Below are 68,185 nucleotides of genomic sequence, written 5' to 3'. Positions count from 1 at the left end.
GGCGGAGTCTTGCTACAAGATGGGCATCACGTAGTGTATGAGAGCCGAAAGCTGAAGGATGTACAACGGTGATATGCCACCTACGAGAAATAATTATTGGATGTCGTTCATTGCTTACGCCTTTGGAGGCACTATCTGATGGGAACCCCATTCGTGGTCAAGATAGACAACACAGATGTTAGCAATTTCATGACCCAGCCGAAGTTGAATGATCGATAGGCCAGGTGGCAAGAACTCCTAGCGAACTTTCACTTTAACCTGGAGTATCAAAGTGGGAAGACGAATCATGTTGCTGATATGCTCAGTCGGAGAGCTGATCTAGCATCGGTGTGCCTACTCGCCACCCTAAGGGGGAGCGAAGTAGACACCACCATAAAAGACCAGATAGAGGATCTACTCATCAAGGATCCTGCTGCACAGTATTTGGTTAATTTGGTAGGACAGAGAAAGACTCACCAGTTCTACATAAAATATGGTTTCCTGAAAGTGAAAGGGCTCTTCAGGAGTTTATATTCCTAAAGAAGGATATATGCGAAGGACTCTTCAGGCGGAATGTCAGATACTTTATAGGCCGGCCATCCCGGTGAAGAACGCACCATGGCATTACTTCGTCGTACATATTATTGGCCTCAAATGGCCGATGACGTTGCTCAGCATGTGAAGACTTGTCTAGTATGCCAGAAGGATAAGTCGGACCACTTGACACAAGCGGGACTTTTGGAGCCACTAGGTGTCCCAAAGAGACCTTGGGAAAGCGTTTTCCTGGATTTCATCACTGGATTACCCATGGTAGGATATCTCACAATTATCTTGGTTGTTGTGGATCGTTTTTCCAAGTATGCTACTTTATAGAAGCCACATAATATATATCCGCAGAAGATACAGTTCGACTCTTCTTCTCTCATGTCGTCTAATATTGGGGTCTGCCTAAAGACATCATTAGTGATCGCGACTCACGCTTCACTAGCAAATTTTGGACCCAACTTTTTAAGTGCCTCAAGTCAAATTTGAGTCACAACTCAAGTTTTCATCCATAATCTGATGGTTACACGGAGCGGTTCAATGGCATGTTGGAGGAATATCTCCGCTACTTTGTAACATGATCGCAGAAGAACTGGGTGAAACTTCCGGATGCTGCTCAAATGTGTTTCAATTCACAAAAAAGATCTAGTACAAACAAAAATGCTTTTGAAATTGTTACCGGACAACAACCGCTACTCCCACACACCGTGAATGTACTGTACCAAACATGTCAAAATCTCCTCGAGTTGCTAGCTTCTCAAAAGAATGGAAGCAAAATTTAGAGATAGTGCGAGGCTATCTTGTCAGAGCCCAAAAGCGGATGAAGAGACATGCTGATCAAAATCATCGCTTTGTTGAATACCAAGTAGAGACAAAGTGATAGTCAAAATCCCAAAGCGGTATTTATTTGCAGGGGTCCGTGAAAATATATTGGACCCTTGTCCATTGAAAGGCGCATTGGGAAAGTTGCATATAAAGTCGATATCCCAGCTTGGTGGAAAATCCATCTCGTCTTACATGTCAGTCTTCTGAAACTTTTTCGGGAAGACATGGAGGATCCTTCACGGAGTCAGCTCACAATACCCAGTATTCGAGGCCACAATTCAACCAAGAAAGGGCTTGCTAAAGCTATTCTTGATGATCGAGTAATTCATGCCTCAAGAAAAGATCACCAAGAGTTCTTGGTAAAATGGCAGGGCTGTGATGCAGAGGAGAATACTTGGGAGAGGGGAACATACCTCAAAGCCTATAAGAGCCTAATTGATGATTACCTTGCAAGTAAGGCACCAAGGACGTTGTCAACTCAGGTGGGGGAGAATGTCATGGGCGGTTTTTCAGCCATGCCCCATGACCCCTTGGACACGCCCCATTGCGTCCTATCAAACCTCCCAACGCTTAGTGCCATGGACGGCCCCGTGGTCTTGGCTGCGCCAAGTGACAAGCGTGCATGTGCCTCTGTCGCCCCACCGATAGCCCTCGCCAGTGCCTAGCTGCAGGCAGATGCCAACAGTGCCGCTCATGCAGACAACGTCGCGCGCGCAGACCATGATGCCAAAGACAAGGTTGCTGACAATGGACCTATTTCTACCTTGTAGAATACTCAGTCCTTTTTATTGTAAATATAGAGTAGTTTTATTACATTTACTTCCATTATGATTCTCTAGCTTAGTTAGGTCAAGTCTTGTAACTTTGGTTTATTTTTTTAAGTACTATTAGGGGGGATCAAGCAATCAAACTTTCTAGCAAGCAAACAATTCTCTGTACTGGTATATCTCCCCCTCGATACCGTGTTGCCTTTATGTAATAGCTTTCATTGATGCAACAAGCTTTCTTTCATTCTCATTTCTGTTCTCTCAATTGTTGTTGACAATAATTTTCTCGTACGACACTGACAATTTTGTCTAGCGTACAAAGGGGACCTCAATTGGTGGATAGTAACTGTACTGATATTAATTGCTTAGCTTAAGTCGGTATGGAGTCACATCAGCTATAAATATTGACTAGGCTATAAGGAACGGAGTCAACAACTATGGACCACGACTACTATTGCCCTTCCAAGGAATCTCAAGAAGGCGACACGTAACAGTACTCTAGTTGAATTAATAAAAACAGAAAGATAACTTACAAATATCTAAAAAGGACCGGGCAGAATTTTACTGTCAAAGCAAAGGATAAATTCTTTGTTCTTCTTTTATTTTCTTCCTATTGTTAGTAGAAAGACATGTGTGGTTCGATTAGTATAATTATTGATAGCATTGTATTCGATATTTCAAGAAATACTAAAATTCTCTCTCAAATGAGGCATGTAAGGGAGTACTATGAAATAGTTTCTAAAGTTACAAAAGAAACTGTTTCTAAAGTTACAAAAGAAACTTCAAGATCATATTGGTTATGGGTTGAGAACGGAATTAAACTTCATGATATCGATCCTGTTGTTCCTATAACTCATAGGTGGAAATTTTTACTTTGGCTACACCATGTTCTTTTATTTTTATTTATTACTATTGCACAACTACTTGAGAAGAATATAAAAATTAAACAACAAATCCAACCTAGTGGACCACCTAAGTGATTGCTTATTACTAGTTATTAGCAATATTTTTTTTAAAATTTTATAAAGTGGGAGATTCTAGTGAAATCATAAATTGCATGTGCATTAATCTATAAATCGCCAATGTATTATTGTGATCATCTAAGTGATCTTCGATTAATCACTTATTAGTTATTACCAAGATCATTTTTTGTAAAGTAAGAGGTCCTGGTGAAGTTATAGATTGCATATATATTATTTTAAAAATCGCTCATGTATTACTTATGATCGAGTAATTAATTTTCGGTTGATCGCTTATTAGTTTACCATGATCCTTTTTTATGAAGTGAGAGATCCTAGTGAAATCATGTATTACCTATATTTTATATAAAAATCACTCGTGTGTTATTTATGATCGCCTAAGTGGTCTCCGGTTAATCACTTATTACTTATTACGAGAATCTTTTATTATAAAGTGGAAAATCTTGGTGAATTCATAAATCGTCTATGTGTTATCTAGTAACCGCCTACGTATTATTTATAATCGCCTACCAAGAAATAGATAAGCAATATATATAGGCGATTATATCCATTCTTATGCGATTTTGTGAAACACATCTTAGACGATTCAATGTCATAGTATGAAAATCAAAAGAATTTCATCGTTAACAACAAATAATCTCAATAGGCGATTTGTTACATATAATTGGTGATTTCAGATATAGCATTGACAATGATGTTCATCTTAAAGTAATCTTATTATTTCGTGTATTTTAATAATTTAAAATATTTACTTATTTATAAATTTTTTAAAATCATAGATTACAAATAACTACATCATATTCCGAAAAGAATATTACATAAAAGACTTAACATTATACACTATATAGTTAGATTACGTACATGAATAACTTTATCATTATACTTCACAACTTTTAAATTGTTTGACAAACTTAAATATTTTAAAGAAAAAAGAACTTGTTTAAGTATGTTGAGATCACAACCTCTAAAATATTTTTCAATTTGAAGATCGTTTTTTGTTATAACACAAGAGATTATATTCATTTTTAAGCGGTTTTGTGAAACACAATTTAAGCGATTCAACTTTATACATGTGAATCAAAAGAATTTCTTTCTTTATAACATCAAATATTAGTAATTAAATAGGAGATTGCATATACTTAGGTGATTCTCGATATATAAATAGGCAATTCAGACATAAGATAAGCGATTAAATTTATTCTTAGATGGCATCTTATTATTTCATCTTTTTTAATTGTTTTGAAACATTTACTTCTTTTCTTATACATAATTCATAGTTGGAGGGGGAGTTTGATTTTTAAAGTAAAGTTGACGGGTGCAAATAATTTTCATCATTTTAAATATTAAGAAATTGATCTTCAAATTTCCATTGACTCTCGTATGAATCTCGCCATTCTTTCGGGACGCATGAAATAAAACTTTTAAATTTTCAGCCAAGCTTAGTACAACCACAACAAAAACAACAAATTACAACAACAAAAAACTCAGTAAAATCCCACAATAACAAATCAAGCATGTAAAATTTCTCTCTTAAACACTTCAAAATTTTTGTTTGCCAAAGTATTCTATTCAAAAGATGCAATTCATCCTTTTGAAAATCCTACTACAATGCAACTCGTCTCCAAAACATAAGGAGGTATTAGAAGTTACTCCTATAAAATAATACTATTGTGGTATATTATGCAACTTTCCTAATGCAAAATGAACATCAATCTTCTAAATTTTATATAGTTCTTTTCCTCAGCGCCAATAATTGGAGAGTTGTGTTATAGTAAAATTGTTAAATCTTCTATGCCCCTTAGGGGTCGTTTGATAGAATGTATTAGTAAAAATATATCAGCTTTGATAATAATTAATTCCTTTTTTCATACGTAGTATTTTTCAATCAATGTACTAATACTTGTATTAGTTATACAGCATATTCAATATTATTCTTATACATAGCAAACTATGACATTAGCAATACCATGGCTTTTAATACATGGATAAATATGTATAAAGACCTCCATGTGTTTAATACACCAAACGAAATAGTCAATAAGAAATAATCTCAACATTACTAATACACCTTGTTCATTACCATTCTTATACACCCTACCAAAGGACTCCTTAATGTGATATAAAGTAGAGACCTAAAGTTATTTATCGACTTGAGATCAAACAAGCCATTCATAGAACATACTAATAATATCCAATGACGGGGATGATCAAGAAGAGAGAGTGTCTTCCACAAAAGAAATGGATATTGCACTAAACCAGAGTCAAGAAAAGACCTACAAAGGTCAAGCTTGTTTCACAACTCTAATAGCCTGTTTGGCCAAGCTGCAAAAATCAACTTATTTTGAGAAGTGCTTTTCTCAAAAGTACTTTTGGTGAAAAACAGTTTGTGTTTGACTAATTAATTTGAAAAACACTTCTGAGCAACAATTAGTGTTTGACCAAACTTTAAAAAACTGCTTCTAAGTGTATTTTTCTCAAAAGTGCTTCTCAGAAAATTGCTTTTGGGAGAGAAGCTACTTTTTTCTGCTTCTCCAAAACTGTTTTTGCTTCTCCTCAAAATACTTTTTTTCCTTCCAAAAAGATTGGCCAAAAAAGCACTTTTGGCCAAAAAGAAGCTTGGCCAAACAGGCTATAAACCAGAGTTTGCTGGCTGTGAAACGAAAAACTACGGCATCTCAAGCAGATGATTGATGCTTTATTATGTTGCAACAATCAGTTGCAGCTATATCAGTTAAAAGGATATTCACATACAACTTTCATAATTTACAAGTCAGAATCACAATGAATGTTGAAGAAATCATACATTTTGCCCAATGCATATATATGAATGAATGATAACGAACTTAACAAGTAAATCCTATTCACAGCTGTCCTTTTTCTCTCTTATATAAACCATTGTGAAAGCTTCAGTTGCAAAGAACATGTCTGCAGATTGTATATGTAAAGGGCATTCATTCAATGGCCGTGCGGCTATCCCTGTGTATGGATCATGTTAAATAAGGAATGACATCACTAAGACAAACGGCAAATTTTTATTTTATTTTATTTATTCATTGAGAAAATACAATATCTGACTTTTTATTTAGCAACTTTTTTACTGCTCTAAACTCACATTTTAGCTTGCAAGTACTGATCGACAGTAAGAGGTTTGGGACCGCCAAACCAGTTGATCATAAATATCTCTTCAATCTCTAATTTGAAGATCTGGAAATTGTGACCCTTGGGCCAACCTGCCGTTGGTTCAAAATAGTGACCCATGAGAAGTTCCATTAACAAAATAAAGCACAGGTGGGTGATGGTAGTACTTCAGAATGGCAGCTCAAGTCTAGAAGATGACATGTACCTTTCATCTCAGGGTGTTTTGTGAATAAAGCAGTTTGAGCAAAGGTAGTTTCCTTTGGATCTCCATTAAGCAATTTCAACTAAATCAACACAAAGACAAAGTATGATAATGCTACCAAGAATGTAGATGATATTTTGATAGTTCAGAACAAAGAAACTACAAAACGGACAAGCAACTTCTAGCTTTTTTGTCATTCAAGCCATAATTTTGCATATCAGCAGCTTGTTCAAATGCTTACCAAGTGCATCCCATCCACATCGTATTGCTTCAATTAGCACAACATAGAACAATAGCGACCATAGTGAAACCAGATTCCAAGTATACATATTATGACATTTTCTAGCATTAATTAACAAGTAGATAAAAAACGTAGTATTATTTTTTCACTCCCCTCTTATCTCTTTCAACATTGATGCCAACCAACTACAGTGCCTAAATGCAAAATTTGCACGCAAATGATTACTACGGATCACCGGTTATTTGAAAGTTCAAACTAGCAGTCTGTTTCAGAATTAAAATGTGCGCAGTGATGTGCAAGTATACTTTCAAAATTCTTGGAGCAAGCATAATATTGAGATGTTAGGAAGACTCAAATTAAACAAAATTGTAAATACATGGTAAAAATTGCCACCGCATCTTCAGTCTAGCATAAGGTTCAGTAATTTTTAACTGTCCAGCTGGAAATTTGGTCACAGAAGAGCATTATCATGTTGTACCATCCACAAATGCAAAAACTATTTCTTACTGCTAAAGGGCATAGCAACTAAATGTAGAGCTAAGGGAATATTTACGGGATGCGCTGAACTTTGGAGTGAAGAAAATGGCCTGAAAGAGTGGGATACAGAATATTCATCCAGCTGCAAAGAACTCTTGTTTAAAAGAGAGGAGTTGTTAGTGAAACTACCTTCCCTATGAGGGTAATTTTGGCGCAAGATGGGTTCTCAGGATCTGTCTTGCCACAAGTTCCAATGGCGTACTCACTGATTGTAAGTGATGATCTCTGGTCTTTTAATGCATTTCTAGCAGTGGGATCAAGAGTTGTTAAGTAGAAGTACGGTATGCCACGACCTTTGTCCGGTAACCCATCACTAAATGAGACAACATTCCTGCACAACACAATGTACTTCACGAGATTCAAGACTACTAAAACAAGTTATGACTGGTAACAAAAATAAGATTAAACAGCTTCATATCCATAAAGGATCACATTCGACAAATCCTTCATCTCTAGTCCTAAAGTTACTTGGGGTTCAAGAAACATAAAGTTCTACGCTGAGAGCTTTTAAAGATTTCAAAGCCCCAATCCCTTCAAAATTGAACAAAGAACTATTTCCTCAATTAAGATTATCACCTTTCAACTTTTTCTATGTAGTGTTGAGTTGTGTCCCACATCGGTGGATTATGGGTATCTTGGTCTCCTTATATGGTCTTGGGCAATCCTCACCTCATAAGCTAGCTTTTGGTGTTGAGTTAGGCCCAAGGTCCATTCTTATCATGTAGACCTTTCCTTTTCCTAGAGTGATACTTGATATACGATCGTGCTATCTAGAAGATGGTATAAGAAATGGGATAAATTATCTGCTAAGAATAATTCTGAAACAAAATACATTTTTAATACCAATTAACATTACGACAATCTGCTTGACCATTCCCCTTCTGAACATCAAACAAAGGACACTCAGAACTTTTTCTTTTTTGTATTGGTATGAGATTTCTGAACAACAAGATACTCTTACTGCTAAAATGCATTTCAAACATATTCCACTTTTAGAATTTAAGACGGTAAGATAATCAGAATCTATACATAGGCAGAAGTTAAATGTGCAAGAAACAAATGAAAGAGTTTCCCAAACAAAGTCCAAAGATGTCTAACATACCCGAACGGTGCTCCTCCCATATCACTTGCTATAGTACTGCAAAAGAAAGGTCACTAAATCAGCTGTCAGTTTAAATTACCAGGGCTTTTAATCAGCAATTTGGTAGTGTCATTCATTTTTCCATTGTTAACAACAATCTTTAAGCCAGTACTGTTATAGCCAATCAGTTGACTTTAGCTGCCACAAATAGACAACAAAGCAGCTGTAATTCAGATTTTAACATGTTAAAATCGACAAGGGGGTAGGAAAATGAAACTGTATCTGATCAAGCAAGAAATAAAAATCAAGAAAAACCAATCAATCAACACCCCAAGATCCCAAACTAGTTGGGGTTGGCTAAGAATCATAGACCACAGTAAAAGATTCGATCTTTCTGACAAAAAGATACCAATTCGATAATTTCACGCAATTAAGTAAGAAAATTAAAGCTATGGTCTACGAGACAGAAGAAAAATACTTACTTAAGAACACCCCAAGAACTCTGAGAAACAAGCCATCGAGCAAAGAGGGCAGCATCATCTGGCTTGGGTCTGGTCAGTGAAAGTATAAGAGGGCGCCCATTAACAAATTCTTGGGATAAAGCCAAGAAAAACACCAAAGGAAGTAAAAATGAAGCTGCCTTGTTGATACTCATGCTGTTTACTGTATTCTAAAGTAAAGACTGGAGATGAGAAGGAAATGTAAGAGTATAGCAATTTATAGATAAGAGAGTTTCTGGTATTTATATACTTGCTTAGTACAAAGTAAGAATTACTCTTATATTTTATGGATTTTGCAATTTTGACTGATAATAGAAAAGTAAAAAAGCCAAATGGAAAGTGCAGTTTTTTACTTTGTAACAGAAGAGAACAGATCAAGAAGTTTCCAAGGGGATCAGCATGATGCGTACACGAGAAAAACTATAGTATATTAAAACAAGCATAGACACAAAAATGTGAAGGCTAACGGGGGCCTGGGGTATAAAAAAGAGCTAATTCTGGTGTACTTTATTTGGGAGGAAAAGCTGTAGGTATACATATGTGACATTTTTCTTTCCCTTTCTTTAGGCATCTGTAATGCGAAAACTCATTGTCCTAATCAATACGAATTTGCGCTAAGTAAACTCATTAGGAGGTGAATATTATATACCTTGTGGCTTTTTCCTTCATTAAAGAATATTAAGGATAATATATACATTAGAATCACAAGTATAAGGGGAGAGAAGGCAAAGTGGGAAGACAAGGATAACACATCAGTATATGATCAATATGTACATCGCTGTGAGTTTTTAATTTCCTAATTTATATTACATGTATTTTTATCATTATTAATGGAAAGGCATGAGTATCCTGTTGAACTATAGACTAATTTTTAACTAAACATCTTATATTTGCGGGTCCGATTACCACCTTGGACTATCTCAAAATGAAAAAAATATCACCCTAATATTAGATAACCAGATTCATGACAGTCAGTGAATACACGCGCTGCCACGTGTTATTTCATAATATTTTCTTCTTTTTCTTTACTTCTTTCCTTATTTCTCACTCTATCACATTTCCTTTCGTTTTTTCTTTTTCATTCTCTTACTTTTTCTTCTCTCGTTATTTTCTTTCTTATTTTTCAGTTTTTTCTAGCCTTGGTTGTCGATGCCGTGGTAGTAAAGCTAAATCTTGATCCTTCTTCAACAGGTCAATGTTCTATTTGGTTGGGGGGAATGCTAAAAATTTAAGAATGTTGATGTTAGATTCTGTACGAATAAGTATATTTATCATTAATCAACTCTTGCAAGAAAAAGAGTCCAACCAAAACACCACTCTATTCTTCCAAATTGTACTACACTATGTCCCAAAATCCCAACCATAACACAATTCCTCCCAAACCATCGGACATAAATTCCCAACAAGCATTAATGGAAACTGATTCCTCTTCTTTCAAGGACAAACTAATGGCAAATGAACCCAATAATAATATATCTATTCAATCACTACTGCCACATCAAAACCCCATGGAAACTAACTTAACTCTTAGTAACGAGGATATTCAATCACATGCTCAACATAGTGATACATACACTGTGCCAATTACAAAGGAAGACAACAAAGAATTTACTACCCGTAAAGATTCTCCCTCATAATTAACTACAAGGAAAAAGAATCCTTCATGATGTTTTGAAAAGAAAATTAATTGAACTTTAGAAACCTTCAGAACCGTTTCTACTAATCGATCTGTGAGAAGACTACTATATTGTGCGCTTCAACAAAGAGAAGAACATGATAAACTCACTACAAATTGGACCATGATTTATATTTGGACACTTCCTCTCTGTGCAATGCTGGAAACCAAACTTTGTGGCAGCACAAGCAAAACAATCCTTCACTGCTATCTGGATCAGGCTCCCTCAATTTCCTACAGAATTTTACGATGGGGAAATACTACAAAAAGTGGGAAGCACAATAGGTAGACTTCTAAACATAGATGCTTGCACCTCAGCAGACATATGAGGTCGTTATGCACGATTATGTGTTGAACTATCTCTTAACAAGCGGGTGAAATCATTCGTCTTCATAAGTTCTCATAAACAACAAATTCTCTACGAAGGTAAGAATTTACTTTGCAAGAACTGTGGTCGCCTAGGCCATTCTACAAGACAGTGCAAATTGATGAGGCACAATATTACAGAAGAAACAACACTAAGGAACAACAACAGTCAATCAACTCCAGTACACGAAGACAAAGTAGAAGAATGGAAGACGGTTTCTTTCCACAAGGGGAAAAAGAAAGATACAACAAAAGCTTCAACAAAGATAATAGAGAGCATTCCAGTAACAGGTATAAACGGCAACATTTTTATGCCAACACTGGTAAGTACTTGACCTCTCAAAAAATTTCTTACAGAAATAAACAATCCTTAAACACGTCCACAACTCTGTTAAATTCTAAAGAACTTTCCAATCAAAAAGTAAAAACAAAAAACCATTTTTCTCCACTAGAAGAAGCAGACACGGTTTTGGAAAAAACCCCAACAACCCTAATAAATCTTTTAATAAGGAAAATATTTTTAATAATAAAGTAATATACTCGCCACCACAAACAGACACACTAGACCCCACCCCCTACTCAGGAGCCCACCTCATCTCCCCACCTATCACCTTGCATGCAATCCCCTAATGATATGCTTATTATCAATAATCTCTCCAATAATAGTTCTAATAAATCACATTTTCCTTCACAAAACACGGAACAATCATTTGCTCTATAAAATGACTCTCTACATGCATTCACTAACTTAAAACACATGGCAACAAGGTAGAATACTTCTCAACAAATGACCAACTTAAATTTACACGTAACCCAGAACCAATTTCTTCTACTGCCTATTAAAACGGGTACTCTAACCCACTCCAATGACATGCAAATAGAGCTCATAATCATTGAAAACCTAGAAGTTGCTTTGCAAGATTCTAAGAGTAACATTTCATCCACTATAAAACTTCCCATATCCAGCAATAATGCCAAGGATTCCAATCTAAGTGAGAAGGCGCTACCGCCTGATACAGCTACAGAGAATAAACCACTCACAGGACATGGCAAATACACCACCACTACAAAATCAAATTCCAAACCCACGAAGGATCCTTATCCAACCCCCACTACCATAAAATCACCAACCCATATTATGGGTGGAAATGGGTCTGGTGGGACATGCCATCTCTTTCAACATCATGTTGGACGGCAGGAAAACTGTGATTGTGCTACAAAATACTCACTATCTGACCCAACTAATTTCGGAGGGTGTTCGTCTAGCGATGAACAATTACATGAATCAAGTTTGGATAAACAATGTACTACAACCAATTGTTCCAAATATGTCTGCCAATCTCACTCAAGTAATGAGGGGGGAATAGAATCTTCCACCTCATTTTGTCCCAATCCAGAGCACATCTCCAATAATGGAATTACGATTGTGTCACGACCCAAATTTATGGGCCGCGAGGGGTACCCAGTACCTTACCCATACCAACATAACATATCATTCTTATAGTACTTTTATTAGAAAATGAGCCAAATGGGCCATCATGGGCTAACTAGAATAAACATAGAGGAATACTCAATATAGGACGGCCCAACCTGATATAAAAACTCATACATGTGACATACAGGCCTATAAGGCCAATGTGATCCATTATACTTAAAATATAGGCCGACAAGGCCATACAAGTATCTGTATATATGACATCTGTCTACAAGCCTCTAAGAGTACATACTTATCACAAAGGTCGGGACAGGGCCTCGCTATACCAAACAATACACGTCTAAATCATACTGACCAAACAAGAAACTCCCGAGCAAATGGAGCGCACTAACATCTTTCGCTGATCTAATGGCCTACTTTGAGGATGCTCGACTTGTCTATCGGAACCCGCGGGCATGAAACGCAGCATCCCCAGGCAAAAGGGACGTCAGTATAAATAATGTACCGAGTATGTAAGGAATAAAAATTAGTAAATAATAGACATGAGAGAAACATGGAGTAAAAGACTCGACATGTAAGTCTGAATAACTCTGTGAATCATTAATATGTATCATGCCAAGCATATGCGTATAAATTACATGTCGTGCATAGGTACATGTGTTATAACATCATCAAGCCTTTGAGGGCATCCCATCATATTATCTCGACCACTGTGGGCAAAATCATCAACGTATACCAGCTGATCAGGTGGTGATGTGTATATAACGTCGTAAACTTTTTCCCATATACCATATACATATATACGCGTATATAATGCCAACTGGTCATGGGTCAATGTAAATGAATGCAATACATGAGAAGTACGTCAATAAAATCCGTCGGAGTGTCATAAGACCATTTTGCCTTTGATTAATATCATGAAGTAAACTTTTTTCAACTTATGTATTTTTTTGAAACACATGAATAGATGATAGAATAACAAGGTATATGGGAATTCAAGAACATAGACACTTCTAATACTTCTATGAGTAAAGTCTTTTATGAAAGTTGTGCATTTTCTCATTTCGTTTGTATTGTGTGGATCATGCCAAAATGAAAGAAGGGATAGCTTTAATCTACCTGAGCCGGTTCTCTTGACAATACCTCTAACACACATTAATTATGACAAAATACATGACGGCAAAATCGAAGTAGGGAAAAATTCATATGATATTCTTGAGAAAGATTGTACCGGGCTTTCTTTGAACTAGCCATTCACGTTGGATCTTGTAAGATTTCAGAGAAAATTCACGTTGGATCATTGTCATTTTCTCTTTTAATGGTATAGGAATGTTATCTTAACTTTGAAAAGTCCTATACTTTTCCAATAAAGAGGCCAAAAACCCTTTACGTGTAAATGAGTTGTCACTTTGTATAGTGACTCATTTGTATAATTTGCCATATAATATAATAGCTTAAAGAGTCATTCTTGGGGTTTATGGGGTGCTTCCACGTGAGTGCCCCTCACTTATCTAATTATTCACCCCTTTTCTTAACCAATCCATTAATTTCCCCACTAGCTCAATAATTAACCAATTACCCACATAATTAAGAATTATCTCAAATTACTTGAAATACTATTCCTTATTAATACACTTTATATATCATACTATCATGGCCATATGGTACCTTGTATGGCACTAATTCATAAATACCATGTATTATAGCTCGGACCGTATTTTATCCCAAATTGTCAAACTTCGAGGAATTTCATTTTCTTCGATTTGCTTACTCTCTCTCCTTCATGAATATTCTCATCACTTGTTTGGAATAACATAATACTTATAATCCCAAAATAATCCCATTCCCGAGCTTACGTCGATTAACTTACGACGAAACATTAACGTACAAAAAAATATGGGATGTAACATTTCATTTTCGAGCTCTCATCAATTTATTTATGGCATACTTTCATATACGAAAATGTGGGGTGTAACATCATCCCCCCCGTAGGAACATTTGTCCTCGAATGTTGGTTGATGTACTTGTTATTCTCATAACCAGCAACTCTTGCGAATACTTTAGTACTCCTCTTGCCATTTAGGCAACTGTTTTGTAAATGAATCCCAAAGGCCATGGCATTCCCCCCTTTAGGCCTCTTTCTTGCACCACGACTTGTAGTTAGAATCCTTCCAATCTCGTAATTGTTGTTACCTTCTATCAAGTAGCATGTACGACTCTAACTTTGTAAGTGTGCATATGCGGCTCTTCCTTCCTTTTACCTCCAATTTTTAGCCAAACTCTAGGCCTCACTTTATATACAGAGCTTGACAAGATGTCCCTCTGGGCATCTATAGGTATACTGAAGTTCTTCATTTAGTACTTTTGTTGAACTTACGAATATTGTTATATCTTGTTTCATAGACCCAGTTATCTATCCATATGAATTTACTGCATCTAGATGGGTCATACTATACCATAAATCTTACTTTGATTTATCGCTGCAGAGGTCTTTTACCAAACTCCAGGTTACTCTTGTTGCTTATCCTATATGTATGAATCTAAGTCCTTTAACTCTTCTTCATTACTGTTCATCTTAAGACTGATAGCCTAATCTCATCTCGTACCGTACAAATTTTACCCATCCATTGTTGATTCACCTCAATATTGATTTGCATCGTTCCATTGATGATTTGAAACTTCTTACCTAATATATTACCACTAGGCTTACGTTGCATCATAGAACATTTGAAGTGATTTTCCTGATCCACTTTAGGGGCGATATTGTACTTCAGTAATTGTATTTTATAGCATCCCAATGCGATTCACCTTACATGGGTATTTTAATTCCATACAATTCATAAAATCTTCTTCAAATCATTACTCAATTGAAGGCCCAAACGTCATCCTTTATCTGTCGCAATTACACCCTTATTATACTACCAGGGCAACATTTCATCTCTTCTAAATGTTGTTAGTCTCAGACTCCTTTGAGTTCATTCAGACTATACTAAACTTTTCATAACATAGAGAAACCAGTAGCTTTCTTATTTTCATGGGCTTAATCTTGAGGACTTATCCATTTTGTCACCTTCTCACTTGCCCTTTTCTTATCCTTACTCATATATTCTTAAAACTTTATCGCTTTACCCAACTTTAGCTTGCAACCTACACATATCTATTTATTATTCGCCACCTTCCTTCAACTTGCTTGCACCATAAATTTTCTTGTGTTATTCTGGAACATCAAGCGAGATGTCGCATCATCTCTAACTCTCCTTTACTCTCTTAGCTAGACCTCTCGATACTTAGAAACCATAAGTTGGAAGATCTATCACTGATGATGTTGCTATCATTCCTGGATACTAAATCCCAACGCTTCTAGCCTTTTGTCTAAATTATGGACAATTCACAACCTTCTGCATTTGAATATCTCGTACATTGTTCACCTTTACCTTACTTACCTTAATATCTTGCATCACATCTTCTATCTCTTTCATGACCTCCCTTCCACATAGGTATAATTCACATCCACAACTCGAAGCTCTATTATAATATTTGCACCTCTGGTGCATACACAATCCGGTGGGAGCTTCATATTGACTTCTTATGAGGATGGTGCAATTCTGACTGGCTTTATCATAGAGCCGTTGTAGAATATGGTTGTTGTACTATCTCTCCTGTATCTCTGATATTAAGAGTGATTCTGCAATGTTCTCGATCATGATGTCTATAATTTTTTGGATCTAATAATCAGACTCCTGATTTACTTGGTTGACGTAACTCTTTAGTTTCCTCTTCCCTCTGATCAACCTTTATGTAGGCTTAAGCTATATTTTGATCTGCAGCTCATGATATTAGTTATTACTTTAGCCTTTGGATGGATGCTATGGAATATTATGATACCATCATCTAACAATTCAATTCTTGGTTTATGACTTGGACTCAACTCTTTCCTTTTAACTTATACCGGAGTCTTCTACGGCTGTATGATTGTCAACATATACGCTACATGGATAATACTCCAAAATCTAAAATGCATTCATAGGGTAACTAACTCTGGATCATTGATTGAATAATTCCTTTCATTCCTTCTCAGCTTTTTAAACGTAAGCTATTACTTTCCCTGGTCTTTCCGCCTCCTTGTTGCGTGCCTACTTAGCTTGTCTTAGTTCCCACGCATGCTGGAATTTTCATGCAACTTCATATGATCTCGAGTATTACTTTTGATTTTACTTCCCGTCCATTAGCCATAGTAGGTGTCACTTTCTCATGGAGTGTATACGATGTTGTTGTGAGACTGTTGTTACAAGACCATTTCCTTTTTAGGTCAATGTGCTTAGGTTGCAGCCTTCTTCCTTATTTCCTCAGCTAGTCTTTCATTGTAGTACTTAGGGAGGACCTTCTGACTTTTTTAAAGCTACGAGCTTATTACATCGTATACTTGACGGAATTTTTGATGTCCTTCCTCGCATATAATTATCTGTGGTTACTTACCTCCACGCCTTTGTGCTTGTAGGGTTGCTTCTAAACTTGATATTTTGACTATCTTCCTAGTGACATTCTCTTTAATTTCTGTAATACTCATATGATACCTCTAACTACCTCAACTCCTATCTGAATATTTCTCAAGGATTATGATGTCATATCTACGACAATGAATTCCCCATGTTGGGGTTCACTATGTTTATCTTGTATGATTTGTTGATTTATTTGTACCCTCTTGTCTAGCCATAACGAGGCTCTTCCTGAATCAACAACTAACTACTCGTTGTCCCATTCTCATGTCAATATTCCGCGTAATCTTTCTTGGGTCATTTCCTTTGTCTTAACCTACATCCCGCACTGGCTCATTATCTATCAATAACATCTCGGGAAGGAACCCTTGCTTTCTTTCCTTGACGTCGTGTTTGCATAATGTTCTGGAATCGTAGCATATAAGTAGGATTTGAGTAAGGGCAATCTCATCCCTTTCTCATTTTTATCGCATTCTTCCTTTACCACTCCATAGTTACTAGAACCACTTAATTCTGACCTAATGCCATATCACTTCATATTCCCCCTTTAGAGGAGTACTAAGATTTAGTGCTACGATGATCTACGTATAGATGATTTACCTCTTCATCTTTGGCATCTTTTCACATCATCGATGACCCTTACTCGTCTCGCAGTAATCTTTATATACCAAGGATAATAAATTTCCTTACTCGCGAGGGTGACACTTAGTGTAACTGGTACATGCAGTCCTTTAAGCTTAACTTTGCTCGCATTGCGTGCTTTAGGGAAGCGTCTGAATGACTATTCTCTGAATTTCTCATGAATCTTCTTATATTGTTCATTCTATTATCGTCGGAACACAATATGAAGACATTATCAAATCACTCAGTCCCTAATCCATGTTTAGTTTATTTTGTTTACCAGCCCATACTGATTTCTATTACTCTAGAGGTCTAGCTTTTCCTACTGGTAGTCGCATTGGAGTCACGAACTTATTTCTCGAAATGAGGATATGATTTTATGGCCTATATTCTTTTGTTGCATCAAGGTCTGTCACCTCTCGTCTTTTCCTTCCATTGACTATGGACTCTGTAATACTTGTAATACTGCTATTTTTTTAATCTACTGTTGTCACCCATGTATCATATCTTACTTGTAATGCTTTATTAACTCTCTTCTTATTCCCCTGCTAACATTTATGTCTCACTACCTTATTATGAAAACTTCAACAAGATATTATTTTGCTTTTAGCTCCCCTTGCTCCAACCACTAGCTCTTCGGGTTGCCTAATATTCTCTCTCTTCTTGGGACAGGAGCCACACTAAGATAATATTTATCCCTTTCAAGGCTTCCAGTGCCTATCTTTGTATTTTTTTTGAATACTCTAGCATTCTTATCTAGCTATACTATTCTAGAGTGCACCAGCTGGGTATCTCACAAGGAGATCTATTAGCACATTTGCAATATCCTTCGGAAATATCAAGTATCGCAAATAATTCATCCATCACTTTGGGTTACTCTAATCCCAGCCGGATCCTGATATCCCATCCTCCTCTTAAACCATATTTTTAGCTCCCATGGGCATAACCGAGATGAGTGTGGCCAATTGTACATACCTCTGTTAAAATTGAAGGTGACTTAAAATGCTCGTTATTGTATAGATACAATCAATTTGGAGCCAAATTTGAGAGGAAAAGCGGTAATTGAGGATTGATTTGGCCTTGGAAGTTTGAGGTAAGTATTTGGTCTAACCTTAGCTTGAGGGATTAGGAGTTGAGTCTTATTTTGCTACGTGCTAATTGTCGAGTACGATGTATAGGCATGGTGACGAGTATCTATACGTTGGTGTCTAGCATGACCGTGAGTCTTTATTTTGCGGATATTCTGATTTTGTTGTATATTTCATATCTTAATGATGATTTCTATATATTGTAGAAAGCATGTGAAAGAAATTGTGATCTTTGAACTTCGAGGAGCATTGGCTCGAGTTATAATACGAATTGTGAGGGTATATGAAATAATTGAATCCTTTGGAGCATTGACTCAAGTGGTAAAGTGAATTTTAAAGTAAGAAGTGAAAGAAAGAGAAAGAGTTATCAAATGGTTCCATTGCCGGGATTTAGCTGTTTAATTGTATTCCCTTGCTAGGATTTCTACCATTATTTGTCTACTCCCTTGCCCCTTTGTTGGGATTGTTGTTAGGGTGAGGAAGAGTGTTAAAAGCACGAAGGGTGATGACGTACCTATTATGATGATACGTTTGATTTGGTGAGAACGAGAGTAAAAGCACGAAGGGTGATGTCATGCACATTTTTATTATTGATATTATTTGGGTGAGGACGAGAGTAAAAGTACGAAGGGTGATGCCGTGCAAATTGTTGATTTCTGATTATTGTTAACATTCTGGATTTGTTGCTTCTTCCTTTTATTGAGGTTTTCTATTTGAAACTGTTACCTCTCCTAACATGTTTCCCCTTCCCACATTTACTGGTTATTTCTGTATTTTTCCTTTTCGCTTTACATATAGATATTTGAATTGCACAGGTTATTTGGTAGTCTGGTCCTAGCCTCGTCACTACTTCATCGAGGTTAGGCTAGGCACTTACCAGCACATGGGGTCGGTTGTGCTGATACTACACTCTGTGCTCTTTTGCACATATCCAGGTTTTGGACAGCAGCAGTAGCGTAGGAGCCAGCCTTCAGTCCACCGAGATACCGAGGTAGCCTTGCAGGCGTCTGCAGGCCCGACGTCTCCTCTATCTTAAATTTCATTCTGTTATCTTATGTATTCGAGACAAATAGTGTTATATTTCTTTCAAACGGTTGTATTTAGTACTCTTAATAGTTCGTGAGTGATGTGACACCAGTTCTCTGGTAGAGGCATATGTTGACTTTCACATTATTGTTCAGCTTATTTAATTTAGGCCTTCCGCTTATTTATTTAATTCCGTTGTTTTCATGTTATCGCTGATAATTGTTAAAAAAAGTAATTTATTAATGAAAAAGGTAGTTAAGGATTGGCTTGCCTAACTCTCACTAGTAGGTGCCATCACGACTCCCGAGGGTGGTAAATCTAAGTCATGACAGATTTCTTTAACCATTCTAATGACATAGATTACCTCCAGCAAAGAGCAATTCTTGCTTCGACTTTTGACATGGTGGAATCTATCAATGAATAAATGGTTTCACTCAATCACAATCCTGAGAAGATGTATTTGAGTTCTAATATGTTTTGTATGTTTGATCATGCTTTTACAGAGCAGTCCTAATATCAGAAATCGGTCAACATTATGCGGTGTCTGCCAAACTCAGGTTCCCCTGCACCAACAATATGGCCGAGTATGAAGCTTGCATCTTAGGAAATGGCCATTGACATAAATGTTCAAGAGCTGCTAGTGATTGGAGATTCAGACTTGCTTATACATCAGGTACAAGGAGAATGAACGACCAAGAACTCCAAAATACTCTCGTATCTGCATCATGTACAGGAATTGAGAAGGAGGTTCACGAAGACGGAATTCCAGCATGTTCCCAGAATCCAGAACGAGTTCACCGATGTATTGGCTACCCTATTGTAAGCACGTGATTTTTGCCCTATGTGAGAATTACTCCCAAAAAATTCAAAATAAAATAATTTTCCTTTGTGTACAATTTTGAGAATTTTCGTGGCATTTTTGGATAATTATTTGTATTTGTTCGTGCATGTTTATTTGTTAAATTAATAAAAAAATATACAAAAAATATGTCGCATTTGCATTTAGGATTTAATTCTACAATTAGGAGCAATTAAGTTTGTTTTACAAGAACAAAAAATCATAAAAATAATGTACGTTGCATTTTTAGCATTTAATGTCCAAATTGTGTGATTTTATCGTAATTGCTATTTAATTGTGTGTTAATTGTTATTAAGGGTTAATTAGCATTTTTATAAATTAATTTAAGTTCTATAGTATAATTTAGGATTTTTAGAATTTAGTTTTAGTTTAAGAAAAAATAAAAGAAGAAAAAAAGAAGCAATGGAAATAAGAAGAAAATCGGATTGGGCCACCTTTTAATTTAAATCAACCAGGCCCAAACCAAATAACCACCACCGCCGACCCAGTCCGCCCCATAACCCAAACGAATCCTAACCCCCCATTTTCATATTTTCATTTTGCCAACCCCAAAACCCTAAAACCACCCGCCCCCCTCTCCTCTTCATCTTCCCCAAACCACCCCCGTCCCCCTCACGTCCCATGGCTGCCCTCCTCACCACCATTTACTCTAAATGACCACCAGCCACACACAGCCACACCTGCCACACACAGCACCAGCCATCCATGAACATCCCCACCTCCCCGTCCATTCTTCTTTTCCGTCGTCGGACCACCCAAGTCGACCCCCGTGGTCCGCCATTGACGAGCAGCAGCGCTGCTGCGTCGACCAGTCACGACCCTTGTCGTCCACCCAAACCACCCGTCGATGACACTGCCTACGACCACCACCAGCTTCGTCGCCCAGTTCGTCGTCACACCGCCTCCAGCCTCACGTCCAAACGACCCCTCCAGTCGCCGGAAAAACCAATACGACGCCTCCCTCACGTCCAAATAACCATAGCTGCTTCGTCATTCATCGAACACCAAACGCAGCTGCTTCCTTCTTCAGCCCATCGCACAGCCTCACAAACACCATTTCCGTCCAGTTTCATCGTCAAATGACCACCCCTGGAAACTCAGCTACTGTCTTGCCGTTCTTCAGGTTCAATCCGCCGAGGTCATTGTTTGTTGTTCTGAGTTCGTCGAGGTTAAAAGAGAAGGTGGGTTTTCGTTGAGTCGAGATCCGGTACGTCGAGGTTGTTGTCCGAGTTTCTGTTCCATTGCGGTCATTTCTGGTTAGTTGGTTTAAGTTTCATTTTTGTCCGTATTTTGTTTGATATTTTCGGATCTGAAATCAGTATATGTTTGATTTTTTCTTGTTCGTTGTTTATCATTTCTTGATTATTTCTTTAGTTTGTTTTTATTCATTTGTCTTGTTTAGTTTTAATATAGAAGTGTGTTAGTTTAATCACTTGAATCCTTTATTTTTGTTGTAATGTTGTTAGATTTAATTTGAAGTTCAATTGATTGTTGAGTTTAGTGATTTGAATCTACTTGTTTGTTATGTTCAATTTGTTACTGTTATTGAATCTGAAAGTATGTTTGTTGTTAAAAATGTTGTTCAGTCAAAATGATTTCAGTTGTTTCTTTATTGTTCATTTTATGGTTTGGTTCCCTGAATTCTTAGTCTTTGTTTTGATGATATTTGACATAATCTGATTTTCTAGCTTAAATTTGTTGATGAAATTTGATTAGGAATTGGTTATAGCTGTTGTAGTTTGGTTAATTTATTAGGTGAATTGGTTATAGCTGATGGGGTAGAATGGTAAATTATAGTATTTTCAGGGGTAGAATGGTAATTTCAGTAGTTTCAGGGGCATTTTCGGGATTTTAAGTTTTAAAAAATAATTAATTTGAGTATTTTATCCACTAAGTACTAATAATATTAAATTAATACATTTTTAATACATGGTGGGGGACAAGACAAGTGGTAGTTGGAATTAATATATTTGTTTAATATAGTGGGGGACAAAGCATGCGGTAGTGGGGAATAAGAGAATTAAATAAAGAAAAGATATGTGTTAGTGAGAATTAATATTTGTTTAATATAGCGAGGGGACAAAACATTAAGTAGTGGGATTCAAAAGGGGAATGAGGAGAAGATGGTGGGATTAATTTAAGTGCTTCAAGTTTGGCTATAAATAAGAGAGGTTGACACAAGTTAAGGGGGGGAGGAAGACATTCTGGAAATCCAGAGAGGGGTTGAACATTTTTCTGGAAATCTTAAGAGAGTGCTGGAGAGTTTAAAAAGAGAAAACAAAAACAAAGTAGTCGACGAGTTTAGTTTTGGGTTTAATACACGCGTGGTTGAGTCTGTTTGTAGTGATGTTGGTTGTCGTTGTTTAGTCTTTTACAAACATTTGGGGTTGTTCTATTGAGCTTGTTTGGTTTTCTTCAAATTTTCCCGGGCCTCAAATCTGGTTTGAATTGCTGCTGTTGGGTTGTTGTTGTCTTGCCGTGTTATTACTGTTGCTGACTGCTCTTTCATCTTCTTGTATTGCCATTTCCAGGTACACAGCTGTAACCTTGGTCATTTGTAAGCCGAAAACATAAGCATGAGTATACATGAAGATTTGAAGCTTTAAGTTTGATCTAGCTTTTCTACTGATTTGTATATTAGGATATCTCATTCATTAATATCATGCAAATGCCTGCAGAATGCATAAACTGGACTGTTGAATCTATTTCTACAAACATGTGAATAATGTTAGTAACTAATATTCTCGAATGTTAGTGATTGATGTTAGCCTAATGTCGATTTTTTAAGCATTGACGCATTTCTTCGACAAGTCGTAAAAAGATTAAAAAAAATGGCTTTGTATTACACATAGTCAATTCCAATAGTTCAAGTCATCTAATAATGTTAGTTTAAATTAATCAAAGAATAGTTGGTTTGTTTTGATATTACCGGGTGTCAATCTCGTGTTCTATTCATAATCTCAACTTTAGTGTTATTAACTAATAGAATAAGGAACGAAATAATCTCCCTTTGTACAAGCTCGATTACAATTTCCCATTTGCATTTGTCTTAGACTAATAACTAATAGGTCACGTTTTTTTTAAGCATGTAATTAATTTGGAGATTTTCTTTTAGAGACAAACTTAATAAAAATGTAGTCATTTTAGGATTGTCCTTTTAAAATAAATGAGATGAACCTCGCTGGATAAACACATAAATGGCGGGGCCCTCGTTAAATGTATGTATTAAATACATAGATTCCGGGACGGGCTGTTTAGCAAATTTCACGGCCCTACCCAAAATAATGATACGCTAGTCGCTTTAGGCGCATATTTAATAATGTTATCTTCTTAAACTCGGGTGCACATTTATGTGACCCAAATCCAAATCTCAACGGAGTCGAAATGTGTCGCTAATCAATGGTGCATTGATTGTGACGTGGTTCGAGATGCATGTCCATGACGTTGCAAATTCCTTTAAAAAATAATGAATGAGACGAGCCTCGACAAACAAGAATACACAAATTGCGGGGCCCTCAATGGATAGTTATTTCGAATGCTTAGATTTCGAGATAGGCCGCATAGCGAACTTTACGGCTTTTCTAAAAATAACAACGCGTTAGTCTTTAGGCGCGTATTTAATAATATTATTTTCCTAAACTCGGGTGCACATTTATGTGACCCAAATCCAAATCTCAACGAAGTTGGAACGTATCAAAAATTGCGGGTACATTTATGTGGCGCAATTCGAGATGCATTCTCACGACGTTGAAATTCTTTGAATAAATAATAACAAAGTGGTAAACAGTTAAAATTTGCACGTAGGTTCATAATTGTATAAAATCAGATAATCAAGCCGAATGTGACAGTTGAGCGACCGTGCTAGAACCACGGAACTCGGAAATGCCTAACACCTTCTCCCGGGTTAACAGAATGCCTTATCTGGATTTCTGGTGCGCAGACGGTTAAACAGAGTCATTCTTTTCCTCGATTCGGGATTCAATCGGTGACTTGGGACACCATAAATCTCCCAAGTGGTGACTCTGAAATAAATAAATAAATCCCGTTTCGATTGTCCTTTAATTGACAAACTCCTCTTTGCGCCCTTTTGCGGGGGCGCGGGTGAAAAAGGAGGTGTGACACCTATCATCTATGATACAGCATCCCGACAAGAATTTCATTGATCTCATTCCGGTGAAAATCCACAATCAGCCAGCTTATTGTGCCCATGTTGAAGAGGAAGCAGACGAAAAGCCTTGGTTTCATGATATCAAGGAGTATTTGGCAAAAGGAGAGTACCCAGAGCTTGCTAATCCTACTCCGAAACGAGGTTAAGCCCTACCTCCATCTGCATCTGCATTGCATAAGGCTACTATTCTGCCTTCCAATCTGCATAAAGCTACCATCTGCCTTCCGAGGTTAAACGCTACCTCCATTTGCATCTGCATTGCATAAGGCTACTATTCTGCCTTCCAATTTGCATAAGGCTACCATTCTGCCTTCTAATTTGCATAAGGCTACTATTCTATCTTCCGAGACTAAACGTTGTATCCATCTGCATTTGCATTGCATAAGGCTACTATTCTGCCTTCCAATTTGTATAAGGCTACCATTCTGCTTTTCGAGGTTAAGCTCTACCTCCATCTGCATTTGCATCCTTGCATAAGGCTACTCTCTTGCCTTTCGAGGCTAAGCTCTACCTCTAATTTCTTTGAAACTAAGTGTTATCCCAAGCACAATTTATCTCGCTTCTCTCACGGGCTAAGCTCTGCCCTTCAATTCGCAAGACTGAGCTCTGTCTTGTCCGCATCATACTAATGCATCCTTCATGGGCTGAAATATCTCCAACTCATCCAAAGGCGTCATCGTTCGGAGGAACCATCTTCATAGATCGAAAACACCATATCATGGCCTGAGGATCTCTTTCAATCTTTTGCATATCATTATTCAAAGGCATCATGGTTCGGAGGCACCATCCTCATAGCCCGAGAATATGATTTCATGGCCTACGAATTCTGCATCAAACAGCCCATGGCCCGGGACATCATGGTCTAAGGACGCCATTCCTAACCATCCGAAGACAACATTCATGGTCCAACGGGAACTTGCATCATGTTTAAATTTACGCACAATATATGCTTGTATTGCTTATTTGCAGGTAATCTGGTAAGCAATGGCTATCCTAGCAGGAGCGGTCCCGCTCCAGTTTTTCTAACCATTCCTGTAAACCGTCCACTCACCTAGCCCTAGATGTCGCGTCCGTTCTTGAAATCGTTTCATCGGTATACTCCGCCGATGGATCCTGAACTACATACACCCCGATTCCTGTAAAACCAGGGATATGTAGGCAACTCAAAAGCCAAGGTGTGGCCTAAATCTTCCCAAACCGTTTCGCTCGGTCAAAATTGGCCATCATTTCTTTACTCAAAAACATTTTCATCCTTCCCGGGTAAAGAGAGGTAGCTGTTGTTAACCAATTTCTCCCTATATATTTTTAATATACAAAATACCTTCAAAATAGCATATATATGCATATATAAGCATGTCCAATGTTTTTATTATTTTTTCATAATTTTAAGGCTTTAAATTGATTTATTTTCTCCCCTTTTTCCATAAAATACCTAATAATTATTTCCAAAATTATTGTTTTGATAATTCATCTATTATATTTCTATATTTATGTCAAAATATGGCTAATTTAATTTTTACATATTTTTATAATTACATTTAGTATTTTTAAAGCTAAATTGCATATAATTGCAATATTAGCCCTTTTAAGATTTAATTATGTTTTATATGTATAAAATTGGACCCTGTATTTTTAAATTATTAATTATATATTTTAAATTATTTTGGCACATTAATTTATTTTCCAAAAATTACCTATTATTTTTTATAAATTAAATGGAATAAATTGGCTATTTAAATAACAGCCAAATTTGGCTTTCAATTATAGCCAAAATTGGACCCCTTTCCAGCCCAATTTCACACCCTAATCACCCGACTCATACCCTATTAAACCTTACCCAAACCCGGAACCCACCTACCTTTTTAATCTCGACCGTTGATATCCCAGATCAACGGTCCAAACACACCCTTTCCTTTTTAATTTCACCTGACCCCTAACCCTAGTCTCATAATTCGGAGACAGCAGCCCTCAAACTCTCTCATCTCCAAATTCTCTCTCAACTCACCCTAACCTTAGTCGTCGTCACCGGCGAGAACCTCCTTCCTATGGTGTTTTTGTGCCTTCTCCGACCACCTCTGGTATCCTATACTCCATGGCTCTTCGACTTCATGAGTCCTTGAGAAGATCTCAAGGAAATCCAACCTGCTCCGGTTTGAAACTCATTTACTGGCCTGTCTCCGGCCATTCTCGTTTGTAAGAAAGGATTTCCTCTTATTTTTTCGTTTGAATCCATGAGTTTTTAACCGATTCTCTTCATCTCTACTATTTTCTGAAAACCCTAGTTCTCTATTGTTCGGTTCTTCTCAGATCTTTATAGATCTGAGGTGATTCGAGTATTATTAAGCGTTTTCCTTTAAAAATCTCCTGTTTTAACTAACTATTTCAATTTTAGTCATTCTTTTCTAAAACTAGGATTTCTCGGAGTTCTTTTACGCATGTTCTAACTGATTTTGTTATGATTAAACCTTTTCCCGTGTTGGTTTTGACCGATTTTGTGCTCTTACTGCTTTTAACTTGACTCTGTTAAAATCCCTATTTTTTAAAGATTTTCTTTACTTTGTTTCTATGAATATTAGCATGATTCTCTTTACTTTGCTTCTATGAGGATTAACATGCTTTCTTTACTTCGTTTCTGTGTGTTATCCTGCTTACTTGAAGTCCTGTAATTACCCTACTTCGAATATGTTTTCCTGAATCCCTAGCCTACTTATGTCGCTTTTGTGTGACTATGCTCACTTTGTTTGTTCATCTCTTGCTTCTTTTTGTGGCTATGCTTCGAATATGTTTTCTTGCTACGTCTGTGGACCTCCTCTATTTATATGTTGAAAGTGCAGAGTCATGACTCCCTTTTGATTGATTCTGGTTTCCTTAATTGATGGTGATTGAAAATTTTCTTTCAAAACCCTAAAAGCTTTGCCCCGTCTGTTAAATTGACTGATTTTCTTACCATATTTGCTATGATACTTATTTCTACTGAGTTGTGTCCTTAATCAAGGCTTTACAAATTTGGTCCTAATTGACTACTCTATGCTACTGAATCTCGACTCCTACCTTTCCACTTAATTTGATTAGTTGCTTGCCTTAATTAATTTTCCCTTGCCTTGTCTGCATTGCTACTTAATTCTTACTGATTGTTTCCTTAGTTTAAAAACTTTCTGAACCTAGCCTTAAATACTTGCTCTATACTGGTACTATTTTGAAATCTTTCCTTATTTGTTATACTCTAGCCATGTATGATTTTTTTCCTTACTTGCCACCTGCTCTTACCGTTTACACTGACTCCCTTAATTAAAGGGAGATTCGAACCAATTTTTTATATTGAGTTCTATAATTACTGAAGAATTGATTCTTGCCTTATTTTTAATCATGTTTTCAAACTACTATATAAATGACTCTCTTCTACAGTCTTAACACATGAACAATTAGTTCAAAAACACACACACACACACACACACATAAAAATTTTCTCTTCTCTGTTACTTGTGTTAATTGTTGGCCTAGCCGGCTAAAACCTAAGGCTAGATAGTGGAGTTGCACCTATTTTTACATTCTGCATTCTTCTTCTTTAACTGGTATGTCTCTAGTTTAAATTTGATACTCAACTTTATGTGTTCCCTGCCTATACATCCGTGCTTGTTCTTGTACTAGTTATTTAATTTGTTTCTATGTTTGATGTTATTAAGCATGTCTAAGTTCTGCCTTATGTGTAATCATCATATCAGACTTTACTTAGTTCTATGACACTTGCCCATCATGTTCACTTAGTTCCCTTACCCCTCCCTTAACTGGTATGACCATATAGTTACTTAGTCTTCTAGTGCATTCTATTGGCCCTAATGGTATGTCAAATTTTGTTCAACAAAACTCTTGTATTCAACATGATCGTGTTGCATTCTTCCCTATATTTTAAATGTCTGTTACCATGACTGATTTGTTCAGTAGACTCATAGTTGTTCTGTATATTTGTTGTGTCAAATGTTTCCCTATTTATGTGGTTCCAAACTTATATGTTCCCAGTCCCTTCACCCCTATTTCTAAGTCTACTTGTCAAGTAAATCTAGGTATTCTATGGTTAATTGGGTTGTTTGCTGAGTATGCTTTTCTCAAAGAATGATTTCAAAACTGATAACTCCTAGTATCTTTAAAAACTCTTTTTGAACCTTTTCACTTCTAAACTGTTTTACTAAGTCTTTTATCACTATGTCAAGCACTCTCATTCTACTCTTAGACCACTAAGTTCTGCCCCTTTTGTTTGAGCCTTGCCTTGGGACCCTTGAGCTCCCTCTGAACTTGGCCTTTCCACACTGCACTTACTCTATCTTGGCTATGAAATCTGGGTGTGAGCACTGCCCGGGATCCCTTGAGGTCCTTAGGGAACTCTGACACACCCAGATATGAGAAAAAGCTATGAACAATCTTGGCACTTGAGGTGATTTATTACATAACTCAGAGAGGAAGTCTTAATCAGGTGTTGGAAATCTGGGCCTGTTTTTTGGCTCTCTGTAGGGTAACTTTTACCTTTCTTTTCTACTTATGTAATTCATTTTAGTATTGGTCTGTAATAATCCGATGTAAACAAGTATTGGGGCTGGCTAGTGAGAAGGGAAGGGTAGTTATATATGCTATCAACATCGATGGGTAGAAAGCATGCCTTTAGGTTTACATTTCCTATATGTGTATTAGAATCCATGTGTAAGATCAACATATTCAAAACATGTCATGCATTAGATACCATGTTCTTAGGTTTACTATTTTAGAATCTCATTTGACATCATTTGATCACTTAGAAATTCTGCTTTAGGCTAAATAACAGAATTAATATAAAATGTTTCTCCTGCACTTAGAAACCATGCTCTAGGGATTCTGCATATTCTGCAATCATTCTGCATTTTTCATATGCGCCCGTTATATACCCTGTTTTAGGAACTCGCTCAGTCACACCTAGTTAAACCAATAATGCATGAAAAGGGACATAAAACAGTCTCATATTTGATTATCTTGTTTGAGTGAAATTGGTCACAATCCCTGCATGTTTTTTGCAACATTTAGAACAACATGTTTTAGGTAAAAACAACTTCCAAACTGTTTCAATAATTCTGGTAACTGCTGCATATTATTTTACGCCTAGGCAAGCCTTAGGTAATAAACTTAAATAAAAACCAGAACTGTCTTTGTTCAACTGCCAGTATGTTAAAATCAGTAGGCAAGCCTGATTAGGACTTCCTATTTGAGTTATCACTTAGATACCATACTTAGGATCTAAATTCAGACCTTAAGTGTGTATGAGTCATGTTGTTTATGTGTACTGTGTATAGAGGTATATCTGAGCCTTTCATCTGTCTTCCATGCTCCCCTTAATTGAAGTCCTACTTGTTTATTATATGTCGCCTTAGTATTTTGCCTTTGAACTTGAGGGTCTGCCTAGAACCCCTTCTTATAGGATAGGAGTCCTAAGTTCCTCCGGGATTGATAGGAAGGGACGGGCAACAACATGCAATATGAGTCGAGACCAACCCTCACTTTAATTACGTTCACGGGGCGGGAAAGGGTAGATATGGACATGATGACCGGTGCGTTAATACCACGTGTAGCCCCTCTTTGAGAAGTATTATACCGGGTATTGCATTGATGTGATCCATATTATAAACAAACCTAGGACACCCCCTAACATTCCCGAATATACTTAGATTGTAATTCTTTTCAAAATCTTGCTTTTTCATTAACTGCTTTCCCAACATCTGTGTACTTAAACTCAAATCCCCTATTATTTGAGTCATACTTGTTTATTTACTACTTGTACAAATTCATAAAAACTGTTTGGCCGGGAACCACACTAGTGGATCCTGAGGGGTGCCTAACACCTTTCTCTTAAGATAATTTCAAGTCCTTACCCTATCTCTGGTTACCAAACGTAGTTATAAATGAACCTTATATGTGCCCTAACGCACCTTAAATCGTTAGGTGACTACTCTTCAAAAATGTAAACCCCCTTTCCCAAAAGGAAAGAGTTGTCCCAACCAAAATATCATAAACCCAATTTCACGAGAAAAAAAAGGGCGCGACTTTAGGGCAACGTGCAAACTGACTTCGACAAGGTCTGCGATCGATACTCCCCCCTGGCCAGCTTGAGGCACTTCGATCCCTGGGGCGGCTACATTATCGTTTTCTCCATGGAAACCGAGGCCGGCGCGAGTGGATACTGCTTGCGAGTTAGACATGTTGATTCTGAAATAAAAAACACTCACGAGAACAAGCGTAAAGTAGTGTGTGTTACGAATAATACCAGGCAATCACTATTATCCTCTGTTTACCCTTAAAATTATATAACAATTAAACTTGTAATGTGGTTTTAAGGACACGTAATTTCACCTAATACCAATTGATAAGTGTAAAGAGTAATAATAGAAATTAACAATAATATAAAGCAAATCAGTGTTTGAACGGAGTTCAGCCGTCGAGCTTGAATACTCTCGAACTAATTTGTGCTAGAGCAATTAAAATATAACAAGCTAATAAACAAGAATATGAACTAAAGAAAAAAGCATTATATTGCTTTGATATCTCAGAGTGTAAGGTATCTACAAAATGATTAGAACCCTTTTTATATAGTAGAGGAATCCTATCTATGGTACAATTTTAATTACGGAAGTAAATCCCATGATTAACCTAAACAACCACCCTTGATTTGATCTGTTCCGGGATTTCCGCCACGTTCTTCGACCGGTCACGGATATCTCGCTTTTCTGTTATTGCGCTTTACTCGAAGTCTGTCCTACTTGGTCTCGATCGCTACTTGCCTCTAACTCGATAGATACCTCGATTCTCGAACTCGGTACCTTGTCTTCATATTCTGGTCTGATCTACTACGAGACTGACCTTCGATGTGACCCTGTGATCTCGATCAAATAGTAAATTCAGATAGACCCGATTTTAACCGTATACAAATTAGTGTGAAGAGTAAAAGACTTTTTAGTGATACATACATAAGGGTAATTTTGAAAAAATAAATTGATCACTTATTATGGACAAAGGATATTAATATTACCCTCCCAAAAAAGAAGATAAAAAGTAGTCTAGATACATGTGCAAGTTGAGCTTGTGCAACACAACACACAACTTTGGAGTACATAAATGTTTCCAAATCTTTTCTCGCTTTGAGAAATCTCTTGTACCCCCCCCCCCCCCTTCCGCCCCCCCCCCCCCCCTCCCCCCAAAAAAAGAAAAAGAAAATAGGAGTTCTGATACTTACAAAAGTAGAAAGCAAAATTCAGACAAGTCCAACTATAGGGGCGCAGACTATAAGCTGGCACAACACGTCCCCCTTCAACATATATAAACAGAAAATTCCTTAAAGAGAGATCTAAAGAAAATCAAAGTCAACAATGGGGCTATTCTCCTATACTGTCGCCGGCGGTGGATTCATTCTAATCGGCGCTTGGGAATCTTTAATCTCCTCCTCCGCTGCCCTGAAAAATTCATCACCGTCTTCCACTTCCCAATCGTTGACAGAGAAGCAAGCCCAAGATTCTGTTTTTTCTTCATTAATCACCTATGTATCAATCTTAATCCTTTCAATTCTCTTCATTCTCAATTCCCTTTTATCCCTTTTCGATGCACTTAACTCTAAAGATCAAATTGGTTCAGTGCTTCAATTGCAGGTAATTGCAATTTCTCTTCTTTTCTTGCTCTATTCGGTTTTAGGCTTAATGACCCACTTAAAAAAATCTTATCTTTTACCTTCCAAGATCCTCAATATGCTTTGCCTTTTTGCTTTTGCTGAGGAATTTTTGCTTTTTTACCTTCAAAAGAAAGACCCAAGTGGAGTTGAGAATCGTTACTATGATCTCTTGCTTGTGCCTATTACTATTTGTGCATTTTGTTCAATTCTTGAATTGAAAAATCCCAAATTGAAATATGCTAAATTGGGACGTGGGATTGGGTTAATCTTGCAAGGGATGTGGATTCTGCAAATGGGGTTTTCTTTTTTCTCTGATTTGATAGCACAAGGTTGCTCTTTGCATGAAAAGAGTAGAGGTAATTATACGGTTAAGTGTAAAGGTCATCCCGAGTACCATCGTGGTCGAGCTATTGCTACCCTTCAGTTCAATTGTCACCTTGCTCTTCTTGTGACTGTTATTGCTTTTGTATACTCAATTGTGTGTAAAAAGAATGGTATTGGCCGTGAACATATGCGGTATAGACCTATTGGAGTTGAGATGCAACACTTGGAAATGGATAGTCAAGGTCACTTTACGTTGGACTCTGATGAAGACGACGATGAGAATGGGATAAAAGAAGAGAGGAACGAGGAAATGCAAAAGGCGATTGTCGCAGTTCCTGAATCAGGAACTAATGGCTATCATAACCATCCTTGAGCTGAGGTAATCCATGGTTAGAATTTTTTGTTACTAGGTATAAGGATCTATTCTTTGCAAAGGTAGTTATGCTTTAGACATTGGGGTTCTCTTTGTAAAAAGGAGTTGAGAAAAAAAGGTCTTATGCTTTTTCTGTTTGGTGATTCTAGTTCAAATTATGGTATTGTGTTAGAAATTCTTTAAACCAATTTAAATATGTTCTCGTTTGTTGTGTACGGAAGACTTGCTCTTTGATACTAATGATGAATAAAATTTTCTTATTCAATAGGAGCTTTACTATATTTCCAGTTCATAGTTCATTTTCTATATTTGGACTTTTAAATTGTAGATGAACTTTCTTGTAAAACTTTAGAGTTGAGGCTGTTGAGCTTCAACTTTTTCTAGACACTAGACATTGCATAGATAAGTGAAGATCTTAGAAGTAATGCACTTCCTGTGAGCATCTCTAATTGAGCATGCTGTAGATAAGCAAGGAGAATTTGGTTTAATGGACATGACGTATCCATTCTATCTGGTGTTTCTAACAATTATGTAAAAAGATGAGGACACAATGCTTAAAATATACGGACAATCTCAGATGTCTATTATTTAAAACATGGCCACAATACAAGTTAACGCTTGCGTTAATGTTTTTAATCTTTCCTGACCCGAGGGTCTATCGGTAACAACCTCTCCGCCTTCTTAAAGGTAGGGGTAAGGTCTACGTACACTAACCTCCCCATACCCCACTTGTGGAACTACACTGGGTATGTTCTTGTTGTTGTTGTTGCTTGCGTTAATGTTTTCCCTTGAACATCCTCTCTACGTGTTTTCCTGAAACTGATTTTGTGAGATTTGAGCATACCAGTACTGGAAGAGTTTGGAAAAAGGAGAAAATAATGATGTTTTGGCTTATATTTATAAAAAGAAAAAAAGATAGTGATGCTTTGGATTCCACTATGTCTGCTCGATAATATAGTGTGGTTATATTTTTGATAAACATCTCTGACTGCTAGTTTGAATGCCATAATTTCTGATCTGGAAATATCTATATTACGCTGATAAAAACTATTCGAGTTATGCATTCTTTGGCCTAACATTTGTAATAGAGGTTTTGACTAGGCTGCCCACTTAATCCTGCTACAGCTGCTCTAGTGCCTCTTAGTTAACCAGCACAAATGGTCTACGCTATACCAATTAGATTTAGGTAGAAGGCAGCACGAAGCATGAGTGGTATCACCGTGTTCTGAATTACAAGAATTGGTTGTAATTTGGAATTTTGGATAACTTAAATGCATTTTGATGAACTATTGCCTTGATCCTGTTAGACAATCTTATCATATTCATAGGTAGGACATACTTATGTAACGTTTTTCCTCAAAAAGTATCTCTGATGATCATTGAGTAAAAGAAAGGTAGAATATTTTAGAGGCTTTAGATGATTTTAGTACTTTGCAGCTGGGCGTTATAAAGAGACTGGAGTTGCAGAGTTTCACTTTTCAGTCAGTGGTTTTACTTCTCGCCTCTAATCCAATTACATGATGATCTGACCATCTAAGAGAACTTGATTTTCTAAAATATTGCGTAAATCTGTTGATTTCCAATAGTACTCGATGAGGTTATCTTACTCTGTGGATGTGAATTCATGCACAAGGTTTAAACTGCATTAATCTACCAAAGTGAATCCATGTCTGGTTTATATTGAAAGGTTTTTACATGGTTACTACTCTCTGATTAAGGGGGGTGACTCACTAACTTCGTTGCATAGAAACTATGTTAGTAGGGATTACTATTGGCAATGGCACAGTGCCGATCCTCGTGTTTCTCTCTCTCTCTCTCTCTCTCTCTCTCATGGTGTTGGACCCAGCTTGTGCTACTCAACTATTTAATCGAAAACCTGTTACGTCCTACCAGCATAGTTACCAGATAATTCTGCTGATCAAAGCTTAGGCAGGTGAAGAGAAATCAGTTAACATTTTGTCTTTGCCAGGATTTGAACCTTGGCTTCCCATTATTTTCACTTACTTCATTGACTACTAGGTCACAACTTTAGGATGCCATGTTTTTGCGAGCTTCGATTTGAATGATGGTTGTTTAACAGCAATTGGTATCCTTTTTGTTTTCAACACCTCTATTACACTTCAGTGATGGCACTACAGCATTCTACTTCTACTGCCTTTGTACTTCACCACTAATATATACATACTCTAGTACTTATAGATTAAAAAAAAAAGCTTCTGTAATCAGTTCAAATTTCACATCCTTAATCATTTGCTTGCTATTTGTTTGGTTATATTTGACATCAATAATTTCCGAGTGCATATACTCGAGTCAAGGTCAGTAAAGAACTAGAGATTAGTCCTACCATATATGATCTCTGGAAAATGAATATTAGCTTTGAATATACTAGCAAAAGATATTGGTTGCAGCATCTCCTGAACTTTGAAATCTGGTCATTACCAACTAAGGTTGTGTAGGTGGTAAGTACTTGTACATCTTCAACCAAAGGCTTCGGGTTGGAGCCCTTTGGTATAGAGTCACTTTTGTTAGGGAGCGCTTTAATCCTCATGCGGTACCTTCTCAATGTTAATTTAGTCGGGCCCTAATGTTGGTATCGAAAATCGGGGGCTTTTTCATCTATACCCGATTTTTGGGGCACAATTGAACCTATACCCACTTTGCAAAAAAATTGCAAGACTACCCACTTTACGATCAATTTCAGACTTATCGGGTCTGAAGTTAAAAAAAAATTAGCCTGAAGTGAAAAAATTGCACTTCAGATGCACTTAAGGCCAAATAGGTTTGAAGTGCGACCAATGGTTTTATGCACTTAAGGCCAATAAGTCTTGAAGCGAACAATTGCACTTTAGATGCATTTAAGGCCAAAAGCCTGAAGTGCAACAAATGTTTTCTACACTTAAAGCCAATAAGTCTGAAGTGAAAAAATTGCACTTCAGATGCACTTAATGCTAAAAGGTTTGAAGCGCAACCAACGTTTTCATGCACTTAAGGCCAAATAGGCCTGAAGTGCAAATTACCCTGAAACAGAAATTTGTTCTTCGAATTTTAACAATCCAATATACGATTTAATACCTAAATCTCCTCCAAATGAACACAAATTTGAAACATAATTTTCAAATATCATCAAGAACAAACCTCAATCATCAATGTGTCAAAACATCAATAAATCTAACGAATCCGTTTTGTAATTAAGAAAAAGAATGAAGAAACCCTAAGCAATAGTAAAAAATAAAGCGCCACAACAACTCACCACTGTAAAATATCATAAACTACCTTAAAATATGTTCACAAACACCATACAAAATCACTGTTACCCGAGTTGTTTAAACAATAGGTACAAATTAAAAAAAATTAAAAAGTAGGTACAGGTTAAATGGGAGCAACCAACTAAGACGTTCCGTGTAATTTTACCAGAAATCGGGTGGGAAACTAAAAAATGTTGGCTGTTCATTCGAATTACCTGCAACGAACGTAGAAGTTGTTGATAAACCTGTATTTAGTTGCCGTCTATTATATATGCCTGGAGTACCTCGTTATTGGATCTTTGTTTAATTTCGTGTGCACTTTCTGCAAATTATTTTTTATACCAAATTATTATTCATCAACTCTTCTAATCCTAAAATAGTGCTAATATTTGCCACAATCACGAAAACAATTTTCACGTTTATATTCTTTAGTATACTTAGCTTCAAACCAAAGAAATTGTTTTGATGAACCTGTCTGAGTAGTAGTAAAACCATAGAAGTGTCATTTTGGCTAGTTGGTCAAATTTGGGCTAGATTGTATTGAAGTGGTCATGATTTAAAATTTGGTCAGGAAAATGGTGTTGGGTCAATTTGGGCCTAATGTGTTATAACCTAACCCATTCTATCAAAACCATCTTCTTATTTGCTTGTTTGTTTTTTAGTATTCTTACCAAATCAAACCAATAATAGCTCTGTTTTTATTATAGAGGGAGCAGTAAACAAACGGTTTTTTTATTTTATTAAAGTGACTAAGTATTTTGGTTATTGATAGAAGCTAAGGGTCCACCAAACTATATAGAGAACCAGGTTCTCTATTAGTTCCCACAGAACACACACATCAATAATTAAATAACATAATAGAGTTTTACGTGGAAAACTCCCAACTCACGAGATTAAAAACTATGGCCTACCCTCGTAGGATTTCAACTTCACTACTGAGCAAACTTCATATTACAAACTATTGTAACATAGAAATTAACCTCTTAATCCCTCACTAACTTGGAATAACTCTATCACAAGCCCCTTTGAAATACACTATTACAAAGCTTACAACTCGATTAACTCTAGCCAAGACACAAACACAAGGTTTATGGTTTTACAAAAGTTTTCTACACAATGGTTCTAACTAAGGTAAGTAGGAATTACAAATGAAACACTTTAACAAAGGTGCAACGCAACTAAGGACATATAATGACTCAATGCAGAAAACTGGTCCTTTGTTATGTTGTTCTTTGTTTTTGATGCCCTTGATAGTCACCTGCAAGATTGCGACACACTTGAGAGAAAGCTTGCTGAATTCTAGAAAGTGCAAGTGTGATGTTTTTTCTTTGCTTCATGTTAATATTGCATAAGTGACATCATTGAATGATGCAAGCATGTTTGGTACAAGGACATTTCCTATAAAGTAATTGTTGCACTGTTTGCATTGTTGCGTGTGTGCAGAGCAACAATTACAGTGATTTTACAGTTGTGGGGATTGACTGATACAATCAGCAAGGGAATTGATGTCCATCTGTACTCTGAAATGTTGAAACATGTCGCCGACTTGAGATTTGTTATTCTTGAGTACTTGAGGATGTGGAACAGATTCCCCAAATAATTTTTAAGAGTAAGTTTGTTAGATCATCAAAGTATAACAGGATGCGTAACTTATCCGTCATTTGGACTGTGCCCCCATATGAGTTATGACTGATAGAGTCATCTCATAAGGAAAAAGAATGTCACAGTCAATAATGTAACGCTCCTTATATTAATAAAAGTTTCGAGACACGTTAATTATATAATTAAATTATTATTATTATTATTTTCTTGCCTATAGTGAATATATATATATATATATATATATGTGTGTGTGTGTGTGTGTGTGTGTGTGTGTGTCTACACACACTTAAATAATTGGATATACAATTAGAAAAATATTAATAATTTTAATATTATTACTTATTAAAAGTGGGTATCATTAATTATTAGTTAAGTTAAAAAAAAAAAGTAAAAGACTTAAAATTGGGCTTAAAGCCCATAGAATAGGTTGGACGTAAGATAAGGAAAATGGCTTAAAGCCTGGCACAAAAAGGGGGCAAAGGAAGTGGGTTTCAAAGAAATATAAAGCAACAATTCAATAATTAGACTAAGGGCCGAAGCAATAAGTTCCAGCGACCATTCACGTAGACAATCCAATTTCTAGGGTTCTTTACAATTCATTAATTCTTGCACTCAGGTATATAAAATTTCTTGTTGTCAATTACCCTACAGTAGTAATAGGTAAGAATTGAATAGTTAATTCCCTTCCTTCTCTGTATCAACAGTAAATCCCATGTTTAGGTGTGAAACTTTGAAATTAATTAAAATGCACTGTTTGTTGTAGAATCAATTGTTTGATGGGTATAAATTGGATTGGGGTCTACGTATTGGCTCAAGGAGTATTGAGGTGAGTTGATATAACCCTTTACTAAAGTGGTTTAACTCACAAAAGCACGCACACAAGGTGTTTGATGAATTGCATAAAAGAGTTAATATATACTTAATGGGAGTAGTAAGTACCTATTAGCTTAGAATTATTTTCTAGCTAAAGTTTAGATGATTATTTGGATCTATGTGCATAAATTTCAGATTTTTATGTTATTCTTATATGCCATTTTCATGTTGAAAACTCATGAAGGATCAAGAACCTTTATAAATACTTTTGAATGTTTATTTCATTCTTATGTCATGTCTTACATTTAAGGATACCAGTATGAGTATGTATAAAAGATTTAGACTTGAAAAGTCACAATAAGAAGTTTTAGAAAGAAAAGATTTTTGGGGAGTATCCTTTATTCTGAGAAGGAGTCATCGTCCAGGCCTAGGGTCCTGACCAAGACGTTGACTTCCTGAAACTATTTGTGCCAAAGTAGGGAGCACACAAGCCGAGGGTCTCGTTGCTGAGAATTTACTTAGCCATGCTAAGGTATGAGACATGAGCGCTGAGAACCATGAAGCGAGTGGCACCTCGTGGATTGGGCCTATTCGATCAGGTTGGGATCGAACTCGTGCCGATCACACGGTGACTGAGACAGAATTAAGTTAGGATAGTTGGAACTCCCAAAGTATAAAGTGAAGTATTTTTTTTATAAGTAAGAAAAAGAAAAGAATTTCTTTTAGAATATTCATGAACTGCTATTATGCAATTATTTTAGAATTATTCTTATAAGCTTTATGTTTTACATGCATTTAGAACCTTTGCTCATAATGTATATGTTATTAAAGTTTCACTCCCTGTTGTTGAGACTCACTGAGTACAATGGATGGTACTGACGTTCTCTTTTGGGAACTTATGTTGGTCTGCGGTACAACGTAGGAACTGGATTTGCAGGCGAGCAGGCAACGAGTTAGGATTTCCTTCTCTTCCAGTGCTATTGGTGAGCTCCGCTTTTGTTCGTGGAGTATTCCTTAGAGTGATCTTTATTTAGTTATTTCTTTGTTACTTAGAGAACTGACCAGGAAATCTCATGTCCTGATCAGTGCGTCAGTTTATCAGTAGAGGCTTCATAGACATAGTCGTTGGGTTAAGATTCAGATATTTTTGATAATAACTTAGCAGCATTTTATTGATTACTACGAATAAAGTTTTGAAGTTGGTTTATTTTAGATATTTAAATTATTTAAAAGTATTTGGTTACATTAGTGCCTTGTGGCATATAAAGTTTGAGATTATAATAGATTTAATAAGCAGAGTGAGATTATAGTAGATTTGATAAGTAGAAATGATCTGCTCGGTCATGTTTAGTGATCGAGTGCCGGTCCCGGCTTATTCAGAAAATGGGTCGTGACAAATAAGAACTCCAAAATTTATCTTAATTTATATACAATTTTTGATGATTTACAATAAGTGCAGAACCTTCGATTTCTCCTAGAAATGAATGTCATTATGTCACTCACATCACAAAATACATCAGTCGACAATAACAAGCTATCTGCCAACTTACGGTCACTACCAATAATCTAATCAGTTATAGTCCTGCTTCTGTAAAATCGACAGAAAACCATGAACAATAAAAAACTTGCTGCACTTGACAAAGCCAGAAACCAATAATAGTTGTCGAAACGGGCTTTTCTCATGTCATCAGAGAACCAATTCTGCTTTGCTCCTCTTGTACTTGTCAAATTTTCGATCACGGATATAAGGAATGAGCTGAAAAAACTACCACACCCAAAAACACTAGTATATAGAGCAATGCCTAAAGTTCTCATATTTGTCGGAACTTCAGAATAAAAGAACTCTTGCATACCAACAACTGTAAATATATCCGAAATTCCCAACAGAATGTATTGAGGGAGCAACCAAAATATACTCATTGGCACAGTTTCTGAAGAAGTTACCAAATTTCTGCTGATATCAAGTCTTTTTCTTTCAGTAACAGCTGCAATTATCATTGCTATTACTGAAAGAAACATCCCTATTCCCATTCTCTGCATCACAGTGATACCCTTTTCGTTTCGTGTGAAAACACGAACGAACGGAATGAAGAACGTGTCGTACAGTGGCATAAGCAGAATTATAGATATGGTGATTGAACTCTGAAGCGCAGCTGGTGGAATTCGGAAATTGTTTCCTATGTTTCTCTTCATTGTCACACCTTGCTTAGTAAAGAATGTTGCAGGCTGTTGAAAAATCACTGCAAACATCAGAAGTAGAGTCCACACTGGCATTAGAGGCAATACCACTTTTAGAATTTTAACAAAATTGATCCCATTCTCCGATTTTCTGTCCGCACCATCTTTGCTCCCTGAATCTTGTTGGCAGAGCGGTCTATCTTCGAGTCTATGAACCAAAAATCAGCCATAAGGAGCGTCACTCGCAGTGGCGGAGCCAGAATTTTCGTTAAGGGGTGTCAAAATATATAAAAGTAAACATACCAGGAAATTAAGGAGAGTCAATACATAATATATATACATATAATTTATTTATTTTACCAAACTACACAGTGTATGTTTTCCTACACAGTATATTATAAGGTGGCTCCGCCACTGGTCACTCGGCCAAGAAATTTATATATTTTGTATTATCCGTGCGTAGAATTTTGAACTCGCAAAAAAAATATTTACAGAAATACTTACTCGATCTCAACGACATTTGACTTGTTAGTATATGTTGGAACAGCAATCTCACCACAGGTCAATCTTGAGGTAGCTGCTTTAACAGCTTTAACGATATGATCTCCCAATGACTTGATATGAATAATTTCTCCATCTTTGTGTGTATAAAATCGATTCCCAAATCTGAAGACTATAACTGATATTGCCATTGCAATTGAAGGAATGGCGAAACCCAAGCCCCATCCTAATGTGTCCTGTATATAAGACATGATTGATACGCCGAGCAGGCTGCCACAACATATACCAAAATACCACCATTGAAAAAAGGAACTTTTCTTCTTTGAACTTTGATCATTTTTACTGCTCGGCAGTTCTTCATCATCGTCAAATTGGTCTGCTCCGAAAGCTTGCAATGACGGGTTGTAACCGGCTTGGCCAAGTGAAATTAAATTCAGAGACCATGATAAGGATGAACAGAAGCCAGATTTGTCAGCTGAATTAGTCCATGGCCATTGTAATGCCAATGATGTCAAAGCTAAAAGACCCTGATTGTTTTGTCAAAGAGAGTTATTGTTAATATCTCCTTTTAGATGTCACTATAATATAGTATAGTACTAATCTGCTGGTCATATGCTGCTAGGAAACTGCAACTTTTGTACTACATTTGTTAATGTTAAATGTCTTTCATTAACCGCCAGCAATACTAAATTGTAAGTATTCAAGAATAACCAAGAACTGAGGTTCAACGTACGATAGTTTTAAAATTTTACTCCTTGGACGAAACAAGGAGTAAAATTGTTGTCATGTGACCAGGAGGTCACGAGTTCGGGCCGTAGAAATGCAGGGTAAGGCTGCGCACGATAGGCCTTTGTGATCCGGCTCTTCCCCGGATGCCGCGCATAGCGGGAACTTAGTGCACCGGGTTGCCCTTGTTTAGAGGACAAAACAAACTATTTCAAATCAACTGTTTATAACAGTAATTATTCTCAGAAAAAATGAAAACTGAGAAGTGGCAAAATTAAATCTTTATGCATTATGCACTGGGAAGACATAATAAATGCGCTGATACAATAAGTCACACCTGAAACAGCAATAATGTACGTAAATGAGTTGACAAAAACAAACTTAAAACTGTATACATACTTTTAAAAAAAAAACTTTGATAAAGATACATTTATTACGTGCAAGATTTAGGTTATTAATGCAACGTTATTGCGCTCTACATATGAAAAAAGGTGGGTGATGACTCAGGCTGCACATCCACGGTCCACCGTGGCTTTTGCTAATGATCAACGTGTAGATAATCCACTAATTTAACACTAGTCACACCCAAATACGCAACAGAATCAGCATAATTTTTTTTTTCTTCCTCAATAGTGGCAAAAAGTAATCTTTTCGAAGATCAAATTTTTTTCCCGTCTTTGACCAAAAAAAATCACACCTAATTTAATTGACATAGACACTAGTTCCCTAATAAAAAGAATATACTATATTAGGTATAGCCAGGATAGCTCCTAACATATAGTTTGAAGGAGTGCAATTAGTTTGAGAAATGTCTACTTTATTTATCACTGAGATGTTTGGATTTTTTAAAAATTAATGGACATACAGAAGAGAAACTAAAAATTATAATAAGAGGATAAAAAATTACAAGAATATCACGTTTTATGAGATTCAAACTGGCAACCTAACACAATTTTAGACCCGTGTTAGACTAGAAGTTTCCTCCTTATCAAGAACTAAATACTTTATTACACAAAAATTTTGACCACCATTCGTCGAAAAATTACACTATGTATATAGATAAAATATTACGTTTTAGAGGTATATAACACATATTGAACGCCCTTTATCGGAATTTTTTTCACTTCCTTTAAATTTAAATACCCTCGAGTAAATTCCTAGTTTCTCCACTGATACCTTACTGGTGTTGTAGAAATGTAAAGAACGGAAAGTACTTACGGCAACATAGAGAGAGGAAGAAGCCAGTACAGTGGTGTAACGGTCCAAATAAGAATCAGCTAATGGAGCAACAAGGAGTGGAAGCATAGACGTAATACCACACCAATTGTTAACCTTCTTTGCCGCCGCTGAATTACTCATTTTGGCCACATCTGTTAGATATGTCACTAAGTTTGACGCCACCCCTTTAAATGCAAACCTCTCCATTCCCGCTATCACTGCCAAATACAAAACACGTCCAATATGTAAATATGCAAGAATGAAAGATAAGTTTATGGCGAGAATTACGAAGCAAAAAAACAGTCCGATGCACTAAGTTTTCGTATCGAAAAAGAGCCGAACTACAATATGGCAATTTTCACGGCTCCAACCGTGACATCCTGGTGACAGCGAAGTAAGAGGAGATTAAAATCTAGGAACAAACTGAAGATTAAATTACCTATGAGGAGAATACATGGTTTGTTGAGACTTGACCGACTTTGTCCGCCAGCCATGAGGTGATTTAGAAAGAATGATCTTATAAGTTGAAACAAAAGGAGGGATTGGAGAGGAGAGCGAGGTTAATAATATGTTATTGTTGCTTTCATCGATCTGCTCTTAGTATTTCAGTCAGTGCTACACAAACAAACACACAGTATTAATATAGTGCCGTACTCAAATGATGTCTTTATATTCAGATTGGCTCAATTCCAACAAGGCAATTAACAACATATATAGTGATTTATAAGTAGAAAAAAGAAGGTAAGTCTCTTTCAGTAAGTAAGACAAGCAACTTTAATTTTTTAGAGACGTATTATGGAACACTAGACCAAAAGCACTCAAGTGTTATGATATGTAGCATAGGAAAAAAAAAGTTATGATTTTTGTCGCACGTTGATAAGATACAATTACTAAATATTTGTTAAATAGTACTCAGAAATGAAAGCAAACTGACTCCGATATTGTCAATATAAAGAATAAAAAAAATCTTGATCTTTTCTGATTTACTTCAAATCTTGGTAGACAAAAATTTGTCGTACCTATATCGATAAGAAAGAAGGGGATCTCGAACTAACAGTAAAGTTATCTTCGCGTGACCTATAAGTTACGGAAGCGAGTCGTGAAATCAACTTGTACTTGATGTTTACAACAAAATAGAATGCCTATATCACACTCTTTTCCTGCATAAATATCGTATACTTCGTACATCAAATCGTCATATATTAATAAGAAAAATTTGTAAAAGAATATAATATTCAAAAATATAAGTTGGCTCAGAAACTATGGCTATACTAAAAAAAAATGAAAGAAGTTACTTTGAGTAGTAAGATAATGAACTTTTATAAAAGACTTTAAAATGGAACAGTGGACAATCACTAAATTTCCTTTTAGCAAAGTTGTTGATGAATTTTTGTAAGTCTAAAAAGCATACATTATATAGCATTCCACGTTTTAAGTTGGCAGTGTCGTGACGTTTAATTATAGATACTTTTATTTGTGTCTTCATGCAAAAAAGCTCATAACATTTCTGACTCCCAAACGTATGTTAGTTTCATGATGTTGCGTATTAATGCTTACTGTGCTTTGACATATGGCAGTTGCAACCACTTGGATTACCTTAAAACTTGCCAGGTAATATGGTTCAGAAACATATATTTACTACTTACTGCAAATTGGATAAATACGGAAACAATCTATTCAATTATAAACAGGAAAACATGACTGCTATAACTTCGAGTTTAACGGAATTTGGCGTTTTCTTTACAAATAGATTATGGTTTAACCCTAAGAAGTAAGAACAATCCTTTTCGTATGTGTGTTATTCTTTCTTTTTTTCTCCCTAAATTGAAAAATCAAATTTTTGTTTCCCTGAAAATTGTGTGTTGGGAACATAACAAAACGTTCAAAAGAAAACGTAGAAGATAGGCTTTCGCAGAATTTATTTTTAAATTAAAAATACGAGAGATGAACATAAAAAACCTAAAAGAAATTAGTGTTACGAAGGCCAACTAAGGAAGAGATTTAATTTATTTTTACTATGTAAAAGTTTTAGAAGAAAAAAAAGTTTCCTTAAGTAGAAAAGTACTATATATGCTTTACAGCACCGTTACGCCCAAACTTTGATTTGTGTGCCTTAGGTGCTGAATGAGACCAAAACCACGCAAGGCATCAAGTAGGTAAAATGTGCAGCTTGTGAATGTTCATTGGAACAAACTGATAAACATTACCACGTACGCAGTATGCATTAAAACTTACAACTATAACAGAGGAAAGAACTCATATTTTTTTAAAATATATTGTCGAACTCGTGTTGAATTCTCAAAAATGTACATTGTCAATGAAATTAAGTAGTAACAGGTAAGCTCATGAATATTTAATTAAACTAACAAGCAAAAAAACAAATTATAATTACACAATAATTATTGTTCATTTAAGAGTGACGTTGATCTGTATCCTAAAATTCGAAAATTAAAGTGATAATTAATTCAATATGTAGATCCACACCCGTGTCCGAACAATGATAAATGATGAAAAATATATATTTTTGAGTAAATTTGCATGTTAATGTGTTTCTTATGCGTAGGAACGAGTTTGGATAATAAATTATCAAAAGATGACAATTTGACACAAAAAGGAAGAGATGGAAAGAATTGGGAACTCGTCCAATCTCGTGCGTGGCACGAGAATGGACGCGAAAAAGAAGAAAAATGAAGGCACAAAACAGTGAAGCAAAGCAAAGGCACGGATCGCTTCCCGAATTGAAAAATTGCAAAAGTTAAGTCCGCGCCTATGGTCGTGCGTTGCGTGAAGGCAGACGTGCCCTCCAATTCTCCTATTCGATTTTGGATTGCTTTGGACGGCCCTTCACCCTACCTTAGGTCATATAAATACATCCTAAGTAACTTTAGAGGATGAGACACTACTTTAGGGTTACACAACATCTATGGAGGCAAGAATACAACACTTATGGAGGCAAGAATACACTAGGAGTAAGGAGGAAGATTCAACCACGAGTTTTTTCCTTTCTTCTTCCGGTTTTCTATTGTTGGTTATGAATTTTAGTATTATATTTTCACATACTACTATGAGTAGCTAATTTATTATTTAGGACTTTGATAGAACCTTTTGGAGGTTGAATTCTTGTTAAGTTTGAATATAATTTAGCCTTTGAATTTCTTTACTTGTTCAACTACATGCTTATGTCTGTTGATTGAATGGTCATCAATTGACTGTGCCTATTTATTATGTATTGCTTGGGAAAGGGTACATACTTAGGTAGTTGTTGAACAACATCACTCTTAACGTATGTGAGGAATCAATACGAAGGGTTTAAAGGTGGGATTAGGAATAATGAAATATTGGTGCGATCTTAGTAGCGGTAAACTAGTGCTAGCTAGCGTAGTTCGGAAGAGTACGTCTAGTATATTGTTTTATTTGCTCGGAAGAGAATTACAACACCCGAAGTACTCACGATCGATAGAAAATACTTAGACGAAGTTATATGAGGCGTAGCTGGAAGGATTTCGACAATTGGTGAAATCACAACTCTAGACCTTATTAATCTTGTCTCCGATCCTTAGTATCTTTAGTCGTTAATTTACTATTTTAATTTTTTAGTTAATTAGTTAGACATAAGAATCTTAATATTTATAACTTAGAAATTATTCGAACTTGTCTTCTTGGTGATAGTGAACAGTTGTAGCTAAACCTTAGTTCTCTATGGGATTCGACTCCGGACTTGTAAATCGGATTATATTTGCAACGACTACTTAGTCCTTTTTATAAGGCATAGTTGGGCGTGATCAAGCAACATAAGCTCCTTATCTTATATGATCTGATAATAAATAAAAATCTGAATCTTAAAAGTAGCTTGCTAAGGTCAACTAAATGAATTCTTTTTAAATCATCCCTTATGCTCCATTGTAACATATTTCCAATACTTATAATTAAAAAGCAACGACTGCAATAATAGTACTTCAGGTCCCTTCAATATTTGATCCAGATCATCAGCTAATCTATGTGACGCAATATCCTTTTTTTAGGAACAAAAGAAGAGAATGTTGACATAAAGATGCTACAATGACAACATCGAGAAGAAAAGGTTTTCATCTCCAAGATACAAAGAACAAAGAGTTAAAAATATTTTATTTAGTGGTGAATGAGTAATGAAATTGCTCCAATTGGCAGTGAAGTGGTGGTGGTTTGGTGATATGGAATTCACTTCCTTTTTTGTCCTTTTGACTCCACTTTTCCTTTGCTTAGTGCTTAGAAACCCCCATAAGCAAATCAAGTTCAAGACCAAAACGTTTAACCTTCCGAATATTCTGAACGAGCTAATCACATTTAGCCCAATGTGTAGTCATCTAAATTTGTGACGCCAATGCCATATATGCACCATTTTACAAAACATTTATTGCGATATAGAAGGAGCCTTCGCGTAACTGATTAAGTTAATGTCATGTGACCCAGAGGTCACGGGTTCAAGCCGTGGAAATAATCTCTTGCAGAAATGCAGGGTAAGGTTGCGTAGAATAAATCCTTAGGGGTCGTTTGGTAGGGTGTATAAGAATAGTGAGGAATAAGGTGTATTAATAATGCATGTGTTAGTAGTGCAAGCATTAGTTATGGAGATATTATTTCTTATCTATTGTTTGATGTGGTATATTAAAATTATAATGCATTGCATAATTTTTAAGAAAAATAATTGTTTACAATAATGTCCTCCATATTCTCTAGCTTTAAGGGACTTTAAGGACAATTTTATCTTTAATCATGCATTGCATGCATTAATAGCCTTGGTATTACTAATGCCATGGTTTTCTATGCATTACTTATGCATAGGATAATGCAAAGTAGGATGTATTAGTAATGCATAGAGCTGCTGCTTGCATTATTTTTTCTAATACCTCCTATCAAACGATCCCTTATAGTCTAGCCCTTCCCCGGACCTCGCTCATAGCACGAGCTTAGTGCACCGAGCTACCCTTTTATTTATTGATGTGATATATAGATAAGAGTTACAAACTTTTTATTATGTGTAAGTGCATCTCCTTTCTTGCATGCATTAAACAATAATATAAAGTTGCAAGCTCCATTTATCGCATAATGGTGCATATATGGTCCAAACTCAGAGTAATGACACACAAAATTGAACGTCGTACGTTTCCTAAAAAGATGTATGGATATAAAGTAGAGGGCACCAAAATAAGAAATTGCGTAAATGGTTAGTAGACCATCAATGGTTTTATGGACAATAAACAGAAGCCTATTAATGTATCTTTATTTAATATTTACTCATTTCAATTCAATATCAGTGATTCAGTGGCAATCGGTTTTGTACGTCGCAAATGTATAGTGTACTGCACAGTTGTACTAAAAAGTTCTAAATCTGCCGCTGTTTAATTAATAGCAATAACTTAACATGTTGAAAGTATAGTTTATGTAAAGGCATAAACACACCTGATTTAAACTTTAATCACGCAAAGGAGGCGGCCGGCGGGAATGCAAAGGGCCAATTAGAAGCTCGTCGGCGGAAATTCTCCGATTAGACGCTAGCTCGTCGGTAATCTCGATGATTATAAATCTAAGACCAAAATGAAAAAGTAAGAGATGTAATTAAATTACTTTCCTTTACGAATTAAGCCGTCTGCAGAAAAATACGAGATGAAAAAGTGGAGTTTCAGCCGGTACCAGTTAGTTTCTCCGTTTTGCATGCAATCTCGTTGGAATCGGGGGGGGGGGGGGGTGAAGAAGAAGAAGGAGGTTGCATTGTGATTGGGATTGACTTGTGTAAAGCATTCTGTTACCGCTTTTTAAGAGGTTTTAGAATTCTTCAAACTCTTAAATTCTTAATTAAATAGTTCCCAAAAATTCATTTCTGTGATACTATTGGACTATGAGTTTAATTAATTTAACTGTAGGTAATATTAGAAAATATATTCAAGATAATACTAAAAAAGATAAATTCAAAAGAAAAGATGCAGTAGATGTTAATGCTTGAAAATCTTCAAAATGCAAAAGCTTCATTTAAATTGAACTGCTTACTTATGGCAAGTAATTTCCAGATTCAAATAACGAGCAAAACATGAGCCATAAGTTGCCAAAATATAGTAGACGTAGATGAATCTATAAAATCAACATCAGCTTTCTTAAAAATTAATGTGATATACAATAAATATAATTACAAGCTTATTACAGGGCGCAGACGGACTAAGAGATCATCTTAGCAAATAGCAATTCATGCATAATAGGAAATAGAAAAAATTATTTTTGAATGGTCCCTCTCTCTATGTATATATAGATAGAGAGAGAAATAGATAGAGCTAGCCCATATTTGTTAAAGATTCATGTAGAAATGACACAACGTAACCACTATAATAACTGCTATTTAAGAATTAGCCAATGAGTCTTGAATTTCAGTTTTACAATTCAATTTTTCAGGAACAAACGTGTCCCGAAGATTTTGGGAAAATGACATTGTATAACCACTCTCAAAATAATAGCCAAAAAATTATATACTTTTAGTATATATATACATTATGTATGTTATTTTTAAACATTTTTTCGACTATCGAATGTAAATAGTCTCTGGAGCGGAATAAAAGTGATAATACCCCTTAAAGATTTTTAGTTTAAAATTTCAAGACAATAAATACTAGCTAATCTCTAAATAACATTCCTGAGAATGGCTATCTACGCACTTGCCCCGAGATTCATCAGTGTGCTCGGAGGAAAATTCGACGAGCATTTATCTTAGAAGTTTGATGTTATATGTTGAGTCCGTCTGCTACATATTTGTGTGAAGTGGAATATTGCCGAATCAATAAACGAGATGCGCTGATATTCTTAATATACATGATATCAAGTTTATGAAAGGTAAGCTAGAATGTAAGTGAGAAACACAACATTTCCATCCCAGCATGCTGCCATTTACTTCCTAAGGGATCCTTCTTAGACAATTGTGTTTCACGACTCATTTGGACAACAAGCAATGCCATCATTAGCATAATAACAAAATAACTTTGTATTCTAAACAACCTCAATTTCTATCCTATCTGATTCAAAATTACCTGAACATTCTAATCCCGCAAACTTTAACACATTCCTGGAAGAGAACCATGTGCAATGCACTCCTCCTTTTATGTGATGAGATATACTGTCAACACCAGCAGCTTTGGTAAAGTTCTCTGCATATTTTCTGAAGTAGCTGTTACAGCAAGAATACTTCCCAGGCCCTCAGGCTCAACTGGCAATGTCAAAAAACCCACTAGGCAAACCACAACTGTCAGAATTTCTACCTTCATCTTTCCAAATTACAGTAGATGAATCCAGTTATAATTTGGAAAAAGAGTTGCAGTGGTGGCCCTTACACTAGCACGCCCTAATTCAGCTTCAGTTGGGGGAAAAATATACAAGTGCTCTACCTTCACTGGTGGGGCCTTAGTTCCAATTTATAAGCCTGTATCTCCATTGGGGAAATGAGGACATGCCCGTCATGAGCTCCATCTCCAAAATGGTCACTATAACCAAGCATCTCTGCATCGTCATGCAAAAGATTTAAAGAAGTAGCCTTTGCATTCAACACAGCTAGGCTCTTGAACATGTCAAACAGATTAACGGGCACATCAGCTACACTTGAACATTCTGACCTGCCCTTTCGACAGTAAGAAGAATCCCAATGACGTCTCTGAAAGACTAGGACAAATCTAGGCTCTTCAAGTTGTTGTTGGGTATACTTGAGAGGGCGAGGAACCTTGAAGTTGACAATATGCAAGTCACATGGTAAAGAAGCTGCCAGGGGAGAAAAGGACCTAGGGGGTGGCTGTACAGAGATTTCTTCAGACTTCTTAGCAATGAATACATGAAGAGGATAGTTTAGGTGGGCACCAACCAAATGCGATAAAAGGGAAGGATGTAGGGGATGAGGACCTGTAGTGTGGTTTGCAGCTGCTGTAATATTAGACTCCAAAAGAATATGGAAAACAACATTCATTGCGCGGTTATCCATCACTGCTTGGCCTAGACCACGTCCATCATCCCTTACCAATCTCCTGTCAAGCATTATCTCCAACCATCCATCCTTGAGACTTGCAACACCCAAAGACTGCCGAGTGTGGACTGAGAAGCGATATCCACTTGGTCCTTGCATAAATGCAAGGGAAGGCATTGGATAATAGTTGCCCTGTGTAGGGATCTTATCATAGGTTTCTCTACGGCTCATCTGAAATCCATTTAGATCAGAATGGAAGATCCTTTTGTTCTCGATATCAGTCTTGTACCTAACTATCAATTCCCTGTCATTGAATTCATGACCAAGAAGCTCAACATGATACTCCTTCTCAATAATGTGTTCCTGTATGGTATTATGACCATTATATATACGGGTACTGTGGGAAATTGGAGACTTGTCCCATGCTGTCATTGGGTAAGAATAGACCTCCTGTACCAAATGGCCCTCCGAGACAACCATTATCCCACCAGCTTGTATGATTGGCTCAGCCTCACCCTCCGGTTTGAACAGGTAGGCTCCACCTGAGCTAGAGTACATATCAATTTCTTCATCTATAACATTTTGTCTACCATCACTATGGCTTACTTTCTGCAACAAGCCAAACTTGGTACTGAAGGTTACTGTCAGATGTTCATTCTGGATTGCTGCTTCATTGCTGTCCAACTTTGAGCAAGTGTATGGTGCAGGGCAGGAGAAATTTCCAGACGGCACTAATATTCTAAGTTGTGCAGGTATGGCCTTCTCACATCCAGCAAATCCATTAGCAACATAATACGTTTGCAATCCCATGGCAGGTACTGAAGCTTTCCAGTAGACACGATGCCTTCTCGAAAAAGTTTTTTCCTTATCATGTGACAATTCTGGAGATATCTGGCTTTTAATACATGTCCAGTTTGAGTCCAAGATTGTTACATCCGGCCTCTCAACAGTGACCATGACAACTTCATTTCTTGTCTGCTCTGATGGATTAAAAAGGACCACAGTCTGAACAGTTCCTTCACGAGCACTAATGACTTTAACCACTGGTTGGGCATCATATTTAGATCTTACCTGTGCTGGTTCAAACTGAGAAGGATGTTGGTCATTTTTCTCATGGCGGATCCCCAACAACACCTCAATAGCCTTAGACATAAAAATTTGAAGGTCTTGCAGAGCCATGTGCATCCGTGTCCCGTAGTCCTGCACCACATGGTCCTTGGCAGTACCAGTGACCCCATCATGATGCTGAAAAAGTGCCAAGTTCCTTCTCGCTGCAGTCAACTTGTAGGAAAATCCAGTAGGCAATTTTTCACACTGTGCTCTCTGGCAGTATCCTAATAGGAAAGCCATCAACATTTCGGCGCTGCGAAGGTTATGCTCCAAAACACGATCAACTGCCTTGAAGAAAGGCCTGGAGACATAATAGCCACTCCAGTAATCCTGTTGCCTGTCAGAATAAGTGAAGAAATCACCTGACAGAGAAGGAAAACCTCCAATCTCACCAGAACCAATCTCATGCGGACGAGAATAGTTTATTCTTTCAGCCTCATCGCGCAGCGTTCGGAAATAATCATCTAAAGTACCAAACTTTGCCTCTGCATTCAAGCTAGGGTTAGAATTGATATAATCAAACAGCAGTTGGTAATTCCGAAACTGAGCTTCTGCTTCATCAACACTGACATATCGGAAATCATCACCGAGGGGAACAAGAAGTGTATTTGTTCGATATAGTGTTGATTTCTTTCTATACTGATCTAATAGTTTAAGTGCTCTTTCCTTCACATTTTCCGGGGTGGTCTCTTCAGGATTTTCTCCCCAAGGACATCGTTCATAGGGAAACCCATACATTCGAGCAAAGTCAAACTGACAACAAATTGCAGGCTCAGGCCCACAAGTATGTGGAATATCATAGGAATAAAATGGCATCATATGGACAAAAATATCAGTTCTTTCTTCAGCATCCCAGCTCTGCCGCCACACGTATTCCAAATTCTGGTATAAAGCAAGTTCCTTTTTCAACTCATAATGAGTTCTCTGTATAAGCATGTTCTCGAAACCCATACGCCGCAAAAGATATGCCATAGTTGGTGAATAACCAAAAGGATCAATAGACCAAGAATTTTTAGGAATTACACCTATAGTCTCATTCAACCACATATTTCCTTCTGTAATCTGAACATGAATGCAAAAACCAAGATCTACATTAGCGAATATTGAAGAGAAGTACATAACAGAATGAGAAGCATACGAATAAGAGACCATCATGCATTAAGAAGAAAACAGAATAAGCACCAAAACATGCAAAACAAGGATGGGAGAAAAACTACTTTATCCAATCGGTAGATCTAATTTAAATCAGGTTAGATTGGCAAAGAAATTTGCAACAATCTCGCAGGCTAACTAGAGTTAAATGACATCAAATCTTCTTTTGATTGTTAGTCAAACGACATAATATCTATGTAATGTGAAACTATCACGATGCGGAAATCAGCATGTACCTATATGCCAAAGATTCAGTTGACCTTTAATAATTAATACCCCCTTTAGGTTAATAATCTCAAATAGTGAAATCGATTTAACAAATTTCCACGCAAGATACATTCCAGTTACAGCCAATATTTAATAACTCTAGACGAAATTTCCTATAACATATTTACTAGAGAAAAAGATTGGATGAATTTTAAGATTTTAGCTATGACTCTTTTATATATAAGACGTAATCTTTTGATAATTATATGAAAAGTAAAATATACCAGTTCTAATGCAATAGCATGTGGCCTTTATGAGTGTTTGATATCTCATTAATTTTCACAAACTGAGCTAACTATCAATCACAAGAGTACCAAATTTAGCATGCTCACAAGCTTTTTACGGTTCCTAACATTATTAATCATTTGAGAGTTACCTGAAATACAAAAGTATAACGACATAAACCACTTACTCCATGTGTCAAGTATTCCAACAATCAGCATTCACCACAAGGTCCACAACAACATTGAAAACAAATCTAGAATTATACTTAGAGGACAAAAACCACCATAGCACTTCCCTAAATTAAAGAAATATTCTCGATTTCTAATAGTGTTCTGTTCTAATCTGTCATAATTACAAATCATAAGCAAAATTCCACAACTACAACCAAAAGGAAGATACAATATCCTCTTTTTCATTTATAGATACAATCATTACTGCATGATACAGCAAATTTGCATAGATAACTAAGGCAGTGACGATTAAAAGAAAAGCCTCTTGCTTACCTGTTCAATGATTGCGAAGTAATGTGAATTAGCCTGCAGACAAAGAAAAAGATGAAAGGCCGTAAGTCAACCATAATGACATAAGATTGCCAAAAGCTCCATTTCCAAATGCTGTTTACAGGATTACTCAAAACAAATTTGAATCCTTCAAAAGCAATTTAATATCTGTATTTGAACGAATTTTTCTATTAATTATGGCATTTCCTTTTAAATATTTTAACCAATTTATGCACTGAAAAGCTATTTATCACTGCAATTACACTTTGAATTTCATTACAGGAAGAATCATGACTCCCTCAGAATAAGTTGCCATATTAAAACCATGGAAACTTGTTCTTTGAACCGCATGCTTGACCTGATTTTACCAAGTCCTGAATATATTCATGCTCAGAAAGAACTATCAAAAATAACCAACAAGAGAGAGAAAATATATGATTTTCACGCATCAACTTCAGAATTCATTTGGCCGTAAAACTAATGTTCTACTGTTTCATAGCTATGTGACGCTCATGGAGGTTTACCTCATCATTCATCACCCAACCACCTCCAACAATTTCTAGCTGCCCATTCCTCACTAGATTGGCGAATGCCTCTTTCTTTTCATCTGTTGCATCCCTCCACCATCTCTCCAGATAGGACATCTCTTCCCATATAAATTTCCACCGAGAGTCCTAGAAGGAACAGAATTCAACAACCAAAAAGTCATTCAGCAATTCAACAGCTATGATAAACAATGAACAACAACTACCGCTACTAATATGCCTCAATGCCAAACTAGTTAAGGCATGTTATATGACATATCCATTCTGCTCCATTTGGGCCAGTTTCATTCCAACATTATAAAGGGGTTCTTGAAAGGTATGATTGCCTAAACACACACTTAAATCAGCTCAATTAAAATATATTTACACAATCAGGTACTTAAAAGGTAACTGCAAGTAACACTATTTAACAGCATTGATTGATAACATAGAACAAATGGTAAATAACCTCTTATAACAGGTTAAATTACACTGATGGTGTACAAAAATTAATTATATTGTCAATGCATATAACTTAAATCCACGCCTAATTAATCTTAACACTGAAATTACCTTTGGAAGCGTTTCAACAAGGGTATCAAGGATGTGCTTGGACTGTCTATCATAATATTCCTCAACCGTAAGTTTCCAACCAGGATCATTATGTGAATGTGGGACCACAAATATTTTCAATTTCTCAGAATCCCACTCGTCCCCTTTGTAAGTCACCTTCCAACCCTGCTTCCAGGCCCCACCATCTTCATCCTTAAACTGAATCTTATCATACAAACCTTTAGTAGTAATATCAACAACCGCACCCGAAACGGCGTCGCTTCCTGGAGATTTACGATAGCTGGGCTTTCTGGGCCGAGGAAATCGGGCTCGGGCAGCCCGGAAATGGGATGAGAGAAGGGGTTTAGGAACTCCGTAGCTGTAGATGATGAGAAGGAAGACGAAGATAGAGAAAGAGAGGCCAATTGTGAAGAAGTTTGAGCGGAGGAAGTCTCTGAGGGCGGTTCGTTTGCGAGATTTACGAGTTTGTCGGGAAGGAGATGGTTTGGTGGTGGGGAGGAGTGAATGCGCCCACCCAGCTCCGCCGCGGCGGGATGAGAAGGCCATGCTAAAGGGCGGTGATCGGCGGCGGAGGACTCAGATCTGCTGAGTAATATGGGTGATCGGAGAGTATCGGAACTACTGAGTACTCCAGTGTGATGGGAAGGAAGACTTGCGCTGTTTTTCCAACTAAAGTAGGAAAACTTTGATATTTCTCATTTGACAACGATCACATACCGATCCTTGTTTAATTAATTAAGTTGAAACTATATATTAATATACTTTTGTAATAATTCTTTTAATAAAATGTGTTAAAATAATGACACTACAACTATTTTTACCGTAATAAGGTAATTTCATTACCTTGATTATTCAAATACTTTTAAAATATTCATAACTGTAAACAACAATTACTGTAAGATTTTATTTTATTTTGTATTTTTATAAGATCATTCACAGTTAAATATTTGGGGCAAATAAATTTTACTACCTTATGTCATGCGAGTATAGTGGAGTTGAACGGATTATTCCAAATGACAAAAATATAGTTGGTTTTATTCTTCTACTTTTTTATTTAATTAAAGGCGGATGTAAAATGGTAAATTTTTCTAATATATACGTACTAGTACAACGCATTATATGTGCATTAAGAATTTCAGTGATTATTAATTTTGTAATATTACGATGTATGCATATAATGTTGTTCGTAAATCAAATGACTTCTAGTGGGTTATTTGGTTGTCATGTTATATGAGAATTACCTATTTGAGGGTATTTTTTTTCTGCACGTACTTTAATCTCCATATTGCAAACTAATGTATTTTTTATCTAATTTTATTCTGCATAAATTAATATGTATGCACAACTTTTAATGTGAATTCAGTTAATTTTTACCTCAACAACTCATTAGTTATATGGAATTTTGCATTAGTCATATAAAAATTACATTTTCTAACCTCTCCAACTATTTTATGCAGAATTTTACACTGCAATTATTTGTCTTAATTAACCAACGCAAAAAAGTAAAAATAAAATAAAATAAAATAAAATAAATAAAACCCATGGGAGTTGATTTGATGTAAAAGCATTTTAGAAGTAGAAACCACTTAAATATCATCTCTCTCCAGGTTTGAGGCGAAATAGCAGTTCTCCTCTCTATCGCGCTTGAATACAGGTAACAACTTAATCTGGTTGCATTGAGATCTGGATATGATTATTCTTTTCGCTACATCTCTGTGCTGTTCTAATTTTTCGCATTCGCTCTATTCGTTTTGGGTCGACCCGGTTTAAGATCCACGCGGAAATCCCAGATCTAGTTAGGCATGTATTTTTCGATTCAATAGATATCATTTTTACCTCTTCTATTCTTATGTGTCTATGTGTAATCTGGAATTCGGCGATCCGTGAATTGGTTGTTAGACACATCTTATGGAGCATGGAGAAGCTCAGGGAACCCCAATTTTGTTCTCGGGAGCCGTTTGTTTGCCCCTCCCTGAGCAATTTATTGTATCTTGGTGTTAATTGATTGAGTGCTTCTCTTTGAATGTTCTTTATAACTATAGATATTTTTTGAGATGGAATCGCTATAACTATATATCTATCTGTCTATATAGTTAGTACTGGCAAGACGAGATGCTCATGTAAGCCTGGAATTTAAGGGACGTCGGCATCTGCTGCAAAATAAAGTTGTTCTTTAAATGTTGCCCTAGGATCATTCTGTTATGCCATTGTATTGTCCTCAGAGAAAAGAACCTTTTTCTTCTTCTAGCATAGCTTGGGAAGCTATGCAAAATACTCCCCAATAGATCCAGTAGAACAGTACAAAATATGTGTGTTCTTAGTTTTCTACTTCTTTATTGTTAGAGGTTCAAATCAGTTGATGAACGTGTAGGTAGGTTGAAGTAGGTTATTTGCCAGAAAGGAATTTTTCTATGTACTGTTTTAAATCTATAGACATACTTTTTTTTCCACAGTTCAAGCGTATATAAACCTTGGTTGGAAGTCAGTCTCTAGAAAGAATGTCATGTTTATCTTTTCTGAACAGTAATCATTGGTTTAGGGGAAGGACTTATGTGGATTACATAGTTATTTTTTATTCAGGAGTATATGAACTTAGCTGATATTTCACGATAACCTTTGATTGAATCAATGGTCATTTTAGTATTTTTGTCTTATGAGTATTATGTTCAAAAGAGTGCAGAAGCCAACTGTAATATTTATCGTTGAAACTAGGAACCCCAATCAGGGCAGCTTAACTTATTATAGGTGAGAACAGCGTGAAAAATACTGGGTTAGAGGAGAGGATTTGGATTTGACCTTTCGGACCCATAGACTATTTACTAAGTAGTTAATCTTAGTTTTTAAAGTGCTTTGTGTGTATTTTGTTGGCTTGATGTATGTGTTGACTAATTAACAATCTCTTTTGACTATTTTAAAAGGATCTTATGAGTTAAGCTGCAGTCTTTCCCCAAATCATTATCCATATCATGTATTGATATATCAATTCATTGGATGCGTAATCTGATTTATATTTTGGCTAATCTGCTTTGATTTAGATTCTCTGCCTCCTCAAATCTACGGCTTTTGCCTTTTAGTGACTTTTCACCTATGTAATCCTCCCCAAAACCCCTACCTATCTTATTCAAAATATAACATGTTCAGTGATAAACCATTTGTCTTTTCTTTGTGCTGCCTGCGTTTATGACAAATGAAGGCTTCTCCTTTATCTTCTTCTCTGGTGTATTGAAATGAACAAGCTTAAAATAATGGCATGAAAAAGCTCTTATCTTCTCTTTAAAAATGGATTTGCAAATATTAATTCACCTGAATGTTCTTATTTACGACGTATATTTTAGTTTGTATAGTTGCTTGAGTTGCGTTTCTATTGTTAGGCTTTGTAACTGACTTTGGTTGAAGAATCTCTTATTTTCGTAGCCAAATAATGGTGGGGAAGAGAACTCTCTTTAAAATTTTATCTTTCTAACGGATATATATACTAAAATTGGATAATGCAGGAGCTTTGAGATATCAGTAGCGGCAAGGGAAAATGCCAGCACAGAAGATTGAAACCGGTCACAATGACATAGTTCACGATGTTACTATGGACTATTATGGAAAACGTGTGGCTACAGCATCTTCTGATACCACCATAAAAATAACTGGTGTGAGCAACAATGCTGCTTCACAACACCTTGCTACTTTGAGCGGTCATACTGGTCCTGTTTGGCAGGCTGCCTGGGCTCATCCTAAATTTGGCTCAATCCTTGCTTCCTGCTCCTACGATGGTAAGGTAATAATCTGGAAGGAAGGCAATCAGAATGAGTGGACACAAGCTCATGTTTTTAGTGACCACAAATCATCGGTTAACTCCATTTCATGGGCTCCTCATGAACTTGGGCTTTGCTTGGCTTGTGGTTCTTCTGATGGTAATATCTCAGTGCACACTGCTAGGTCAGATGGTGGTTGGGACACTACGAGAATAGACCAAGCTCATCCAGTTGGGGTAACATCAGTTTCATGGGCACCATCAATGGCTCCAGGGGCTTTGGTTGGTTCAGGTGCGCTTGAACCTGTTCAAAAGCTGGCATCTGGTGGATGTGATAACACTGTGAAGGTTTGGAAGTTATATAACGGCATTTGGAAGATGGATTGCTTCCCTGCACTTCAGATGCACACTAACTGGGTGAGGGATGTAGCCTGGGCACCAAACTTGGGACTACCGAAGTCAACAATTGCTAGTGCTTCAGAGGATGGTACAGTTGTCATATGGACTGTGGCAAAGGAGGGAGATCAGTGGGAGGGCAAGGTTCTTAAAGACTTCAAGACTCCTGTTTGGAGGGTCTCATGGTCTCTAACCGGAAACTTGTTAGCAGTTGCCGCTGGGGATAACAATGTCACATTGTGGAAAGAAGCTGTTGATGGGGAGTGGCAACAGGCCAGCACTGTTGACCAATAGAATTGGAACTTGGAAGTAATAGAATTTAAGTTTTTGTGTTTTCTTTCTACCATTCAGACCTTTTTCCTAGCTGAGCGAGATAGCATTTTAATTGAGGACTCTTTATTTACTTTGATTTGATTCTTCTCTTTTATTCAGTATGCGTGACGATCAGTTTCACTTAAGCTAGGAGTTGAAATTGTAGAAGCTCATATACATTTTTCTTGTCTGGCCTGTACTGTATTGCCCTTATCATGTTTCATTTTGAATACATTCCGCAAGTTATTTTTGTTCCTAATGCCCCTTGTTACCGTGAAATTGCTACTTTCCCTTCTCCCCGAATTTAAATTATAAAAAATATGAAAAACTCGAGAGAAAAGACTCGTACTTTCATCTTTCTTACTAGTTGCAACACAACATGATATGCTTGGGTTTGTCTGGGTTGGATTATATTGGGAGTACCGTTAGGATTAACTAACGAGAAAGTTATAGGTGGCACTGAAAAGATTTAAGTTTAGAAAGGGGCAAGGAGCGCAAAAGCATCTTTGGTACAATTTTTTCCTATACACTTTGTAAGCACGTGATTTTTGCTTCACGGACAATCACTCCAAAAGAAAACAAAAATAGTGACTAGTGACCTCGCTGTACAAATTTTCAATTTTTCATGACCTGTACTGCTAGTCATTTGTGGTTCGTCCCATTTTTGTATTTTTGATCTTATCAGTCAAAATACAAGGTATGTCTGTCATAGTAATCAAACCGTAATTCGGTCGTTGAAAGAAAATTCAAAAATATATATATGCATTGTTCATTCTAGGTTGTGATTTAACCTACTTAAATATTTTTATATGTGTGTGATAATTGTTTAAAGTGTTGCATTGTTGTTTGTTTAATTTCAATTTTGTTTTAAAATTAGAAAGAAAAAAAAAAGAGTGATGAAAATCGGTTTGGGCCCAAAAATGAAACAAAAATAGGCCCAAAACCGACACTCAAGTTCAGTCCAAATCCGGCCTGCCCAAACATTGATTCAAACGACGCCGTATCAACGTCCTTATTGGAGCCGTTGATCTGACTCAAACAAACGGTCCTGATCAGGTTGATCACTTCACCTCAACGACGCCGTTTCAGTCAAATTAATCTGAACCGTCCAACCCTTAGATCCAACGGACCCAGGCCTTCCCCCCTAAACCCGTCCAATTTTGACCTGATCCAGCCTTACCCGGTCTCACCCACTATCAAACCCAAAACGACACCGTCTTCCTTAAGTGAATAGATCCTGACCGTAGATCTCGTCTGATCCAACGGCCAGGATCTAAACCCTTAGATCGTATATAAGCTTTCAATCGTACCCCACGCCCCCTATCCGAACCCCCCTCCACTCATCGTCTTCACCAAACACTGAAACCCCCCAAACCCTAGCAGCCGCCCTGATTTCCCTTTCACCAGAACCCGACGGCATGAACGCCGATGATGACCTTCTGAACACCCTAGGACCACCTCAATGTCCTGAACATGGATCTGTTACCCCCTAGCCTCGAATCACCTTCCTTCGTCTCGAATCTTCATTTGAAGATTCGAGTCGAACTCTGACCTACACCAAACCTCACCATCTTCACACTAGACAGTCCCCGAACCTCCCTCGTGACCAAACCATGTTTGGTTTGGTCCGAATCTGACCAGGGAAACACGAATCCCAGATCTGCTGTTTCGAACCCTAGGGTTCTTCGTGCCTATTCCGTGCCTGTTCCGTGCCTGTTTAAACCAAGAGTTTATGGTCTAATGGACCTTAATCGAAGTGTTTCTCAAAACACTTCGATTAAGGGTTCCTCGTGCCTGTTCCGTGCCTGTTCCGTGCCTGTTCCGTGACTGTTTAAACCAAGAGTTTATGGTCTAATGGACCTTAATCGAAGGGTTTCTCATTTGAGAAACACTTCGATTAAAGTCCGTTAAACTTTGAGAAGGGTTTGTTCAAACACAAGTTGATTTTCCTGATCTTTTCTTTCAAAGATTTTAAGGTAAGTTTGTCTTCTCTTCTTCATTCCAGTTCGTGTGTGTGTTAAAGGTCTATTCGTATGGCCAAACATCTTGTTCAAATTGTGTTTTGAATTTTACCAACTGTTTTCTCACACCTTGCCTGGACCTCTGTTATTTGATCAAATGTTTCCTCATTCACTGATAATGCATGTGTATGTGAACTGCATAACTTACTGAATTGAAACTGTTTGAGTAATCAATCCCCAAGTTAACCTCTGTATTGACATGTGCAATCTGACCCCTTGCTGATACTGTTTGATTCTAATCCTTGGCTTTGATTGTGTATGTTGTAATTAGTATAGTCGATTCGATACATGTCGTTAAATAGTTTTAGCTGTTTGAATGGTAACAGCTTAATTTGTCTCGTTGAACATTGCTTGAATCAAAATTGAAGATCGACTATAGCTATTTACAATTGATGTATTTGAATCAGAAATATAAAGGGATTGATTTTGTTTAGTTGCAGTTAGAATTGGAGGGCATGTGCACTTGTGCACAACATGTGCATAAAGCCCTTTTGGATTAAAATAGTCTGACAGCACATGCTGTCAGATTATATTCTTGCTGCCCATGGCCTGTTTTAGTTTAATAAATGTTAAAAGGGGGCTGTCAGGGATGTCATGGGAGTCTGTTTATTTAAAATAGCTGAGTGGAAAAAATAGCAGGGAGGGGGAATTTTGAGTTGTCACACAGACTGTAAAGTGCTGGGATTAGGCTATAAGAAGGGGGACCTTCCGTTAGAGGAGGGAGGATTCTTTTTGGAGCCTAAAAGAGAAGGTTTTCTTTAAAAAAAAACTGAAAGAAAGAAACATAAATTCTGAGAATATTGTAACCAAACGCTGTCTGAAAACTACAGAAGAGTTCACTTTGGTCAAGTTGTCTTGGCCAAGTTCTGTTGTTTGCCCTGATTGAGCTGCTTGTGATTGTTGAACTGCTGGTGTTGCTGCATTGAATACTCTGTTTATTTCTGTGAGTTCATTACTGGTTCTGGGATTGTTTGTTTGTTGCTCGACTGCTCGGGAGCTTCATCATTGTTGGCTGGTTGTTGTTGTTGTGTTGTTGTTGTGTATCTGCTGTTGCTGTGTTTGTTGCATACCGCTCAACTGATCATTCCTTTCTTCCTTTGCTTTCCTTACCAGGTACACAATTACACTACCAATGTAACTCGAAGTTTGAGCAATGAGTGTAAAAGAGAAGATCTGCAGATGTTTTTTTTATATACATGGACTGTTGTGTTAAATGTCATGTAGTGTCTAATAGCTCACATTTTTGTTTGGGATACTGAAGGTAGCTTACAAGCCTAGCTGATGTCAATGTAGGGGATTGAATGATAGTTGTATATGTATGCTGTTAGATAAAGGTATTCCCAATGCAGTAGGTTGTATCTTGGATTTAGTTTAATTGTGTAGTATAATTCTTTAATGTATGCCAAGCATGAAAACTGTACACTACTAGTTAAGTTCTTTCTCTTCCGATAAATTGCCTCATCTAACTGGTAAACCATGCTTTAGAACAAAGAACACAAAGCTTGCAATCTCAACCGCATGAAGGTTGAGCCCAGGTCAAAACAGACCAAGCAGGCCCGCATCGAACAAACAGTGGCCCAGGTCTGGCCCATCCCGCATGAGCTGGATTTGGGCCGTAATGTTCAATCAGCTGTCCGTGTGCGTAATCACGTTTACTTATTCTGTAAAAGCATTTTGAATCCTGCTATAAATAAGCCTACAAGCATGTAATCAACTAGGACTATCTCTGTTTTCAATTAGTAGAGACAAACGCGACAAGAAACGTAGTTGCTATAGGATATCCTTTTAAAATAAGGACGAGATGAGCCTCGACAAATAAAAACGCACAAGCTGCGGGGCCCTCGTTAAATGTATATATCGAAGCATTCAGTTTCCAAGGCGGGTCGTTTAGCAAATCTCACGACCCTCCCGGAATAATAACGCGATAGCCTCTTTAAGCGCGTATTTAATAATTTTACCTTCTTAAATTCGGGTGCGCATTTATGTGACCCAAATCCAAATCTCGACGGATTCGAGATGTGTTTCTAATCACGGGTACATTGATTGTGACGTGGTTCGAGATGCATGTCCATGACGTCGCAAATTCCTTTTTAAAAGTAAGAATGAGACGAGCCTCGACAAACAAAAAATGTACAAAGCTGCGGGGCCCTCTAAATGTATGTATATATTAAAGTATTTAGAATTCGGGATGTGCCGTTTAACGAATTTTTATGACCTTCCCCAAAATAACAAGACACTAGTTGCTTTAGGTGCGCCTTTAACAATTTATTTTCCTTAATTCGGGTGCACATTTATGTGACCCAAATCCAAATCTCAACCGAGTCGAGATATATCGATAACCACGGGTACATTGATTGTAACGTGGTTCGAGATACATTTTTATAACGTTGCAATTCTTGATAAAAATAACAGTAAATGATAAAAGCGGTTAAAAGATAATATTTGCACATAAGTTCATATTGTATTTAAAATCAGATAAATAAGCCAAATATAACAGTTGAGCGACCGTGCTAGAACCACGGAACTCGGGAATGCCTAACACCTTCTCCCGGGTTAACAGAATTCCTTATCCGGATTTTCGGTACGCAGACTGTAATATAGAGTCATTCTTTTCCTCGATTCGGGATTAAAATTGGTGACTTGGGACACCCTAAATCTCCCAAGTGGCGACTCTGAAATAAATAAACAAATCCCGTTTCGATTGTCCTTTAATTGGAAAAACTCCCTTGTACCCTCTCGGGTGCGGAAAAAGGAGGTGTGACATGGTATGGCGACTCTGCTGGGGATTCGACCCAGAACCACTGGTTCAGGGTTAAAAATTCGAGCTTAGAATAATTGTTATTATTTGGCTTTATTTATTATCTGATTTTATTACATGTTTTGAGCCTAATGTGCTAAATGTTGCTTTTACCGCTTTGATATTATTTGAACTGTACATATAAACTGTGCCGAAACCATTCACTTCTTACCTCCGGGGAGAAGCTCGCTGGTCGAGACTCCCTATTCTGTTAGTGTCAATACCTGAAATAAGAAAGAGGTCGGACAAGTTACAAAGCCGGACGATCCTGCGGGTCCCCGGTACGTAGCCCCCTCCTCGACTCGAGTCGTCCGCTCGAGTACACAGTCTACAACAAATACCCAGGTTATGAACCTAGAATAACTCAGCTTCATGCCGGATCCCTAGTAGGAACGCTTATTTGCATCATGTTGCATTTGACTTAGGGGACTCAACACAGGGGTTGGGTCCGTCTAGGACAGGCAACCTGAAATGAAAAGACCATCCTGCTGCATCCTACTTGTTTGCACATTTATTTGCTTCAGTTCCGCATGCTGACCGGTTTCTAAAAAAAAAATAGCAAAAAGGGTCAAAAAAAATATTCTCTTTAATTACTTTCAAAAAGGGGTATTTATTTAAAAAACAAAATGTGTCAAATTTTAAAGAGTCATAAATAAGTCAGGTGATGCTGTTTTGTCATAAAAAGCCGAATGTTCCCGAAAGGGACGCCGGAAGGCTGACTTTGCATAAAACAGCCACCTTTGGATCTTGTTTAGTATTTTTGTCCAGTTGACCCACACGGCTTTAAAATCTTCGTCCCCAAAGTACTTAAAGGTCGTGTTCAAAACTTGATCCCCTTTGTAAAATATTATTGAGTCAAGTCATTTTGTTAAAACCACCTTAATAAATGTGCAGGATGAGCACGATGCAAAATGAACATTTTTCAATAATGACCAAAATCCCTGTCAAGTTACGGCTATGGTGGAATGATCTAGGTGTTGAAGGACAGAATGAGGTCAAGAAATATTTGAAAGGTCTCGTGGGTTTGTTGGAAATCCAACCTCACAGCTCGTACCTATGGTGGTATCTGACATCTTCCGAGCCCTCACAGCTTGTAAAGCTGGGGGAAAATTTTTCGAAGGTTGTAACTTGCTCCTACAAATGTGGATGACCGAGCACCTCTGCCATCGTTCCGAGATTTTGAGCCATGGTTCCCCGGAAAAGACTTGCATAGAAGAATTTTACACGAGAACCAAAGAGATCAGTTTGCCCAAAGGAGTCCTGGCATGGACCTCGTTCTTTCAAGCTCTTACTGCCAGCCAAATACAATGGACGCTGGGATGGTTGCCTGTTGATGAGGTCATATATATGCCGACAGCTAAAACTCATTTCTTACTGATGGGGCTTAAGAGCATTCAACCTTACGTGCCCTGCCGAGTTTTGAGACAACTCGGAAGATGCCAGACAGTACCTCATGAGGAAGATCTTAGCACTCAAGTAGTTGAGATAAGTCCTGACGGACAGTTTCCAGAAGCGAAAATTCGCCAAATCTGGAGTGAGTGTCAATATTTGAAATCAGATACTTGCGTACGGGATCGAGCCAAAGGTGAGACGACACCAGGTTACCTTGCGTGGTATAGAAGGGAACTTGAGCATGAAAGGCCGGCTAAGAGACCCCACATCCTGAATTTCGCCGAATCGTCGCGAAAGCAGTGGGATTGGTTAGCAAAAGAAAGAGGCTATTGCGCCGAAATCAGCAGGTTGAAGCAACAAGTGGAAAGCTTGAAATATGAGCACAACGTGCAAGTTGCTACCGATCTGGGAGAGCAGAACAGGTTAATTCAGGAAAACGAAATGCTCAGAGCACAGATCAAACAGATAAGGATGGATGCGGATAAACAGCCAAGGAGTCGATCAGATGAGCAGTTAATAAAAAGGCTAAAAGGCAAAGTCAGGGAATGGCAAGAGGATTTAGAAAAATCTAAAAACGTCATAACAGAGCTCAGGGCACAGTGGGATACAAGAGCAGATAAGCATCGCCGATACTTGAATCAAGTGGAAGGCGACCACGAGAAAACTGTTGCTAAAATAAAGAGAGAGATGGCTACACTTGAGATTAGAGCAGCTAATCAGGCCAAGGATTTCCAAATTGAGAGCAGATACTGGTACGACTTGTTGTCCCAGATGAAGTTAGAAGTACGGCAACTGAAGCATCAGCATGTACAGGATGCTCAGGCATTCAAGATATGTAGCGATCAGATAAAATGCCTACTCATGGAGAAGAATCAAACCAGAGATAGGATCAAGGCCATTGCCCATGCCATCACCAGACGATGTCTACGATGTGAGAACATGACCAGCGTTACCGTCCTCTCGGCAATGATGGGTTATGTCAAGCAGACTATGCATGAGCTGGAGCAACTTGAGAGGGATCTCGCACCTAGGACCGCGGCAAGGCCGAACGACGCCCCGCGGACACCAATTTTCAAAACCATAATGTACTCATAAGTCAAGTCTGTATCTTAGCACCTTCTGCCTGTTTTTTCATCAGGGTGATTTTTGGTCTATTTTTTTGAGTCTAGGCTTATTTTCAAAGTTTGCTCTTTCTTTTGCAAAATGTAGTTTGTAATAGACCATTTCAACAATAAAAGGTTGTTTGCTTTTACGCTCATTTGTGGCAGAACTACGCCTGGTCTGATTCGCGCGGGGACGTGATACGTAGGCAATCCCCATAAGATTCGACCGCTCTTAATAAAGAAAGAAAAAGCAAATACAAAAAATAAAATAAAATAACAATAAAAAGCAAGCCGGGATGACGCATGTTGTTTGAAGCAAAGCATGTAGAAACGGTTAACTCCCTAGGAGCATTGCATCCTCTATGTGTTATGATCAAATCTGTTAAACTCTAACGCTAACAAAGTTTGTTGTTGTCTGATTCAGACAAGTTAGTTGTTAAAGAACTCTGGCAACACACTCCTATCAAACCAGATCCAAAGGACCGATGGCAACAAGCATGACTACTTCAGAGAATAGTAATGAGGAAGAGAGGCCGATGAGCCAGTTGTTAAAAGAAGCGATGGAAAAGATTGAAAGGATGGGACTAGAGATGAATGCAATGCAGCTAGCCATAGCCAAAACACAAAAGAGCCCTGAAACACTGGGACACACGCCAGAATACCATCACTCCGGCCCTTCTACAAGCGTCCCAAATCCCCGTTATCATCAAGAAAGAAGCCCTCATGATTCCCAAGCTCCACCACCCCATCAACCTCTCCCAACACCCAGTATTCCCACTTTTGTGGGACCCACATCAGCCCCTTTGCAAAGGATGACCAGTGAGCCATTGTTTCAGGCTCACGATGCGCAATACTATCCCCCCGAGCCTACATTTCATACCCCCGAGCCACAGGCTTACAATCCACACTTGGAA

General features: G+C 37.1%; 5 protein-coding genes and 1 long non-coding RNA gene across 8 annotated transcripts; 3 read left to right on the top strand and 3 right to left on the bottom strand.

The window, feature by feature from the left end:
* Positions 1 to 5,769: 5,769 nt before the first annotated feature.
* LOC107829944 (uncharacterized) lies at positions 5,770 to 9,058 on the bottom strand. Its single transcript, XM_016657419.2, has 6 exons — positions 8,776 to 9,058; positions 8,315 to 8,350; positions 7,342 to 7,543; positions 6,438 to 6,516; positions 6,207 to 6,324; positions 5,770 to 6,070 (listed from the first exon to the last, which is right to left on the bottom strand). Exons 1-6 carry the CDS (start codon positions 8,946 to 8,948, stop codon positions 6,046 to 6,048), a joined length of 633 nt encoding a protein of 210 aa, XP_016512905.2. The 5' UTR covers positions 8,949 to 9,058; the 3' UTR covers positions 5,770 to 6,045.
* Positions 9,059 to 31,803: 22,745 nt separating this feature from the next.
* On the top strand, positions 31,804 to 33,167 carry LOC107829945 (uncharacterized). The gene has a single exon (XM_075250512.1). The coding sequence runs from the start codon at positions 31,910 to 31,912 to the stop codon at positions 32,900 to 32,902; it is 993 nt and encodes a 330-aa protein (XP_075106613.1). The 5' UTR covers positions 31,804 to 31,909; the 3' UTR covers positions 32,903 to 33,167.
* A 5,094-nt stretch (positions 33,168 to 38,261) lies between these two features.
* Positions 38,262 to 39,790, top strand: LOC142175453 (uncharacterized). Its single transcript, XR_012704513.1, has 3 exons — positions 38,262 to 38,365; positions 38,513 to 38,575; positions 39,485 to 39,790. It is a non-coding gene; the product is annotated as an uncharacterized LOC142175453 (long non-coding RNA).
* A 163-nt stretch (positions 39,791 to 39,953) lies between these two features.
* LOC107829946 (protein NRT1/ PTR FAMILY 5.8-like) lies at positions 39,954 to 44,564 on the bottom strand. Of its 3 annotated transcripts, XM_075250509.1 has the most exons (6): positions 44,481 to 44,564; positions 44,205 to 44,345; positions 43,625 to 43,800; positions 43,186 to 43,403; positions 41,245 to 41,768; positions 39,954 to 40,948 (listed from the first exon to the last, which is right to left on the bottom strand). In XM_075250509.1, the coding sequence occupies exons 3-6, from the start codon at positions 43,677 to 43,679 to the stop codon at positions 40,129 to 40,131; spliced, it is 1,617 nt and encodes a 538-aa protein (XP_075106610.1). In that variant the 5' UTR covers positions 43,680 to 43,800; positions 44,205 to 44,345; positions 44,481 to 44,564; the 3' UTR covers positions 39,954 to 40,128. The 3 variants fall into 3 exon arrangements, with proteins under 3 accessions (XP_075106610.1, XP_075106611.1, XP_075106612.1); XM_075250510.1 differs by having other exon boundaries at positions 44,205 to 44,508; XM_075250511.1 differs by having other exon boundaries at positions 44,241 to 44,508.
* Positions 44,565 to 49,964: 5,400 nt separating this feature from the next.
* LOC107829947 (alpha-mannosidase 2) lies at positions 49,965 to 56,234 on the bottom strand. The gene is made up of 4 exons (XM_016657422.2): positions 55,506 to 56,234; positions 54,933 to 55,082; positions 54,412 to 54,444; positions 49,965 to 53,326 (listed from the first exon to the last, which is right to left on the bottom strand). Exons 1-4 carry the CDS (start codon positions 56,049 to 56,051, stop codon positions 50,591 to 50,593), a joined length of 3,465 nt encoding a protein of 1,154 aa, XP_016512908.2. The 5' UTR covers positions 56,052 to 56,234; the 3' UTR covers positions 49,965 to 50,590.
* Positions 56,235 to 58,974: 2,740 nt separating this feature from the next.
* On the top strand, positions 58,975 to 60,217 carry LOC107829948 (protein transport protein SEC13 homolog B). The gene has a single exon (XM_075250508.1). The coding sequence runs from the start codon at positions 59,032 to 59,034 to the stop codon at positions 59,938 to 59,940; it is 909 nt and encodes a 302-aa protein (XP_075106609.1). The 5' UTR covers positions 58,975 to 59,031; the 3' UTR covers positions 59,941 to 60,217.
* The last annotated feature ends 7,968 nt before the right edge of the window (positions 60,218 to 68,185 follow it).

This window comes from Nicotiana tabacum, chromosome 3, assembly GCF_000715075.1.
Source record: "Nicotiana tabacum cultivar K326 chromosome 3, ASM71507v2, whole genome shotgun sequence".
NCBI lineage: Eukaryota > Viridiplantae > Streptophyta > Magnoliopsida > Solanales > Solanaceae > Nicotiana > Nicotiana tabacum.
This window is presented reverse-complemented; position numbering and strand designations above follow the sequence as displayed.

Excerpts from the sequence above, each read along its gene's own strand:
- LOC107829944 (XM_016657419.2), bottom strand. The coding sequence starts at position 8,948 with ATGAGTATCAACAAGGCAGCTTCATTTTTACTTCCTTTGGTGTTTTTC. Across the intron at positions 7,544-8,314 it reads ATGGGAGGAGCACCGTTCGG|GAATGTTGTCTCATTTAGTG; the intron begins GTATGTTAGACA and ends TGTGTTGTGCAG. Across the intron at positions 6,517-7,341 it reads AAATTACCCTCATAGGGAAG|TTGAAATTGCTTAATGGAGA; the intron begins GTAGTTTCACTA and ends GTGTTGATTTAG.
- LOC107829945 (XM_075250512.1), top strand. The coding sequence starts at position 31,910 with ATGGGGCTATTCTCCTATACTGTCGCCGGCGGTGGATTCATTCTAATC.
- LOC107829946 (XM_075250509.1), bottom strand. The coding sequence starts at position 43,679 with ATGGCTGGCGGACAAAGTCGGTCAAGTCTCAACAAACCATGTATTCTC. Across the intron at positions 41,769-43,185 it reads CTTCCTCTCTCTATGTTGCC|GGTCTTTTAGCTTTGACATC; the intron begins GTAAGTACTTTC and ends CAAAACAATCAG. Across the intron at positions 40,949-41,244 it reads TCAAATGTCGTTGAGATCGA|ACTCGAAGATAGACCGCTCT; the intron begins GTAAGTATTTCT and ends TTTGGTTCATAG.
- LOC107829947 (XM_016657422.2), bottom strand. The coding sequence starts at position 56,051 with ATGGCCTTCTCATCCCGCCGCGGCGGAGCTGGGTGGGCGCATTCACTC. Across the intron at positions 54,445-54,932 it reads GTTGGGTGATGAATGATGAG|GCTAATTCACATTACTTCGC; the intron begins GTAAACCTCCAT and ends CTTTGTCTGCAG. Across the intron at positions 53,327-54,411 it reads ACTTCGCAATCATTGAACAG|ATTACAGAAGGAAATATGTG; the intron begins GTAAGCAAGAGG and ends ATTCATGTTCAG.
- LOC107829948 (XM_075250508.1), top strand. The coding sequence starts at position 59,032 with ATGCCAGCACAGAAGATTGAAACCGGTCACAATGACATAGTTCACGAT.